Raw genomic sequence first — 72,089 nt, 5'->3', positions numbered from 1 at the left:
CTTCTGCATTTGTCAGCTTTTTGGCAGATAGGCAATTAAATATGTAAAATATACCCAGTTTCATCCCACAAAGATTACAGCCTCTCTAGATACAAACCCCAATAAACACCACAATTATATTAGAAATTAGCAATGAATGATGAACAATTTTGAGGGAAACCACTAGCATGATTTGCCCTATAAATCGTCATAGAAGAGTTTGTCTAATAAGTAATTTTACGAGGTTGATGTGAGGTTGCCATGTACGAAATGGTGAGAGGTGAATGGCATAAAGTTGTCAGGAAGATACTAATTGCCTATATTAGGGTGCATGCCTGTTTCTCGGCTCAATTTGACCAATTTTATTACTGTATCGGGTAGTGAGAATGGTAGAGGAGTGAGGGAGCTTAAATGCATATTTTGGGGATTGGCCTTTTCTTTTCAGATCAGACCTGATCACATCATTCATTTTTCATTGTAGCTACATGTTTTAATGATGGCATCTATATTTACAAGAATTTTTCATGATGATACAAAGATGAGTTGATGCATGACTCAATGTATTTTACAGAAGCCTTTGCATTAATCATTTGATGTGAAAGTCCAGTGTAAAAGATAATTGTTTTTTATCTTATATTTTCATACTTTTAGGGATTTTTTTCTTGAAATGTGTGTTGCCTTATGGTGCAATGTCTATCCCCTCCCGTGGCATCAAAGGTCAAGTCCACCCCAACAAAAAGTTGATTTGAGTAAACAGAGCAAAATCCAACAAGCATAACATTGAAAATTTCATCAAAGTCAGATTTAAAATAAAAAAAGTTATGACATTTAAAGTTTCGCCTAATTTCACAAAACAGGTATATGCACATCCTGGTCGGCATGCAAATGAAGAGACTGATGACGTCATCCACTCACTATTTCTTATGTATTTTATTATATGAAATATGAAATATTATAATTTTCTATTTATTGTCAAGTGAAACAATACCGGTAATTGATTCCTCCCTGAACATGTGGAATTAGCATTGTTTAATACTATATGGTTCAGTCAAGTTAGTCCTTATTGTCAAATCTGTAAAAAATGAAATACTGTATAATTCAAACAAAAGAAAACAAAAGAAATAGAGAGGGACATGATCGACTGTCTCATTTGCATGTCACTGAGTTGTGCATCACTGTTTTGTGAAAATAAGCAAAACTTTAAAATGTCATAATTTTTTACTTCCGATTTTGATGAAATTTTCAGCGTTATGCTAGTTTGATTTTTCTTTATTTATTCAAATCAACATTTTCGTGGGGTGGACTTGACTTTTAATTTTTTTACCAACGTATTCAGTGTAATTGTCCACAATGTTCATAAACTTATCCCATGTTTTCTTTCTTCAACTGTAATCTAACTTTTAAAATGTTTCTCCTTTTAATATCCTCATTACCACTTCTACCTATTCAAATATCTTATTTGTTATTTGTGAACTATGAATCATCACATATTTGTAGTTATTATTAGTTATTTACATGTACATTGTTTTGATTTTCCCTGTATTTTCTGCTTATTTTCTAATTGTCTCCAATGTAAAAAGAAAGAAAGTCTTATATTGCATGTTTTATAATAATTTTTTTACTATTGTTTTTCATTTGTAGTGTGGTGCAGAGAATGTAAGAAGAGCATCATCCCTAAATGACAGTCCTATCTTCATTGAGGTAAGTGTAATGTCTGCAATATATATTTTTATTAGGTATCAGTTGTGGTTTATGTGCTTCAAGAGTAAAAAATATGTTAGTATTGTGGAGGTGATGATAATGATCATGGTCATGTAAGGTGGCGTGATGATAATGAAGATGACGATGATGGTGATGATGATGATTTTGACATTGATGATGATGATGATAATGATGATGGTGTTGGTGATGATGATGAGGAGGAGGATGATGATGATGATAATGATGATGGTGATGATGATGATGATGATGGTGGTGCTGATGGTGGTGGTTGCTACATGTCATGTCTATCTCAGACTTTGTAAACGTAGATCAAATTTCCGTTGCCAGTGACGCAAATAGTTTGTTTTACATGTCATGGCTATCTCAGACTTTGTAAACGTAGATCAAATTTCCTTTGCCAGTGACGCAAATAGTTTGTTTTAGCCATGTATATTTTATTCTACGGAGTTATGCAGTGCAGTTGGCTTATTAGCATATTCTTATTCATATGCTTCATACCTATACATAGCCCAGTCTTCAAAGGTTCTCAGTGCTCAGTCTCTTTGTAAGTCCTAAATTCAAATCCCTATTCAATATAAGGATGGTTTAGATGGTATTCTGGCAATATTATTGTTGTTAACAGGTGAATGTAATGATCAAGTTGGGTATAGATTGAAATATCTACATGGGAGAAATGCTAGTTATAATGGTCACTTGAAGCTGAGGAATTGGAAAGGCTTGACGTCTTTGTACTCTCTTGGAGCAGCCACAGCAGTTAGCCTGAATGGGTTGGTAGCATCATCTAGGCCAATAGTGTCGTGCGACGACGGCATGTTTAGGCTGTACTTCTTAAAACTGTGTGACAATTATTTATAGCTCAGCTAGTTGCAGTACATTTGTCTGTACTGGTCATGGGCTGCTCCCGTCATCCAAGCTTTCTTGTCTAGTTAAACTATGGCGTTGATGTTGATGACGATATTATTGACAGCGTTGACGATGGTGTTGATTAAAGGCATTTTTGAGGCATAGAGATTTTAACCCCAGTGTTAACCATGTTGTAGACTATAATGTATTAAAAAGTCGGGGTGGTCAAGTTGAGTTAATAGTCAGTGCAAACATCAATGGGTTTTGACCATGTTAGATAGTCAACAAGTTAACCAAACAGTTCTTCGATATTAGTTTCAATGTTTGATCAGAATTAAGAGATATGATTGAAATAACTTTGGACTTGTTTGTAAATCAGTAAAGGAATAAATTGTTGATTGTTATATTTGGATGAATTAGTAATTCTTTAAAATAAATCAATTAAGAAGTTATAGTAGTTGCATTACTGGATTGTTTTTCAAGATAGGACTAATGATTTTGAATACTTGATCCTTTTTAATGTCCATGGTTGATTTATATGTAATAGAATGAGTATATCCATATTTTCATGTTATAAAACATGTAACTCTGTTCCAAGGAACTTCTGAAGTTTGGTATTGGAATTAAATTTAATTCCCTGAAAATATTGTGTCAATTGTCACATGTACTTTGTCTGAGTCTGTGATTATGATTATAGCGATGATAGTAATGATGGTGATGATAGTGATGATGGTGATGAACTGATGAGAGTAATGATGGTGATGATAGTGATGATGGTGATGAACTGATGATAGTAATGATGGTGATGATAGTGATGATGATGGTGATAGGATGATGTTTGGTGATTATGATGATGATAATACTTCTGATAGTAACATTGATAATGATGATAATGATAATAGAAATCTTTTTTCTGTATATTCAAATAGCCAGTGTATCTACAAATTTTCAATGAAAAAAAATTGATGAAACTTACATTACCCATGGAAGTGGTACTAGCCGAAGATAATCAAATTGTGCATGCACTTAAATCCCGAAATGAGATAGGGCAAATTCTATATCTTGTACCCAAATGACTACAAGTACAGTTATGACATTTTGGCAGCTTTCCACCCACTCAACTTGAACCCTTCTTGTTATTATTGATATTCCCCCCCTGCAGGCCATGGCTCATCTTGTGAGTGATCATCTCAAGTCCAGGCAGGTGTGTTCACGACAGCTCCCCCTACGCTGCCCCATGTGTGTCAACGCAGTCTGTGGCAAGACCAAGGAGTTCTTTGCTTCCCAGAAGCTATGAAGAACAACCATGTAGCTTGGACTCTAGTATAGAGATTTACCAAAGACTCTGATGTAGCTTGGGGATTTGGACGATGAGGCCCCCTGTTGAAAGTGATTTGTTCACCTGGACAGAGATGATGGAACAAGGTAGAAGGGATGATGAGAGGATCTCTTTCTTTCTGACAGCCCCATTTTGAACAGTGCATCAATATTTCTTTTGAAAAGGGATTGCAGGAGAGCTGGACTGAATGCGTAATATGTTTACAATTTCAAGACTGTTTTTAAGCATGTGAACCATGATCTTGTATCAAAGTAGCCAGGGGCATTGTTGTTATCCATTTCTTTGTCCATAGTGGTGAAGGAAATTCAATCATTTCATGTATGCTTTCAGCTCATATGGATATATTGAAAATGGATGAAAACATTGCTTTGTGTCACAGACATAGACAGTGTTGCATGAATATTTTTGTGTTCATTTGCCGCCCTTTCACAAGGTAAAATAAAATTGTAATTTGAATGATGATTCCAGTGAAAAATAAGGCTAATGACAAATTTTTAGCACGTGTGAAACCATACTAGAATCACAACGCTAATCACAATCACGAATTCAAATTCTACTCCGGAGGTGAATTCCAGTAAGGTTTCACTCAAATAATGTTACGAATTTTACGTGTGAAAGGGTTGACCTCAAAAACATCTTTTGGGGCACGGAGCTTACGCGTCCTTTCAAGCACTTCCGTAAGTAATACAATTGTTATGCACTCATTGTATCGATGCAGTGCTTTGTCACCAATGACACATACTGCCTTCGCTCGGAAATTCGAATTCAAATCAGTTTTCGAGTGACGTGTGAAAGGCCTCATGATTCTGAAGATGAGTTGCAATCATCATTACGATGATGATTGCAGATTCACGTGTGAAAAGGCCCTTGGTGACTTATCATTTACTCCTGTAAAGGTGTTCTTCTGCCTTAATCTTTTTTTTTAATATATAGAGACAGTGTTAGGGTTGTAAATGGTTTTAGTTCTTGTTACAAGATGATTTATAGGATTAGCCTAGGGAAAGGTTTAGGTTATATTTTACTTTTGGCAATTATGCACATGTAAATGTTACCAGAGCAAATTTCATGGGATATTCGTTTAAAGGGAAGAACGTCTTTCAGTATGAACATAAATGTGTATTCTTCAAACTTAATCTGTTTGAAGTAGGCTTGTAAGTAAACATAATTGGATGATTTGATCAGAAAGATCTAGATAATCTTGATGTAAACATGTATACAATATATAAGTTAGTGTCTCTTGTTCTGGGGATTATAGCATTATATTGAAGTTTTCCTTGATTGCCATGTTTGCTTCAATTTGCAGTACCTGGCAACGTCTTATATTAACCAATCAGAGCGTCCAAAGCTTTTATCATTGATATTCAAAATTATGATTGATGGTAATTTTTATGCTATATTACCCTCCTCTGTACCAGAAGATTTTTAGATATTTGGAAAAAAAAATTCTTGTTTAAAATAATCAATATATTGAATCATAGTGATTAAAAGACAATCAGTAGAAGTGATTTTAAAGCAGATCTTATGATTTATGATTGTCATTGTCAACAATTACTAGGCTGTCCTATTTTTTACAAATTCTGCAAACTTTATTCTAAAGCAGCAAAGTAAATATCAATACTAATTAATATGCTGATTCTTCTGCCTTTTTTATACTCATTTTGTCATTTAAATCAGTAGTGATGGATGTAGAGTGGCACTTTGTAGGAGGATGAAATGGAGAAAAAATGCAACTCTTTTATTCATTTACTTTTTATGAATGAAGTATGTTAACATTTTCTATAGTAATATAATTGAGATATTTGGGATAGACAAGGTATTTCATTCTTCAGTGCTATGGTACTTCTGCTATGATGCCTTGTTCATCTGAAGGCATTTGTTTTTTCATTCATATTTTTGCAATTAGACAAATAAATTATATCTTGTAATACACTATGATTTATATTTGTAAGTTATGATTTATATTTCATATTTATAATCTATAATTCTCAATGTAGTAATTTAAGTGTCCATTCATTATACCTCCACTGAACAAAGTTTGAAGCGGGTATATAGGAATAGGCATGGGTTCAGGTAGTGTGTGGTTGGTCTGTGTCACATGTTCCGATTAATACTCAGTTTTTAATCAATTCTTATGAAATTTTGAACATTCATAGGCCTTGAAACACATTTTTTGTGTGCGATAAAAATGTGTTGCCGTGGCAACAGCATGTTATGGCTCAAAAATCATTACAGATCAAACTATTTCCTCAGTTTTTGACTGGAGCGTATGAAATTTGGCACAAAATATGGCTTTTGGGGTGAAGACATGCAATTTTCCAAATGTGTTGCTATGAAAACACCATAGTGGGGGGAGGTATTGATTAACTTCAATATTTCTAGTTATTGTTGGAAAAATTGCTTCACATAGACAGTTCAATTGGTTAAGCCTGTTTACACCTTTGGTAAAGGTCAGGTTTTTTTTTTTTTTAAAGATCTTTTGGCCTTTGGTGCCATTATAAAATTATGGAAAGTGGCCTGTGGCTGCCACATAATAAACCATGATTAAATAATGTGACAATAGTAATGAGATGGAATGGGCAGTCAACCCAAACCATTTATAACCAGGGGCCGAAGCCACTTGCTCCAGGGACTGAAACAGGGTTTCCCCCTTAACAGCCCAAGCTAGGGTTGTCATCCCCAAAGGGAGCCTGATCGGTTAGAAGCCAAGCTAGTCACATTGACTTCTCCCCTATTGATTATGTAATTATGCTCTTTGAACATTCCAATCATACAAAAGTATATCCAATCAAAATGAATTTGGATGTAAAATCACAAAATTTATCCAGTAAAACAAATATTCATACTGTACATCCTTTACCCCATAAGTGTTTGAGAGTATGCTCATTTATACTATATAGGCCTAAACTAGTAATGAATTAGAAAATGACATGCACTTTCGGGGGATTTACAAAACCTTATAAGCTTGAAAACCAGGAATCATGTGTTGTAGATGATATCATATGTTCTTCATTACATCATATGAAATAGCCGAAGGCAGCGTTGTTTCCCATTCACCCGAAAATCCCTAAAATCTCATTCTTTGGAAAGATAATTTTTTTAATCCCCCCCCCCCCCCCGATTCATTTTGATATATTTTTCATGAAATTTGGTAAATCGATCAGTTTTGCTTCAATTTCAGCAAAGTTTCTGTTTTGTAAGAAATAGTGAAATTTGCAAATGAGTACCCAAAGTTCAATTAAAATAGGTTAAACAGCCCCGCTTCACAAAAAAAATTATTGCTTGAATAAAAGACTTCTGAATGTCTACGCTTTTTAATAGCCCTTGAAATAAGTTAAACAGGCCCGCTTTACACAAAAAAAAATATTGCCTATGAATTTTTATGCTTTTTCATCGATTCCTGAATTAAGCACCTATGCACTTGAGTGCATAGTCAGTCGTAAGTGAAACTGAGCTTCATGAATTCTTCATCCATTCATCTATTAAATTATTACTGGACTGTGTACTTTTCAAATTACTTCACATCAAAACCTTAATTTTGACAGAATTATGACAGAAATGTTTCATTTCATTGATACTTTTTACTATCACATTTAAGATGACCTATGACTGCATACTCTGCTAAAATAAATGATAAACTGTCACAGAGATTTGTAATAAATGATAAAACAAATCACAAGTATTTGTTCTCAATATTATACTCCTATATTCATTGTGAATTGCAATAATTGAGCTGAGTTATTGGTTGCAAGTTGAGAAGAAATTATTTAAATGCATTGTTTTGTTTTTGCCAGAAAAAAACAAAATCACTCTAAAATTCTTTAGGCAATAGAGAATTTCATCACTGCAGATGTTAGAATTATTAGTAGATTTATGGCGCTTTCTCAGTAACTCGCTGGTCTGGACCAGGCCCGGGCAAAGTTGTACAATTTTTAGTTTGTTAACGGCACGGGCTGAAATAGCCCCTGCCAGGCCCGGGTTATTTTGGTGCTGCTTTTATGCACGGACAAAGGTTACAATACGGAGCACTTTCGCTCTGTATATGGAGTGTTCAGTTACCATGACAGTTATCCCTTATGTGCCCAAGTTCTTGGGAGTTGATCGAAACAGTAGCGAGGCTCTGTTTTATGGTAGTTACTTAACGCTTGTGGTACGGGCGGACTATTTTTAGTGCAGGCCTGAAGCGGACCAAAAAATCATGAGTTACTACAAACAGTATTACTTGTTAGTGTGAAATATGCATGAAGCCTACAAATTGTTTATGTCCTCTCGAGTGATTTAAAAGATTAAACTTTCCTTAAAGTCAGATGACAAGATAACAAATCTACCTCATTTTAAAATTTGATTTGTTTGCAATAATAGTGAATGAGGTTTTGATAAGATTTTTTGTTGGTTATACATCACTACGTGAAAATATATTTTTTTTATTTTATTTATTCTAGAATGCTATAAATGGTTTTGCTCCTTGTGGAATGCTTAAAATCATCCTTACTAAAGCACTCTACTTTGGCAATATGCCTACATTTGCCACACTCCACCCACGTGAAGTAATTAGACCCATGGCAAGTTATTCATTGGAAGTGCTGAATTGCCTTCTTGGCAGCTATGCCAATGTTCGGAAAATAATTTTGGAGCACCAGGAGTCTCAAGTGGAAATGACATGAGCATAGATGAGCACTCTATAAGAACCCACTTTTGCCATTATCATTTATGTAACCTTTATATTTATAGAAAGGAGAGATTGTTAAAATGGGATGAATAAACCTTTTTTTGTTACAGAACGAGAACTATACTGACCATCCTAGTGTAATCAACAATCCCTGAACGTTTCATTTTTTCCGTGACTGCCTTTTATTGGAAGTCGGCAAATATCTCAAAAGGTTACAAGTAATCAACTTGATTTTAGCTCAACTTTGAGAGAATTTGTCCAAATTGAACTTCATTATCAGAATTAAAGTTTGTCTTAAGACTATCAAAACATGGATTTTTTCAGAAGAATTAAGGACTTGGTAGAATTAAAAGAAAAACATCTGTAAGATTAAAGAAGGATTTTCAAGGCAGATGATCCAGTAATCCCAAATCCTTTAATGTCCATGAAAATTGACATACTGTATAGATCTTGAAAATCATTGAAATAAAAAAATATGTCATAAAAGTAGTATCTGTGTGTCAGGGAAGGTAGTTAATTTTACCACTACCATAAAACTGCACCTTGTTTCAAAGAGGAAAATGTTACCAAAGGCCATTGGTAATTATCTTAGGCCCAGATTTATTATCATCTTGGTAACGTTGGTACACTGTAAAAACTGCGGTGTTAAAACTGACACCAGTTGGTGTTAATAGAGGACCACACCCCGAGGTGTTAAAATTACACCCTAGAGATTAAAAATAACACCAAAGCGTTTAAATGTAACAACCAAAGGTGTTGTAATGACACCTATAGGTGTAAAACTAACACCACCAATTCAACACCGGTGTAAAATAACTGGTGTGGTCCTCTATGTACACCGGTTAACACCACAGTTTTTGCAGTGTATCTTAATTTTATTTTTTTTGTTGATGTATGAACCCAATGTACCAGGGAATGTATACCGAGTAAGACAGAAAAAGATTTTATACCTCCGAGATCGCAAATTTGATGAAAAACACGTCATGAACTAAACAAAATATCATGAAAGAGTATCTTCTCCCAAATGATTTGATACCATTCATATGCTTGGATACCAGGGGGTGCTCTTTGCTGTGATGAAAAATTTGATTTGCGTCAAAGTGGGCTTGACTGCAATGGACATGATGGATGAATCCAGATATCTGTCAATGAAGTCATAATCTTACGCAAGGTGCAAGATTATAATGATTATAATAATGATTATTATAGTTATTGTTATCGTTATTAGTATTATTGTTGTTTTATTATTGTTATTATAATTATTATTATCATTATTATTGTTATTTATATTATAATAATCATTATTTTTGTCATTTTTATTATGGCATTCATGCCTCAGTCTGACACAAACCGATTTATACAACGCAGCAAAGAATAACTCTTGATAAACCAAATCTAAATATATTTTTTTTAATGGTTTCGAATTACATTGTAGAAAATACTCTTTCTGGACGTTTATTCAAGATTTGTGTTGATTAAGTGGTTTTGTAACAAATTTGGCGCAACTCGTGTAGGATTATGATTTCATCTACATCTTGATTCATCCATCTTGTTCATTGCAACGGGTCCCAGCTCTTTTCTAGGAGGTACAGTTTAACCCTTTAAATATGAAACACAAAAAAAAAAAAAACACATCATTTTTATCGTCTGTACCTACAAAACTCGTACCTTTCGCGCCTTGGACGTGACTTCATCCAAAGTGATCTAATTCTCTGTAGTTGGTTTTAATGATGAAATCTTACAATCTGGCTACTTCAATATTGATCATAAGTAAATACTAGCCGATGATTTGCCCTAGTTATACACCCTCAAAGCGATCAGATTTGGAAATACAAACAGATGGAATATCCATGTAATGCATAATATTGGCGGGAAGTATTTTTTAAAAAAGGTAATCATTATTTGGTATCAAATAAGTGGATGTATTTTCACTCTTTTGAATCTTGAAAGCTTCTTTGGAGTTGAGACTAGAGAGCATCGGCATATCTGGATTTAGTTTATCAGAGTGATATGGGTGTATCCCCATCTTTCCTGTTCCCTGTCATTTTCTTTCTCCTTTCTCGTGCAGAAGTCCAAGCTCAAGGCCGTCGGCGGAAGTGGAGATTGCATGCAGAGATCGACCATACTTTCAGCCCAGATACTTTCGGTCCTCAACATTCATAATTATTTCTCCCTTCTTTCTCTTTCCTCTCTCGTAATTTCTGATATTTGCTCTTCTTATCCTCCTTCTCGATCTTCTTCCACCTCTGTTTCTCATTTTCTCTTCCCCCTTTTTTTTTAATATCATCTTTCTCTTTCTTTTTTTTGACTCCCTTCTCGTTATATTTTCATTCTCTCTTTCATCTTTTCCCCTCTTTTTGTCTATCACTGTTCCCATGTTCGTCTTTCCATGTTATATTGAAGCGAGATGCTTCTGTGCTTTCATAGTGCATGCTGTCTCATTCTTGAATTAAACAAGTTTCTTAGATAACAATATGTCCATGATTGGTTATTAACACATCCCGAACATCATTGCGTTGGGCCGTTTTCCGTCGTAAAGTTTTTACACCGCCTTCCTTTCGATTTCTTCTTTGATCACGTATATTGGTATAACCATGATAACTAATATATGCCATGGCAACCAACTCCACAGAGGCACATCAGCCTCTAGTCATACATTGTTTCAGTCGTTTGTGAATTGCGTTTTAGCTTTTAGTTTTAATGATTTTTATTATTGGTGCTCGTTTCCGTTTTAAGCTGAATGAAGCTAATTTATTCAAGCGAAGTAATGATTCTTGTCTTGATATTTAAAGATTGCAATATCTCTAATATATATATATGCAACAACTAAAGACTGTTTAAGAAGAATCTAGAAAGAAATTTCCAAAGTAGACTGATATCTATTATTCATGATGATTATTATTATATGATCGATATATGATATTAAATTTCAATAAGTTTCCTTTGTAATTCTAGGTTTGCCCTTACCTTATTATTTAACCGTCATTACTCTTTTTCACAACAAAGCAGACAAATTAAAACTCCTCATCTTTGCACCTCTCTTGTGGAAACCGCGTTTAAAAAAAAGGAAAAAAATGAATTTTTATTATGCACAACTCGCGTGATTTGCTAGACACTTTTTTTTGTTAAAAATGGTATATATTTTGAAATCATGTCTTTCTTCATATAATTATGAAGTAAATATCTAGCTTTTTCACTCTTTAACAATAATTTTTTTCTGTCAGATTTCTGTAAGAAATGTGTACAATTTTTCATTGAAATGTATATACTGTCATTAGAATAAACGAAAATCAAAATCAGTTTCTTGTAAATGTACAATATTCATATTGTTTGTATTCAATTGAAATGGATTACATCAGTGGCGTACCGTGAGTCACGGCATTGGGGGGGCACCAACAAAATTTTTGAGTCACTTAGTGAGCGCGCGAAGCGCGCTCAGTTGCCAGGTATACTGACCTAATAGGGACATTTTAAGGACAGTGCCATTAAACGGATATGTATCTCACTGCTCTAATAATGCGAGCGCGAAGCGCGAGCTGAAAATTTTTGATATGCAGACCAAAAAAGGACATTATAAGCAAATTTTTGTAATCATGATACATACCTGTCTCGCTAAACAAACAATGCGAGCGCGAAGCGCGAGCTGAAATTTTTGTAAATATTGACCCCCAAACAAGGACATGTTAAGGACTATATTTTAGGAATCCAATAAGAGTATACATATCTCACCATAGTCATCTAATGCGAGTGCAAAGCGCTTGCTGATATTGCTACATCTAAACACATGAAGCACTTTTTGTAGTTGTAATCATGATAATACGCATCTCACTCATCAAATATTGCGAGCGCGAAGCGCGAGCTGAAAATTTAGGATATTCAGACCGGAAGAGAGGCATTCTAAGGCCTGTTTGTAAGAATTCACTAAGACCAAACGATACGTATTTCACTAACCAAATGATGCGAGCGCGAAGCGCGAGCTGAAATTTTTTTATATTCAGATCAGAAAAAGGGACATTTAAGGACTGATGTTTAGGAATTCAGACATATCTCACCAATCTACTAGCGCGAACATAAGCACGGACAGGAAATGTTTTATATTAACACCTTAAAATGGGGCAATCACTTTAAGTAGTCATGAAAAACAATAATAAGTCGAAGTGCGAGGAAATATATTTGGTGTATATTGACTTAAAAACGTTAAACAGACAATGCGAGTACCGGGAACAATGAAGACATCTAGGCCTGAGCAAAATAAAGTTATGAAAAAATGTTTCTTATGTATTATAACATAACATAATTATAATATAACATTATAATGAACAATAATTTCTTCATTCCCACTACGTTTCTCTTCCTTTCTCCCTCTTTTTCTCCTCTTCCCCGTTTTTTTTTTTTTTTTGGCCAGCCGATTGGGGGGGGGGGGAAGGGGCACGTGCCCCCCCATGCCCCCCCGTAGTTACGCCACTATCATTACATAATTGATATGCATTTGAGATTGATGCAAATTTACTCGCGGACTTGTTGCCATTAATGTTGCAATTACTTGCCCTATTTTTATTTGTTGACAGAAAGAGAGGGAAATTGGCCACGGCAGCTCGATGATATAGGTCACCGTGACCACAAAATTGCTGTGTTCATAACTGTGCTCTAAATCTAGCTTTTCAAATTAGAACCTCGTAATAGACCTATACCTTGATCGCACGCAAGCTTCCAGTCTTATACTTCTTTCTGATTTTTTTTTTTTTACTGAATCTATGTTAAATACATCATCAAGGCATATTTTCACTTACTATATATTGAACCATGCAGAAAATGACTTTACTTGTTAGTACGGGATATTTTTTGAGAGACACACCCTCATGCACCCCCCCCCCCTTACACACCCATACCCACCCTCGCACCCACCCAACCCGCACACCCTCACACACACACACACACACATGGAATTCTAATATTTCATTCTTTAGTCCCCTTCCCCTTTATCTCCCTTTCATTCCCACCCCCCCCCCGGCACTGCAGATCTCACACACACACACACTCTCTCTCTCTCTCTCTCTCTCTCTCTCTATCTGTCAATTCAACGTAAAACCAAGATTGGTCGCTTTACATTTACACAGAAAATATATAATTTGAAGTTAAACCGTGAAACCTTGCCCTTTCTTGACGTCTTAAGTTCGCTACAACTGATACACCGCCGACATGAATTTCATTTATTCCATTATATAAAGCAGTGTGATGGTAACTCCACGATTATACTCGCTCTCATACCTCGTCGACGACCGAAGAAATAAAACGATTTAATCCATGGGGAATGGGTACGGTGATGAGAAAATTCAATTATTGCCTTTTTATTTGTTGCGTTTTGCTGAAAACTGGACATCAGTTTTCTATATACTCACTACTTACCATGGCGCTTTTCCGACATCCGTTTGCGAGTAGGTGGTTGCATTTTCATTGGTGATGACTTCAGATATGGCCGGGTGTTGATGGAATAGGGTTCTTATGCCGTTCGGTTAAGACTTTAAATCCTATTTTACTTGATGAGACAAAGGTTGTTTTCATTAGACGTAACCTATTCCAATATTTGTATATGTATAGGGTTAACCCTAACCCTATAGAAAACTATTGCTGAATGTTCAAATTTTGAAAGATTTTTATTAGATTGTATATAGGTGGAACATTTTGCGTCTAAGCGAATTTCGAACTGTAAACTTGTTGATAAATTATTGTCCAACTATATGCCTGTTCACGATAAAAAAAATGAAAGTAGAGTTATAGGGGAGAGTGGGGGGTAAATAAGGCCACCTTTTTTATCATTCCAATTATATCTTTTTAATGTAAAGCAGTGGAAACATGATTAAATATTACTTGATCTAGAGTAGACTGACATTATCCATTAGAAATGTTAGAACTAATCAGCCTAATTTGCATATTAATGAGCCATAAATATTTTTTGTCAGGTGCCCTTATCTGCCCCACTGAAATGGGGCAAATGTGGCCACCTGATTAAAATCTATTTTATGTTGCTGTATTCAAAGTAAAAATAGTTCAGTTGATTTGATACAATCACTAAACATTTACTAATAACAACCATATTATTAACATTTAGTTATTTACCAAAACACCCCCATTTTAGGATTAATTTACTAATCCTATCCAATATTATGGAAAAAAGAAGATTCTCGGATCGTGTTTTCTACTATCACAGTTATACTATTATGTATGTACATGTTTTATTGGTTGTGGACTCATACATTATATATAATCAAGTGTGGTGATGTCTCAACTTTACAGATCTATGTAACCATAGAGTATTAATTATGTATCAAAACGGGTGGACTCATTTGCCCCATCAGACATGTTGAGTTAATAGGCATCCAGTCAGAACAAGAGGGAAAGTGGTGAAAATTACTAGTTTTGGTATATACATACCTTACACAAGTAAATTAATATAAATTTGATATACATTACTTGGTAGGTACAGTACTTGCCTACCTAACATGCCTAAAGGGGCAATGCTTCTTTCAAAATTTTGATTTTGAGGTGTTGCTGGGTTTGTGCTCCTGGTCAATATTGGTAACATTAACATTTATGGGGGATTCTTGCCTTCTTTTAACTAATTTTAACGTCAATACTGTTATGATCTTATGAACTGGAATTACAGATCATACTGAGTTATATTTCAAACGTAGCGATTGTTGTTCTCAGAAGAAATATAACATGTTGATGGTTGTGTGGAGAATCGAAGATTGAATTATACACAAAATACAACAAATCAAGTTTTACGTTGAGAGTCACGGGAGAACTTGGCTTGGAGTATTTCATATCCTTTAAACATTGTTAGGGATTTGCCTTTTTTGCGCAGTTCGACGGAATTCAATCGAAAGCAAGCTCGAATCAGGAAGTAATAACCTCATATGCCAATTACATGATTCGTCATCTATGTCCTTGAGGGGAGCAAAGTGAAGAAATTCACAGAAAAACAAATAAGTAAAAAATGAAGTAGAAAGAGAATCTTGGGAAATATTGTGCATTTCTCAAACGTTTTCATCTGTTTCGATCCAAGAAATTAGAATTAAAGGCGCTATCAAAGATATTTTTTTAATGAAAAATTGAAACATGTGAAACATTCTGCACGAAAATCTCAAAGTTTAGAACCAGTTACATGAGAATTTAGAAGCCATATATGGCAAATGAAATAAATTATCTATTCTTTCTTTTTATATAGAGTATACATCACTATTGTTATACAGAGAGTTTCCCCCACTCCGTCGCAATTTCAAAAATTAATGGCCCAAATATCATTATCCATAGTCATACTCAAATTTTTTGCTGGGGGGAGGGGCAGGACGCGTAATTTTTTTCTTCAAAAAACTAGGAAGCGTGTGAGCTTATCACTGTGGCGCTTTTGCATTCTGCTAACTACACTTCAAGGATTTTGTGCACACTTTTGGTGAATTTTGTGAGCATTTTCAGTATTAAAAAAAAGTGAATTTTCAAAATTTGTGGGGCACCTCCGCTGCATAAGGCCATGATCCATACTACTTCGTTTAGTCAATTGAGTTCGATTTCTTATTATGATGTCAATGTCTTTCTCCTCTTCTTTATACATTCATGTTACTGAAATATCAATGTTAGATATAATTATGTCAGCCTTGCCTTTGTTTGGAATTATCGTTTTAATGTATATTAATTGACTTCTGCTGCTAAAGGACAAATCAATTGATTAAGTTTGTGAAGTCAGAGTTAGGTTTTCCTGAATAAAAGAGACGTTCCTTGAAATAAAAATAACCATCCAGCAACGATTCCTGAAAATTCGCACGACTTTTCCCCTGAAGAGTGTAATACTTTTTTCCTATCCCATTCAAGCTTCATATTCAATTTTTTTTGGTGAAAACCACTGCTGTGTTCAGGTTTGATTGAAGTATAAATCTTCAGATGATTATTTACAAACATGTGAGTCATCCTATACAATGGACACAGATTCACTTTTGAAAGGATGCAATGAATCTTTCACCATTAATTGTCATAGGTAATCACCCTGTTACTAGTTACACGTTTTATACGTAAGTTTGTGTTCTTCTGAGATTTTGAAGATGAAAGATAATTTGGGATGACAGCACGGATGGGTTGAGGTGAAACGCCCCCTATTGAGTTCCATGTATACGGGTGATAAAGATGTCGTTAAGCTTTAAATCATATTGATTTCGTCTTTGCTATCGGTGAAAGTTGATGACGCGATACATTACGATTAAAACACGGAAAAATTAACTTTTATCACCACACTGTACTTTAATGGTCAGTTTGTATCATGGATGGGATAAGTAACCGAATGTGTTCATGGAATCGGCGTAGTGGGTCAAAGATTTTTGAGGGGGCAGAACATGACTTAGCGGTAAAACGTTAGAGTAAAACGATGGAGCAAAATATATTGTATAACGTTTTTTAAATGAAAATCTGATGATGTGACAGATTTTAACAATCATATAACATTCAGAAAATATAATATTTTACCATTATTTATATTACATGTATTATCTCCTTCCTTTACCTTTTCCGTTCAGTCTCGGCCACGTAACTTTTTTGGGGAGCGGGGCAAGCGCCCCCATCTGTACGTCAGTGCATGTTTCACTTTAAGAACAAGAACATGAAGAATGTAAGTTTTATGTGTCTTGGAACTCACACAGGCCGATATGAAACGTTATAGAAACTTATCTCACTTATCTCAAATACGAGCGCGCAGTGTACGTTAGACCACTTTGACTTAGCATCAACTAGGCTTTAACTTCAGTTAGGCCAAAAAGTTATATCCCTACTGTATTTTTGACATTTGTAAAATTAAGAAAAAATCAATAATGACGCGAAATCTTAGTTGAAACAATTAACATGGTTCTTACCATAATATCCGAACTCCTAAACTTGTTCGATCTCTGTGTCATCGTGATAGGTGCAGTGGTTTCAGCTCGATGCATCAATGTATAGTTGCCAGCGTTTGGAGACTCTTTTTTTTCCTACCCCAGAATATATTGATACAATTTATATTTCGAAATTCAAGGATACATGTGTTTTTACGATTTTTAATGACGTATTTTTTCCATCATAAAAGACCACAAGAAGTGGGGGGGGGGGGGGGGCGTCCCCCTGTCCTTCCTGGGATTTCCGCCTATGCTGATGAGCCCTGTATTTCCGGTTTGTCGTGATAATATGTTACATTGTGTTGCATTTAAATATGATAAGAACATAAAATCTTAAGTTGTTTAAGAGTGCACTTTGAAAAGGATTGATCCATTAAAATATCAGATAATAATCTAGATTTACAGGACAAAAATAAGTGAAAATAACACCCAGTCCTTCCTGTTGACCTTTTTTATACAATATAAGAATAAAACATGTATTTTTCACATTGTTAGCTTTGCCGCAGCGGCGTGGCTGCTTTTCGACAGCTTAGACGCTTGCGCAGATCAGCTTCTTTATCTTTTTTTTGGCAAAATAAGGGATGCATCGCATTTCGAAAGCTTGAAAAACAAAATGCAAGAAAATGCCCTTTTTATTCTTTTGTCTAAATACATTGTAAGGGAAAGAAAAGATAGTATGCATTCATAATTCGGGAGCTGGTAGATAGAACGAGGAAAAAATTGGGTTAAGTTATTGAGGGGTCGTTGTCATTCAAATTTTTAGTAAAAAGAGGTTCTTTGAACAGAAGAACGGATTTGGAATGGGCGCATTGAGCTGCCGCATTTTATATATTAGCTGTCATGTTAAAACAGTCGACATGCTCTTATTTGATAGCAAGAAGGATATATATCGTCAATCTTAATTGTAAGGTTTATGGGGTTCGATAGATGAAAGAATCGCATTCCCTTTGATGATGTTTGATGATGTCACTTTATCTACGGATGTTCTTGCATGTTTCTAAGTTTAAGAAAGGTAGCGACACATTACGACATTCGGTGTAATAGGAAACAAAAATAATCCTCGAATATCATTTCATTTCATATCATTTATTTCCATTTCCAACATTTACATTTTTCGTAAAATAATACAGATATATAAGCAGTGAAACATAAAATATTTCTACGTACAAACATTACAGTTACGAATAATATTATTAGCAGGTTGGAATCGAAGGAGGCTGCGAAAAAAAACCCGGAGCTAGTATAGGGTGCAGCCTCCTAACGAAAATATTGTTGTCAATTGTATAGACCAAAAAAAAAACACACACACGCACACAATAATAATAATAATAGTAATAATAATATGCAACATTTATATATCGCTTAATACAAAATGTTTCTAAGTGCTGCATATATTACCCCGGCTTTAGCATGGCTATCCAGATCGGACGCTCGAGCATTCAAGGAATTCCTTGCACCGGGTTCCCATTTACTACACCTGGTGGGTGTTTCATAAAGCTGTTCGTAAGATAAGAGCGACTTTAAGAACGACTGGTGATCCTTTCTTTTGGTAAATGGTATGCACCATTGACGATGTTTTAGTGCGTAAGAAAGGATCACCAGTCGTTCTTAAAGTCGCTCTTAACTTACGAACAGCTTTATGAAACACCCACCTGGGTGGAGAGTGGCAAATGTAGATAAACGCCTTGCCAAAGGACGCGAGTGCTGCGGTTGGGATTTGAACCTCGGACCTTGTCACAAAATTACAACTTGAGCATAAAACCAGTTAAAGTAAAAAAGAAAAAGAAAAAAGATTAAAATAGAAATAGAAAATGGTAAAGAAAGAGATTAAAGGTCTCTAGAATCTTGCCCCGACACAGGACAACAGGAAAAAGGAAAACGAATGGAAAGCATAGTGTACGATAAGGGTATCCATGTTCATAAAAAAGTGTTTGGGTGATGAAGTGTTCATTCAAATCTTTGAGAATTTTTTTGAATTTACCAAAGAGTATAAGCTAGGTGATTCTTGTATTTTGTTATTAATAGTGCCCCAGTGCCTATATGGCCTTCGGAAGTAAATATGATTTTGCAAGGATAGTCCGGGGGTAGTGGTAAATGATATTCATCAGATTGACGTGTGGGATATTATTTTGTGAACAGCTTTGTTTTTGTTAAATGACGGATTAAAGATTGGTGAGAGCATATTGTTGTTTAATTGATACATGAATTGTCCTAGGTTATAGTGGTATAATGTTTTTATTTTCAAAATTGCATTCTTGAAAAACAAGTGATCTGTATGGGATCTCCAGGATAAATTAAAAATAACACGCATTGCCTTCTTCTGTAAGAGTAATATTCTATCTAGGTAAGATGTGTGTGTATTTCCCCAGACAATCGTCCCGTAAAAAAAATGTTAAATTAATGTTAAGTAAAGCATTTTAGGGAGGAAGTTGATGGGAAAAACTTAACCTTATTGATAATACCAATATTGCGCGAAATTATACGACATATTCAATATGTATTTTCCATGATAATTTGTTGTCTATCATGAGGACTAAAAATTTTGTTGTGGCAACAACTTCAATGTCTATATATATTAAATGGTAAATGTTCGTAGAATTGCTAAAAAGCAGACATTTCTTTTTTTGTATATAAATTGACAATTTGTTAGCCCCTATCCATTGTACTAACTTATCCAGTTCAATGTTCAATACATTCACTAGAAAATCAGGATTAGGATGAGAATAAAAAGACATTTGAACCGTCTGCAAAAAAGGATATAGAATAATATTTTAGAAGAGTTCTTGATGTAATTTTTATAGACTATAAATAAAAGTGGGCCCAGTAGGATGCCTTGGGGACACCCCCAATTCACATTCTGAAGAGAAAAGTTTAGTTCATTTATGTTTACAAATTGTTTAGGTTTGGATTTGTGAGGTAGTTTCTAAACCACTCCAAGGCCTTTCCACGAACACCCTAATTTTCAAGTGAATATAGAAATATTCCATGATTTATCGTGCCAAAGGCCTTGGAGAAGTCCAGAAAAACACATATTGTATGTTCAAAATTGTCAATAGCTTTTGTGATTTTTTTTCAACAAATGAGAGAGTCTCGTGAGGTGAACTATGTCTTTGACGAAATTCAGACTGAAAATCAGAAATTATATTATATCTATTCAAGAAATTTAATAATCTTGTATAGATCACCTTTTCCATAACTTTACATAAGGTAGGTAATAAAGATATTGGTCTTTAGTTACATACATAATTCTTTTCTCCTTTTCTGTGCACTGGTATTATCTTGGATATTTTCATATTGTCAGGCACGACACAATTACTTAAAGAATGATTTAATATGTATACTGATGGATCAACAATATATTTCATTCTTTAACCCTTTCCACGCGTACTTCGCACCAATGCACTCTCGGTGCCGTGCGAACTTCGCATTTCACACTCAACAAACAATGCATTGTTTCTCTCCCTGAAAATAATTCAGTACAGATGGGTTCATGGTCCAGCGTTCATGGGTTCATGGTCCAACTTAAACGGGGTTCTTGAAAACATCGGGAAATAGTCTGAGATATCAGATAAAATTATTCCCGACTCTGGTTAAGAAGTAACATTACCAAAAATACCATCGTGCCCACAGCTCTTTTCATCTTATTAAGTTGTTCACTTTATCTATTATTTCATTATATGTACTGGTACTAAAAACAGAAAATTAGGATTTGGTTGGTGGGTGAAGTCAGTAAATTTCTTTTGTGTCAACGGTATATTATCTGCAAGATTATTTTTTCAAATTTGTGAAAAGTATTGGACAAATATATCAGCTATACGGAAAGATTTATTGTTTTTATGTGCGATTTTATGCTATGTTTATTTATGACACTGTTTAATGTTTTCCATGTTTTATTGATATCGTGCTTGAATCGAATTAATTGATTTCTGTTTTTCACTCCGTAATATGTTGGTGTGAGTATAGTGTATCTGCGATGTGACTTATCTGAACGATTAATTTTATTTGCATATTAAATTGTTTTTGCGATTTATTGATCGTAATATTGATTTCGATATCCAAGGAAGTCTTGGATTCTTTTTATTGTTATAACATTTATTGACTAATGGTATCTAAGTGAGTAGTAAATTTGTTCACAAATATATTATATGCAATATTTGTATCTTGCAAACTGAACACATCAGATCAGTCAGCGTCTTCATACTCTTCGGAATTTTTGCTGCGGAATCTTTTTTATGCTAACTTAAACGGGGTTCTTGAAAACATCGGGAAATAGTCTGAGATATCAGATAAAATTATTCCCGACTCTGGTTAAGAAGTAACATTACCAAAAATATTATGAATAAGGGTTGCGGATTGGTTAGTAACCCTGGTGGGATTTGTAATCAATGGTAAAAAGGATGAGGATAACATGATATCCAAGAAATATTGTGACGCATTATGATTAGATTTAGATATATCTACATTAAAATCTCCTGCTATATATATTATAACAATCTTTATTACATGTATTAAGAACCGAATTTTAAATCTTGCAAGTATTCCAAAAAGTTATTTGTGTGGAGTTGGGAGGTCTATAAAATATCGTGATCATAACTTTTTTAGATTTTGGTACTCGAATTTCTATGAAGATAGACTCAGCAATTTCATTCACACTAATTAAATCATTATGGATAGAATATTCAAGTTGTTCATTAACATAGAGAACTACCCCTCCTCCCCTTCTGTTACACCTGTAATGTTCTACGAAGGTATAACCAAGAAGTGAGTAAAAACAATTAGATTCCTGAGATAATCAAGTCTCTGTTAACGCGATTACAGACAAATTGGTTTGTGATGATGATCAGTTAAAAGGTGTCATGAGATGGAAATCGAGACAATGGGCTGAAATCGAGATATATAATCGAGATAGTACAATAGTTGATAAATAATACAACCACTCCCTAGTTGAATTATATATCTTGTTTTCAATTACAAGCAAATGGCGAATTACGGATAGAAATTGACATATAGGTTCTTTCAATGAAGTTTTTTGTTTGATATATCAATTTCTTAATTCCTCTTGCACTTTCACTCATAAGTTTTCAATTATAAGAACGTAATTAACCTATAATTAAGTTGCACACCTCGAAACTTCTTCCTTGATTTCCTACTGAATTCCTATTGAATACTTATCTAGTTCTTTTTTTAAAATTACTCATATCATTTCACTCTTTTGTAATTGTGTTGTAATGTAATAATGTCTATTTCATATGTTTTTGTATAATGTATTTTTATGATTGTTCTATAATTGTGCAGGGCCCTGTTAAAAAAAACACAGAACATACTACCCTGGGTAAAGAAGAAAAATACGATAAAATATACATGTAACTGAATTCTGAGGGATAATTTTTATTGTATTTGGGGGGAAAATACTGTATTTTAGCGAAAGATGCATATTCCTCTCTTCGCATGAAGAGTTTGTTTCAAAGGAAAAGGAGAAACAATATTTTGCCCGGGCCCCGAAAACCCTCAATGAAGCGAAGAAGCTTAAAAATCGTCTGAGAAAAAAAGCTTTCGCAAAAAATGCTTCGAAAGAAGATCGGCAAGCATTTCGGGAAGCCGTAAAAGCTGTCAGCTTCCTGAGCAAACAGCGTAAGGCAAATCAAAGGCATAAAACTATCACCAGAAGGGAAAAACTGTATCAGCAAAACTTTTGGGAATTTTCAAAACGCTGCTGTTCGGGTACTCTCGATGGTGATGAAAGTCAAAGTCGCACTCCTTCGTTCGAAAAAGATTATGCCGATCGGTATTACACTTCCAAATATTCGATTGCCCAGCCGTTTGATCGTACTTCACTCTCTTGGTTCCCGTATATCCATGTCCCCCAAAACGAGTCATTTGATCTTTCATCTATTAAACCTAAAGATGTAAAATGTATCCTATCTCGCAAGAATTCCACTTCGGCTCCCGGCCCAGACGGCATTATGTATGGGATTTTGCGCAAATTACCATCGACCCACTATTTCATGGCCACTCTTTTTAGCAAAATTCTAACTTCTGGAGAGCCACCTGAATCCTGGTCTAAAAGCCGAATTTCTTTGATATATAAGAGCGGTCCAACCGATGACCCCGGAAACTTTCGCATGATCGCGTTGACATCATGTATTGGTAAGATCTATAACCAAATCATCGCGGAGAGAATTGCCAAATTCTTATGCTCAACCGGTACAATTGATGACTCGACCCAAAAAGCTTTTCTAAAAGGAATAAGCGGTTGCGTAGAACACTGCCAGACCATGAATGAACTCCTTGCAGATGCCCGTCATAAAAAAAGAACACTGCACGTAACATTCTTCGACTTAGCAGATGCATTCGGTTCTGTGGAACATCCTCTCATATTCCACACAATGCAATCTAGCCATATCCCAGAAATAATCATTACATATGTCCGTAACCTTTACTCTAGCCTACAAGGTGTGGTGACGAGCCCGTCCTGGAGATCCGACCCTTTCAGTTTCAATCGCGGTGTCTTCCAAGGAGATCCAATGTCTCCTATCCTCTTCCTTCTCGCTTTCAATCCTTTGATTAAAGACTTGAGTCTCATCGAAAACCAATTTGGGTACAGCTTGAACGGACAGAAATACATAACCTTACCTTTCGCTGATGATTTCTGTCTCCTGACGTCAAATCAAAGGTCACATCAGAGAATTATGAATGACATTGGACTCAAGTTAAGATCTATGAACCTTACCCTTAAACCTTCTAAGTGTTCCTCATTATCTATCTGCCAAGGTTCAACTAAAGATGTTAAATTTTGTATAGATAATCGCCAAATTAGTGTACTGAAAGACAAACCAGAAAAGTTCTTAGGATCATACATTACCTTCTATGGAAAAACACAGGATACGTTTGAGTTGATTGAGAAAAAATTACAGAATAATCTTAATAACATAGATAACAGTCTTGTTAGAAATGAATACAAAATACGTGTGTTTACTCAGTATGCCTTACCTTCTCTCAGATATTTGTTAACTGTACACAACATGACTGATACACAACTCACCTCGCTTGATTCTATTGAGACTAGAATGCTGAAAAAATGGCTGAAAATTCCCAGTCACGGTGCAACGCCTTCCATATTGTACGCACCAAAGGGATTGAATATAAAAACAATATCAGAATTGTATCTTGAGTGTCATACATTGTCTTTTGCCTCTACCTTGACCAAAGGTGATCCAAAGGTAAGGCATGCAGTAGAGTCGAAAATAGAAAGGGAAAGTAAATGGTCTAGTAAGAACAAGAAATTTGGAGTTAAAGTATCAATGAAAATGTTGGAAACAGCAAGGGATACGAATAACGATGATTCACAACAATGGAAATCAATGAAAAGGGCAATTAAAAATGTAATCGTGAAAGAGAAAAACGATAACTGGTCAGAGCGTTTACAGAAGCTCGCAAAACAGGGTATCTTACTACATTTGTTAGAAGTAGAAAAAAGCGATCTTACTTGGAAATCAATTATGTATGGTCTACCCAGAGGTGTCCTAAGTTTTGCCTCGAGAGCTGCAATCGATAGCCTTCCAACTCCCCAAAACCTCAAGTTATGGGGTAAAAAGATGAATGAAAAATGTTGTCTATGCAATTGTACCGGCTCTTTGGTCCATATTTTAAATATGTGCACTGTTGCCCTTACCCAAGGCAGATTTACATACCGACACAATAGCGTGTTAGGTTACCTTGCAAAGGAATTGAAAAGTTGTGCAGAAAGCAGTGGCATAAGACTTGATTTGTATGCTGACCTCCCAGGGATGAGAATTAATGGTGGTACAATCCCTTCTAATGTTATAGTCACCACAGAGAAACCAGATATAACTCTCTGTTTCCCAGAATCTACCCCTCCAAAGATTGTACTCATTGAGTTGACAGTTCCTTTTGAACCTAATATTCGTAAGGCAAGAGAACGTAAGGAGGTGAGGTACGTTCAACTGAATAGGGACATCATGTCTAAGAATTATGAGTCGCATCTGATATGTTTTGAAGTCGGAAGTAGAGGGGTGGTTACCAGAGACAATAAACAGCAAATTAAGACAATTCTACATCACGTCGGTTCAAGGAAATACAAAGATACTATCCTTACAATGAGTAAATTAGCACTAATTGGTTCATACGTAATCTACAATGCAAAGAGTGAACCTCAGTGGACCGACATGACACTTCTTCACTAAATCTCATTCTGAATTTCCCCAATATGATTGTTGTACATCTTAAGATAGATATTTGCAATTTTTTCTGTCATTATTATGCTGTTCAGATAATTATGGCGTAAGGGCTGATTCCTTTTCCCTTTTCCTTATACTTCACCCCCTCTCTACCCCTTTATCTATTTTCCGGCCTTCTCCCGTTTTCCTATTTCTTCTCTTCTTCCAAACCTTTTCTACACCATTTCTTTTCCATCAGCCCTTGCTTCCTCATTCTTCCCACCGTAATTTCTTTTTATTCCTACCATTCTTGTTTCATTTATGTATGCCAGACTGTAATATATCATAATTTGCGGAACAAAATCACATTTGTTATATATACAAAATATAAACTCAAGATCTAGGCTTACTTATGTGAATTTACTTTTTATTTGTTTATATATTTATAATTGCATAATTTATATATTTTGTAATACCATATGTTAGTACAATGACCTCATTTTAAAATCAGAACAACCTAAGTTAAACCACAGGATAGCACATCCCCTCCTTCCCCCTTCTCACCACTCTAAGTATAAATTTTGTTTTGAATCGAATTGACGCGTTTGATATGTAAATAATTATCATCTCTTGCTTTATGTTTGTTTATGTATACCTATACTGTATTCAATTTATGTTGCCCTGTATTTCGTTCGTTTAGAACTGATAACCTGGGCATGTTATTGTATTTGATTCCCTTTTTTACGAATAAAAGGTGATTTAAAAAAAAAAAAAATAGACCAATAACTTAGCTTGGGGTGAGTCACTCATACAATGTCGTTACCTCTACATGAGTTATATAATTTTGGCAGTATGCATCACTATATCAGTAATTCAAAACAAATTAGAATATGTAATTCAAGAATATTTAATGAACAAAATAATGCTTGTACACACGACTCTGAAATAATGACAATGGAATATCTCGATCCCTGCTGGAAGTAACACAGTGTCACACAGTGTGATCACAGTGTGTTCACAGTGTGGACTATGTGAAAATATTATTCACTCTGTTAAGATGCTCAAATTCAACAGTGTGAATATATTTTCATACTGTGGACACCTCGACAATGTGACTGATCACAACGTGTTCACATGTGGTTGACTCTGTGAATAAGCTTTGTGATTCACACTGCTGGAACTCCCAACAGTGTGAATGTGATTTCACATTGTTTTCCATACTGTGTACATACTGTGGCACCGAACGTGTGTTCATGCCAGGAGGGACATTTTGTCTATAACAAAATATAATTGAATTCACATGGGTTCATGTCTTTTAACACATAACCACACACTGTTAAAAAGAAAATAGTAAAATTTTAACCAGCACGAGGGTATATGTGTCCAACCAATTTTGGGCAGTATTTTACCATATGCGGGATGCATATTGTCCAGTAAGGTTACAAATTAGGAAGCAATTACTTTAGAATGGGCAAAATTGTCATCACACTGGATAAATAAAAATGCCCAAAAGAAATGCCCAATGTTGGTTGGACACATGATTACCCTCATGGAGCATTTTTACCCAATATTTTTTAGAGTGCACGTTTAAGTGAAGGTTGAAAATAATACATTAATAGCCTGGAAGAAATACGTGGATGGAATGATAGCAGCAACACGGTCAAGTAAGATAACATTCCTTGAATAGAAATACATACGAAGGGTGTACACCATGGTGAGACTTCTCTTTTGTGTAGGAGTTTTTGATTTCCCAGATGTTGAGAAAAGTAATCTAAATGTTTTTCACATTTGAAGGGTTTTCCACTTAATGATCCACACAGCTTAATCTGGTGCGGTTTGCATTAAAAGCACGTATAGACCTAGCTATCGTTGGACGCATAGGTGAGGTAGCATTTTTGTCGCCTCTATTGGAAGATATTTTTAACTAATAGTATAATAATACTTGGTTCTTTTATAGCGCATTGCACACATCAGGTTGCATGTTCCTATAATTTATGTCAGGGGGTCGCGGAACGGTTTTGAAAGGGGAGCTGACCATGCAAAAAAAATCACAATCAGATTGTCATTTTTATGTTTTTGTACACGGTTTTGGAAAAAAGTTTCCGAGGCCCCTGTATGGTTATAATCACTTCTATATTACATATAGGATCTCAATGGATTTCCGTCTCACACGACTGTCTTTATACTGCATTATAAAAGTTTCTTAAACCTCCGTTCATATGAAAAATGTTTCTTCCACTTTCTCCAACCAATGTATGGTAGACATTGTTTATTTATTGATCATTGAACAAGACAGTATAATCTTGAAAATCTACTCATTTTAGATAAAAGAAAACATGCATGTTTTTAAATTTAAAATGGGTAGATTTAATTAGATTGCAGACTTTAAAATAATGCTTTCTCTCTTGTGATAAATCACTTCTTAATAATTAATGAAAGTGATCATTCTTCAGGATGCTTTATCAGGATACGAAAAGAAATATTGCAAGTACCAAAACGTTCAAATATTAAATATATATATATATATATCATATACTATACAAACTTTCCTTTTCTGAGAGGCCTCCGTATGTGACGCATTTCTTCCATTTTGAAATGATTTACAGGACTTCTTAAGACTTTTACTACCATATCTTGTTTCGTGTCTCTACTTGCCCTATACTATATGCGCTCATTAGTAGATTTACGTTTCATCGAATCTCTTTATTTTTGTTTCAATAATGTTTTGAAGAGCTATCGCACGATTTTAAGAGTGGCGCGATTGATAGATCGTCTGACTGACTTTCTATATCATTCGATCTTAAATCCGAAGCATCATTGACATAGGCAATCTTGATCAGCGAGAAGAAGAGGAAAAACGAAACAAAAGTGATGGCGAAAGGGAAAGAGATAGATTTCCATCCAATCAACTTAGTCACTGCCTCTACCCTCACCGTTTTAAGTTTTTGAATTTCTTCATAAATTTCTCGAATAACATGATTCAGCATATAACGTCAAAACACCATAGTGATTGTTTCATTTTGAAAAAGAATTACTTAAAACTTAACTGGCCCGTTTATTTCATTTTTGAAAGGGATTAAGATATATATATGTGTGTGTGTGTGTGTGTGACTCATGAGATACAGTACAGACACGTATCTCACCAACAAATTAATGCGAGTGCGAAGCGCGAGCTGAAATTTGTTATATACTGACCTTAAAACAGGAAAAGGGTACCTGTTAAGGATTGTTTGTAGTAACTCATGAGGAGGATACATATCTCACTAGACAGATAATGCGAGTGCCGAGAGCGAGCTGAAATTTCGTTATATTCTAACCTGAAAGCTTGATATTCTAAGCATTTTTTGTACCAATGATTAAGATTGGTATCTAAAAGAACAATAGATGCGAGCGCGAAGCGCGAGCTGAAAATTTTGATATTTCGATCTGAAAAAAATTGACAGTTTAATGGACGTTTTTGATACAGAACAAGATCTGAACAAGAACAAGATATCCAACAAAAGATTATTGCAAATCGAAGCGGGAGTTCTTTTGAGGTTTAGAACTGAAAACGGGACATTCATATTCACCTATCTAATCATGAAAAGTATGGGTTTTTGCTACAAAAATGATGCGAGCGCGAAGCGCGAGCTGAAAATTGTTATATTGAAATGTGAAAAGCGGACATTTTGAGCACGATTTAAAATAAAGAACGAGTTATTATGTATCTCAATCTCGCTTGCTGATTTATGTTATTTTTGCACATCCGGAATTATTGGGGGGGGGGGGGGCAAAACGATATGTTTGCCCCCCCCCCCATATTTCAATTGGTGGGGCGATCGCCCCCCCCCCCGATCGACGCCTCTGAAGACAGAATCCACTTTACAAATATGTTTTAGAACAATGTACATCTTCGTTGGATAACAAAATGTTCCGTTCTCCCAAGATATACGGTATTTCTGGCAGTTTCTGTCATATGCCAATATTTTGTGTGTGTTACCAAGCGGCATGTTGTAAGTTACATGGGGTTTCCTTTCTGGAATTAGATATTTAAATGCATAGAATATGGGATACACATTGATATAGTAATACGTCTCAAAGATTAATCAATGTTTCTACCTTTCCCATCTGTCCAAGTTCTTTAAAAGAGACAGGTGTTTCCCGCCTTCCCAAACCTGTCATAACAGTTCCGTGACCAATCACTCATAAAGGTCCGAGCAGCCCACAGAATTACGCCCTCAAGCGGTTCTTAGGCAACAGGCTCTCATCCATCTCAAAATTAAATATCATATCTCTTAATAGTCCACAGCAGAGTGCAGGATAACGAACTTTGATATGAAATGCTCGTTTGGGATTTGTTGATCATTCGGTGTTATTCATGCCTCAATTTTCAATTTCACGGGGGGGGGGGGGGTATGAGTGGGCGATTAGTTGTGTGTACTAACTTTAGGTCAGCGAATCACAATTTTCACAGTTTTTTTCAACTACTCTGACCAGTGGCTGACGAGGACAATGTCAATGACGTTACGATCAGGGAGAGCATAGGAAGACCACATTAGAGAGAGGTAGGAGGAGGGAATGAAAAAAAAAGCTGCTTCGGAACTTGGAGAGGGAATCGAGTCAGATGCAAAAAAAAAGTATCGATCATACCTCTTTGTAAATCTTTTGAAATTATTATATTACCTAAGAGATATATGTTGGCATTGTAGATTTTCCGAAGTTTTTATAAGATTTCCAATGATTTCCCGACATAGGCCTAAATGGCCTGACACCACCAGTGCGTATCAAAAAAAGTTTACACTTTGAAAAAGCCCTGGGAATTAAATATTATACAACATGTGGGTAATTTTTAACATATATTCTTGGGTTTGGGTCTCATCTATCCAATGAAAGTAAAAGTTTTGTCAGAATGTTACACTTGAGTGAGCACTGTCCATTTTTGTAAAGCTCGCAGAAAATGCTCGTTTCACGCTGTGTCAAGGGGAAAGAGCGAAATCAAACTTACCCTGCGAAACATTTCTCAAACATTTCCTTTGCACTTTTAGTCAATTGAAATAAAACAGATACATTCAAGCATTTTGTAACAATTTTGCCACCTTTCAACACTTAGTAAGCACAACCTTTACCCTTTTTGTGCCAGCTGGATCTGAGGACGTAATTGAATCTGAACAAAAGTTTATATCTCCAGCATTTTTTCACTTAGTTTTTATCATTTAAAGTGGGTTTACAATTCATTTTTCATTTGATACTTGTTTCTCCACACTTTTCCCAAGCTTGACAATGATTTACAAAATGAAAATCAAGCCTAAGCCATTTCATGTAAATCACAGCTCAGTGTAAAGCAAATATCGTCACGATGGCCTCGGTGTGTGGGGGAGTGGGACGGTTTCAGTCGTAAAGATGGTAAATATAGGTACTTGTACCTAAGGCAAGATGATTATGTTGACTTTCTGCATATATATTTCTGGAAATATCTCTGGAAATCTACTTCAAGAAAAGAGGAGAAAAGGAAGAAACTATAACATCTTCGTATTTCCCTGGGAAACATCATGACGATGCATTGTTTAGAAAAAAATGGAGTAATTTCTAGCTCATCAACCTTTGATAACCATCTTTCCTTGGGGATTCTAGTTTAACCCGAGGACCTAGATCGCCCATCTGTTTCCTTGTCTCCGCCAAGCCCTGCAAGAAAACGCCATTACAGTTATTGCCTTTCTATATGCGTCTTGTAGCTCCCCATGGAATGATGGCAGAAACACGATACGCAACCCAGTCATTACAGTTGCAGAAAATGTGTTACAGAATTCTGCCATCCCCCCCCCCCCTCCAAAAAGAAATAAATAAATGTAAGGAGAGTGGGGCAAATAAGGTCGCCTGATAGTTATTAGCTCACTGCTCGAGAATAGTAGGGTCGAATGGATTACTTATGTATTTTAGACAATTCCTAAGCACATATTTTGAGCATGGAGAACGTCTCACAGCCCAGTGCAGATGGCCAGGAGGAGCACAAACGTAACCCAGCAGCACCTCATAATCAAAATTTTGAAAGTAGCATTGCCACTTTAGTAACTGTATCAAACCAACTAAACTATTTTTACTTTGAATACAGCATCATAAAATAGGTTTTAATCAGGCGGCCTCATTTGCCCAATTTCAGTGGGACAGATAAGGCCACCCCACAAAAATATTTATGGCTCATTAATATGCAAATTAGGCTGATTAGTTCTAACATTTCTAATGGATAATGTCAGTCTACTCTATATCTCGTAATAGACATTTAATCATGTTTCTACTGCTTTACATTAAAAATATATAATTGGAATCATAAAAAGGTGGCCTCATTTAACCCACTATCCCCTTTATACGGTACTATTATTATAAACAATGTCTTAATGTGGTATGGGTATACGTGGAAAAAAAGCGAGACACAGAATAGTAAAGCAAGAATGATAGGATAAAGGGATGGAAACGGAAGAGAGGGATAGGTAGTGGGAGAGAGATGAAATGTAAAACAAGATGTGTGGGTGGGAGATTATTAAAGATGGAGGGATGGGAAGAAAGATGAGCGTCAGAGGATAGGTGATTATCATATAGACGGAATATTGATGCGTGAATGTTAAGAGTTATAGATGCTTAAAAATGTGTAGTATCCTAATATTTTGGCACGATTGTGATTGATAGTCAAATTATGTTTATTATTAATCTTTTCAAGCAGCATGACGTGTATGTCTTTTTGTCATAGACCTATAGTTCCCACCTGGAACGTGTTGAATAAACGTGTCTCGTAAATTTATTTCAGATTATACACATGTTGAACATGGCTGCTATTAATCTTGATTTCCCACGTGATTTATATGTATACCACACCACTAATTTGTGTCTTTCACACTTCGCATATATAAAATCTAAACGTGCAGGAAACGAATGCGACTCATTTCCAGGCTCTCTGGCGAATCCTCGTAGCTTTTAACCATGGTACCTAGTAGGATCCATACTATTAACAGAGGCAGTGTTTTCTCTTTACAAAGTTATATGTCCACTCATGCGTAAAGTGGTAAATTTCAAATACTGCTCTAAATATCTTGTAAGCTATCTGGGAAATATTGCATTCCCTTTACGGACATTCAGCACTGACTAAAATTCCACAATTTCGTCGACAGTAAAACGAGTGGTCGATATATTTGTTCTAGAATTTATTAACCATTTCCAGCCATAATAATTGGTCAAATGAAAAGAAAACGAAGTGCAGCTTTTCTTTCAATTAGACCGAGAGTCGACTAAGAAAAGCTATACAGGCCTATCATTACCATTCAGCTGATACTACATAATATTTGTGATGTTTTCAACGATCAATATATTTGCTAATTTTCATTTAGTTTCATTGTTTAAAGGGATGGTCCCGGCTGTAAGTATTTATGGTTTAATAAATAGAGTAGAATTCACTGAGCAAAATGCCAAAAGTTCCATCAAAATCGGATAACAAATAACAAAGTTATTGAATTTCAAAGTTTAGCAATATTTTGTGAAAATAGTCGTCATGAATATTCATTAGGTGGGCTGATGATGTCACATCCCCACTTGTTCTTTTGTATTTTATTATATGAAATTAGGTTTATTCAATTTTTTTCCTCCAAGAACTAGAAAAATTGAATTGACAACTGATTTAGTGCATTATATATTTATTGCTGCAACTTATTTCATTATAAGGGAGACATATTATTCACACAAGTATGAAATAATGAAAAAATTATGATTTTATGTAATAACTAAGAAAACGGAAAGTGGAGATGTGACATCATCAGCCCACCTAATGAATATTCATGATAACTGTTTTCACAAAATATTGCTAAACTTAAAACTTCAATAACTTTGTTATTTGTTATCCGATTTGGATGAAATTTTCGGCATTTTGCTCAGTGAATTCTACTCTATGTATTAAGATATAAATATTTCAACCCGGACCATCCCTTTAATGTTATAACCAGACACGTTTGTAATCAAGTTACTGCATTGCTCCACTGTGGCCACCATTACCAATGCTTCTATCATTCCATCGACGTATACTGGTTGGTTGATCTTGTTGACAAGCCCCCCCCCCCCTTTCCACAAAAAAAAAAAGGAAACATACATATTTCTATGATTAATTGCTTTCAGTATCGTTATTTTATATTTCACTATTATTCTTTGAATTTCTGGCCGATTTGAAATTCATGTTTATTATCGAAAGATTGAAATGTTGATGTTTGACTCACTCCATTCGCGTTCTTCCAAATTTTCTGAAGGAGTGTACCGTTCACAAAATTCAGCCTTTGTAATTTTTGCCTTTTTATTCTGCAGACATCTATCATACTCATGGATGGGCGAAAGCATGATTCTATTTGACATTAACAAAAATTAACATAGATAGCATGGAAAATGAAATATTTTAAAGAAGGGTACTTATAGAGGATTACATACCGATGAGATGTCTAAAACATCTGAAGGCGACAACATGGTGATAGAGCCGAAAGACGATGGGAGGGATAGATGAATGTAGGTTAATGGATTTTAGGCTTGTTAATTGGATCAGAATATTGGTTCACTCCTGATATCAGAAATAATTATATTCCAATAAATTTGAAGAAAATATTTGGCAAAATAATCAAGATAATACTCAACCCTTTGAAATAGTATCATACAGGTATATACCATCTTTTTAGATCACCTTCAAGAATTCAGCTATACAAACAATCAAACGTAATGATCATAACAATAATACCAACAACAATAATGATAATAATAATGACAATAATGATAATAATTATAATAACAATAATATTAATAATAAAATAATAATAATAATAATGATAATAATTATAATAACAATAATAATAATATTAATGATAATGATAATAATTATGATAATAATAATGATAATTGATAAGAGGAGCAATATAATTCACGAAGAAGGAACTAACCGATATCATGAGGATAATGTGACGGCCCTGAAAACAGGAGTCAGCTATATCATAACCCACTCGAAAGTCAATAGTTCATGCCCTTTAGGTTTATAACGTGTAAATCTATTTTTATTGATTGTGATGCTATTTTTTACTGAATACATAGCCAATACTACAGTCATATTAACGATACCCCCTCCAAACGGTTTAACCGAACGATGGTTGAAAGAACGCAACATGTTTGGTCTGTCTGGTATCCGTTTCGTCGATGTGACCGCATTAAGCTGAAGGAAGTACAGTATAAGGAGGGATTGTTTCAGTGGTCATGATAATGGTGGCTCAACATATTATAAGTATAATATAAAAAAAACATGTGGAATTTATGAGGTGTCGATTTATCTAGTTGCCTACTCAATGGCTGCTAAAGGCGCTTGGTGCATTCAAGGAATTAATCCTGCCGGGTACCCATTCCCCTCACCTGGGTTGAGTGCAGCACATTATGGGTAAATTTCTTGCTGAAGGAAAACACGCCATGGCTGGGATTCGAGCCCACGTCATCTTGATTGAAAGACGAGAGTCGCAATCACTAGACCACGACGCCCCCATATGAAGCATGAAATTTTAAACGATAATGGCGAATGGAGGTTCCTGATTTTGTTTATTACATTGAACTACTAGTAGGTACAGCATATAGGAGTGGGTTCGGTATTATCGCATTCCGGAAGAGAGCAAAAGGAGTTTGCAAGAAATACATTACATCCGGTATAGATATCCCTCACCTTGTAATAACTCAACTCACTGCAATAGTTTAGACGTCCTTGAAGTAGCGAAAGAATATTAACTGACGTCAGACGGTAAAAGAAAGAATAACGAGATAAAAAAAGATCGGGGATATAGTTAGAGGTGTCATTAATCGTCTACTAAAGGCAGTTAATGACTCAATCACGAATCTTTCAAAACGTCTGCAATTTAATTTGTACTTTCTTTCTTATCTGTCCTGCACTATCTTATACATTGATGGAAAATAAATTTGTTCCACTTCCTTCCGTTTTATTCATTATTTAATTTATCATTTCGGCATGTATTGTATTCTTTAATATTCTGCCTTGGAGAGAAAATTCATTATTAATTGCTGATTTCATAAACCTCGTTTAGTTTCAGTCTCTGGCTTTCACGTAACGAACTGACCCTTACTTCACATTAATCTAGTCAATGAATTCATAAAGTCAACCCAGCGACAATCGATAGTTGGTATTGTCCCTGGCGATAAATTACACGTCCATAGATCTCTCATTTTGTCAGAGAACAATAACGAACTGACGATACTTCAGGCCAAATTAGAAACAGAGGAAAAACTGAGGCCCTGAAAATTCACTCAAATTATTGTAAGTGTATGTAATTAGAGAATCAAGGGAGTCGTTTATATTGTCAGAATATAATGCGTAGGTGTGTAAATATTATAGGCAGGTCTCACACCAAGACTACAAGCGAAATATTAGAACACAGTGAATGTATTGAAAGTGCCCTTCAAATAACAAGGCACAGCTTGGAGGTCTTTGTCGAAAATTGGTGAGCCGGTGGGATAGCAGTTTCCTCCTAAATTTCGGAGCTGACGACAAAATGCCAAAAAAAAAATGTCGTTGGTCCAGAGTTCAGGACGAGACTGTTGTTTTAATTCACCAGTTTTTCGACAAAGACTTCTTGGTTGCCCTTTGTCATGACATTACATTTTCTATACGTTCTTGAAAAAGTTCTGCGTCAGGGTGCGAAAACTCCTTTAAAATGGAATGAAGCGGTGAAAGTAGAAAGGATGAAATAAGTGAGAAATCCGTTCCGAAAATACATTCGGTCTGAACCATCTGATACGATAAAAGTTTTCGCCAGCATAATTGCAATATCGTACATCCTACGATAATTAAAATTTTGTTTTACAGCGTAAGGTGTCTCTGGGATGTAAAAAATAAAAGACCCGCTCCAGTAGACCTATAACTCCCGATATGAAATGAAACTGCGCTTTTGCCATTTAATATGTATGTTATCACTAGATCACTGATTAGTTTAGTCAGAGTTTGGATGTCATCTCATATAGAAACAATTAGACTGAAGCGGCTATATAGATGATGACGATAGTAAAGTAATTTACATGATGAATAGATGATGCATGGTATCAATCCTATTAAGTGATAGTTTGAATTTACCGCGCTCACTTTGGTACCTATACAAAAAATAGTGTATCCGTCTGGCGAGAATTATTCCATGATAATGTATCGATTGTTTTTAAGGTTAATAATAAAATTCCCTTTTATAGGTCGCAAGAATGCAGTTTAAAACATCATCAAGCATATACGTGTGTTGTTCTACATGCGCCAATAAGAGCACGGAATTAAAGTGATTATATGATTAAATTCAGATGAGTACAAGCTGATTCGTTTTGAGACATGAAATGTGATGACATATTTGAAGTGAAGGTGAATGCCCGTGCCTTAATATTTTGTAATTTGTGAACCTAAAAGAAAAAAATAATCACATTAGTGGATGGTGGCGGCAAAAGTGAAAAAAGGATGAAATTGTGACATTTAAATGACCAAGTACTTCAGACTATTACTCGAACGATTAATTCATTATGATTTGTTATTATAAATTAGTAATCATCAATATCATACGAAAAGGCAAGCTATTGTTGAAGGAAATGTACCCATCGAATAGTAATATGATAGTAATTATCGTCATTATTATTGTTGCTGTCGTACTAATTAAATTATGATTAAAGTGAGTGGTATTGTTGTAATTTCTATCACAACTTAAGTTGTTTTTATATAATATATAATTGTTTAAATTTGTCACCAATATGGTCCCTCATCATAATTATTACTATATTTTATTATTATTATTATTATTAGTAGTAGTAGTAGTAGTAGTAGTAGTATTAGTAGTATTATTATCATCATCATCATTATCATTAATATTATTGTTATAATCATTATCAACTTCATCAACAACATCAGTTCCGATCAAGTTGATATCGGATCAAAAGACAATGCGAGATGAAAATGTCGCCTAGCCATGAGATTTTGTATGGTAACTTCTGTACACATCTGACGGCATAGAAGCGAAATGGCGTTCTTTTGAAAGCTGAGAGAGCCAGGCATGGATGGACTATTGTTGGATGGTTGTAGGCTGTTTAGTATTATTAATTCCACACCAAAGGTTAGTGAGTATTCTACATGGATAAATATTGATCTTGCTGTTAAGAGTTCTTTTTGTCACTTAAATTTGCCGCGCGCAGAGTGTTATGATAGCGATTATTTCTACCCGTTTCAATTACATGCAATCGAATGGGCACATGCTTGTCTGACCAATATGGGCAGGTTTAGCCCGACATCCAAACATTTTTCATGTTTATTCTCCTTTAGATATTCATTGACCTTATCAACGTTTTTGGATATCAACATCTTGGAGTAAGGAAAAAAATCAGAGGGGTTTGCTGGTTTGCAGCGGAAATGTGGGCATATGTGATTATGCTCTGCAAGGAACATTTAGACTGTCCCATATAGACCATTCTTAAATTTATAACACCATTAGAATATCATTATGTAAAAATTCACTTAATCTGTCTTTAAAATAAGTGACAGACAGATAGACCTAACAAGATTCTTTGTGTTTTTTTTTATGTGAACTTAAACATAAACGAGATAGAAGTGCGATTGGAAATTAACACAAAAAAATGTGTGGTCTTTTAGCAAACAACTTACTCATCAAACAAGTCACTTACTCAATTTTTCAAATATAAACCAAATAAGGAACAGGTCTGAATTAAAGGCACAGTGAAGTTTAACGATAAGTTCTTTGTCATATCAGCGGTACATGGGGTGGGATTTTATTATCCAATTCGTGTGCAACTTTTTATTTATTATTGTACAGTATTTTAATCATTCTATTACAAAGCCCCTAAAATATATAAATAGTTTTTTTCAGACCAAGTGTTTATTGAGGGGAGAAAGGGGTGGGGTGGTTGGGGGGGGGGGGGGGGGGTAAAACCCTTTTTATATCTCGACTGTACCGTGAAATGTCACAGTCTAATCGACGCGAAAATTTGTACAGCCCATGCTAACATCGATTCATAGCGCCAATCTGGATTGGCAGATAATTTGCATGTTAACTCGAAGTTTCACTTTCATACACCATCGAGTACACAATAAACACACACACACGCACAACCTCACCCACCCTCACTCCCACACACGCACCCACATACACACACACACACTCACCAACCTACTCTTTTAAAGCCTTTTAACACCTACGTATAGACGTATGGATGTTATCCAAAATTGTGAATTTCATCCACAAATTATAAACGGACTTATGAATTGAGTTAAATTGGCCTTTTTAAATATGGATTATGCTTTTACCGTATTAAATTATTTGGAATGTAACAAGGAGTGATCTGGCATGGATTTCTATACAGGGGACATCTCGTCTCCTATTGCTGAATTTCTCTGGTTAGTGGGTTAAAACACGAAGTTATCCCTCTTTCTAACTCCCTACAAACTCATCCATCCACGCAATGAAATGTTCGGATAAGAAAAAAGGTCAGTGCGAAAAATAGAAAAACCATAACTGAATGTAAAACTGGGGATAGTAGGAAAAATTTGTCTCCAGTCACGCCTCTTAACCTATTTTGCTATCGACTTGAAATTAAGGATGAATGGATATCCCCAATATGCATATCAAGAAAATGTTGCTTATACCACATGGTGTTTGGCATCATGGCTTGTTTTCATTAAGTATTAAACAATGATTGGAAAATGATAATAATAACAATATTCCACTTTTGCTTCTGATCGGGAAGCGTTTTCTTTATAAAGTTGTAACTTGACTGTGTCTTTAAGTCATTGGACTCGACAGTTCAAATGTTGAATCTTAGTGAACTTGACGTAATTCTAGCACGGTGACACTCGAGGCGTGTATTTGGCTTGGCGGTACACGGCGGGAGAATAGTGGGGTGAGAAAGTGCGCCGAAGAACAAATCTATCCATCTTTCGCTTGGGCCTCAGAAGAAGGAACGATGTTTATTCGGTAAAGCGACACCAAAGCAAAGTATACCGTATGGGGTTATATTTGCTAGTTAATTGAATACTGTCAGTGTCTGGACTTAAAGAAATCTTATGACGATTGCAGGCAATCATTTTTTTACTCTGAAAAATCCTTTCGCCCTGTTTTCATTCATTTTTATCTAATATTTATTATCATAAATAATTAATAGGGGGAGCAAGAAGTACATTTACACAGTATTCTTAAAGATTACTTCGAAGCCATGGAGCCCTCAGCGATATCAGTTGGCAACGTGAGTCGTCTTTCACGTGAGGAACATTTTGCCCAACACATTTAATTTCAAAGAACAATGGGTTTTTAATGCGTGCGTACATGAGTAGATATCAGCCTTTCATTATACCTGCTTTGTGAGTTAATAGGACACAAGAACATGTTTTGCATACATTTTCTTCTAGGTTGCATCACAGCAATAATATCTAATGGCTCATGAGTGACAAGTCGAATGGGTAAATCTCTCATATCGTATATATCAATTTTTTGTATTAAGATTCTAATAAAGACGTTTGACATTTAGCTTTCTATACGCCTACAGTATTTTGTATATATTTTGAATTTGCTCTTTAAAAAATTAAATTTTGCGGTCGGAATTTATAGTAGGCTACCCAGGAGGAAATATAGACTCGTACATTATGGCACTGAGAACATTATGTTATTCGAAACGAAATGAATGTCTTCTTACAATATTTATATTTCATTTTGCAGACAACGGACCACATCACTCTATTCATAAAAAACACGACTTTGGAAGTCATAATTTCCCGCATATTATTATATTATTTACTTCATGTTTCGCGTTTAAAAACCGTAACCTAGATATTTCGTACACTTACACCTTGATATCGAATTACTGGCGCATTCGTATATTCACGTTTCATTCGGCATTTTGGTTTTGAGACCCACTTTAGACCTTGATGTTACAGTACAATCCTTTATCAAGTTTCCCCACCTTTTTTCTGTTCGTGCTGTTTATTAAATGAATGCCGTAGGCTCTTGCCACATAAACGGGCTTGAAACATACGAGGTATGGAGCAGCGAATCACAGATGATGCTCAAGCTTGATTTGTCTATTGTACTGTTACTCTTGTTTGCGTCTCGTAAAACTACATCCTCCTTTCTTGAGAGATAGTGAGAGAGTTTCTATAGAAAATGTTTCCCCGCGTTACCAGATAATATTTGATTAGAAAGCTAGTTTTTCTTCATATGCCGAAAATTTTCCGTCCCTTATCTATTCTCTGTATCTTAAACTTTATTTTCTGTACTTCATTGGCCCTTTTCATGTTCCCCCACCCCCCTTACGCGCATACGAACGGATTTGTGGACAATATACTGCGCGTGAAAGGGGGATGAGGGTATTCATGTGGACAGGTACGACTGTCCCTTGTGATTTAACAAGTAGTGAAGGGGGAAGAGAAGAAGGAGGAGAAAAAGAATAAGAAGAAGAGGAGGAGGAGGTGGAGGGGCATGAGAACAGAACGAGTTGATATACCTGCACTTGTCTATCGATCTGACGAGCTATAGAAAAAATACCAAAATCAAACATGAGATTATGTGGATAGAATTGTAATTAAGTAACATGATTAATTGGAATGAGTTTTGAACATTAACTAAGACGTGAACTATATAGGTAATCTGCGAAGAGGCCAAGACATACAACAACAACACCAAATAACAACTTGTATGCCTATCACTATCGGTTTGACCAGCAACAGTACCTCACATATCACGTATATCTATCCATTAATCTGTTTTTGATTCTCCTTGGAAAACTGAGGACAAACGAACCAATTTGAAAATCTCTTGCCTTTTTTAAACAAATGGAAGTCATGAAAAGCACGATAGACGGGAACAAATACGTGTCGAAGGAATTAAATAACTCAATAGATTACGGTAAACGTGCGTGGGTTTTGTTGGAACAAATACAGCTCTTAACTGTAAATGAGAAAAGCATATTAGAAGCTTGCAAGTATAACTTTGAAGTGAAAAACAAGGAATAAGAAGCTATTTTGAAGATTTCAAAACTTAAAATCAAATTGGCAACTTGCTCATGCCGCTTGTATTGCTTTGACGTTTTGTGCTATGATAAATACAGTGAGGGTATTAAGATTATGAACACCACCAATTTAGGAATAAACTGATTTCTGAAACCTTTATGGGAAATGCATTTCATTTAGGTACTGAGTGCAAGATATAATTATAAGGTAAGTCCCAAGCTTACATCGCAGCATCTAATTAACATATAAAGAACATTATATCCCAATATAGCGACTAGAGGTTCAAATATTCATAAATTTTATTAAAGGCAAACCAGAATAAAATTCTTCATATTCGTCTGCTTTGGATGTAGTTTCTAGAAGTGTGGGGTTTATTTTTTTTATGTTGAATACATTTAGAGGTCATTTCACTATTGTGTATAGACCCTCTTTGGGTTTTATCAAGACAAAAATATGAGAGAAAAATAATTGAAAATTGATGGTGGCCGTTTCTATATATGAAAAGATATTTAATGATATAGAGATCCATAATGGATGTAGCGTAGGCTAAAAGAAATGTCTTATCAACCCATCATGTCGGACTATGAACAATCCTATAGGTTGAATGTGATCTCGTTGTGAATGAAATTTAAGGATCATAGAGTTAGTACCTTTCTATCGATGTCTTGTTACTTAAAATATTCGGGCCGGGTTCTTTAACTTTCTATATAACCTCGATGTATCACTGCACCTTTCCGGTAGACTGGCAGACGATGCGGTAACGAACCCATCACAAATTTGCAGCGATTTTCCGCCATTTGGTTTGATTGATCCTAATTGACTCCCCTTCTCACACTTTAACGCCTCTGATTTGCACCTATTAAAGAGCTACTGACCAAACAAGGTACGTCGTCAGGTCACTGTGATGAATTATACATCACCAGTTTTCATCGTCATGTCAGCCCCACCCTGAATCCTATGATATAGAACGGACGAAAACCATCCATTTAAAAACACATCAAGACAATTCAATATCCTTTGTTCTGGCCAAGACGCAAATGTGGACATACGAAAGGTTAACAAAACATAGATTGTCAAAGGCTTGGTATTTACTCATTTCTTCAAGTACCGTAAAAACAAAGGTAACAACGAATACGTCACCTTCTTTCAAATATTGATTAGCTCGGGGGTTGAGGTATATTGAAACCAGCTTTGGACATTGAAATACGAAAGATTTCCAAATTGGGAGCTAAATTTCTTAGAGTCACCTTTTGTACAAAGGGCTCTGTCATGAGGGCTCATTAGGTTTTCCCGCCATGCACCAAACTGGCTATTTGTCTACTAATTTGAAGTGAATAAGGTTGATGTAATGTTATTTCTTGAGGCTGACGTTATTGACGGGGGGAATTGTTAAGACCATGCAGGATGACCAAGATAAAGGAGATTGAGAATGAGGAAGTACGTGAGAGGAAGTATAATGGGCATGGCTGAAACGATAGCCAAATGATAGTCAGTGCAAAATTATGAAAATATGTAAAGAAATTCACGGACAAATAGGAAGAGACATGATAATTATTAAGAAATTATGTTTGCCAATACATTCTTAAAATAAACTTATTAAATGACTAGATGTGAGCTGTGTCAACTGTTAATGTATATCATTTAATGTTGAAGACAGTCGTTTCTTTTTAGATGAATAATACCAATCTAGAAATTCGAACTTGTTTGCTTTTTTATAATGTTGAAATATCATCTCAAATACATTTTGTTATGTAGGTTACGATTTATGGAAATACACATGTGAGTGGGTATCTACGAAAAAAAGTATGTGAAATACATTCAGAAATGTAAATACTCATCACTCGGCGTATTTGCACGGAAATGCAAAGTCGAACCGAGCCGATATTCTTGAAAGAGCGAACCGACAACGCTATATCACCCATAATCTTGATTTGTGGCCTACCATGACGATGTGTGGATATTACCTAGATGAGAATCAGAATACCATATCGACTTATCCAAGAAACTCGAAAGAAGCTTTTTGTATTAAAGATCGATTTTACCATTCAACTACTGAAATATGCTAATATCGCAAAATTTCATATGAAAATGCAAAATCCTGTCATACTGTATTGTTTCAAGCTCAAAGGATGGTATCCGAGCTTTTACTTCCAACACTTTTCGAACTTGCAATACCGAAGAGTACACCGGATGACGGATGTTATATGCAATGATTATGTAAAGTAGGCTTTAGGCCTTAGGTGTATCTTTACGGGCCAGTAGACCTTTATCATCCTTCCTCGACCCTTAATCTATTATCATTAAGAGTTGAAACGTGGTAATATGGAACATAAGAGGCATGATAAAAGGCATATGGAATCCATATATTACACTGATGGGAATGACGATGAGTCTGGTGAAAAAGAGGTTCATCATCGTCAACACCATCTTAATATGAGGATGGGAGTCCTTCACTAGGATTTTTAAGGGAGTGTAGTGCATTGTGCATATTGAAGGTTTGAAGGTTTGAAGGTTTTATTAGAATATCCACATATCGCAGCCATTTAGGCTGAATTGCATTGGATTTACAAAATATAACAATAAAATGATAACATGATATAGCAATCGAACATTATAAAAATATTATTTACAAATAAAAATACAAACACTTTGGGTAACTTGGCAGATTAAGGAAAGGATGACCAGAGTGTAGAGAAGTAGAGAAAAGGGGAAAAGGAGATACAATAGAGTATGGGGAAGAGGGTGGGGGAAGATGAGGACAGAAGAGAGGAGTATGAGTAGTAATACACAGATGTAATTCTGATTCTAACCAAGTGAGAAACTGAAGAGCGAGAAACATAGTTGGTTAAATTAAGAAGGGTACATGTATATCAAAATATAAATATAATTATGGTAATTGGAGTGAAGCTTTGCGAGCGAGTAAAACAAAGAAGAGGGTGGTGACTAATACAGCAAGGTGGCATTCTTAAAGGTTGTTCATTTTGTTTGTTTATTTATTAACAAAATTCAATAATCAAAAAATTAAAAATCAATATACTTGTCATTTTAAAACAAATATATCAACGCATTTTTCGCTAAGACCTGCTCTCGCGCAGAACGATCCATACTCCTCTCCCTTTTTCTGAAAAAAATTTTCATACTTCTCTTCAATGCTGGTGATATCAGGAATTTGTTCAACCTTATTTTCTGGCTTACAATATGAGCATTCCCACATTAAATCATGTAGATTGAAAAAATGCAATTTACGATAGGCATGACGGCCTTGGTGACAGGCCTAGCATGTTGACCGATAGGCGCAGCAGTGCAACAAAAGTGGCAGCATCTTTTTAATAACCTCGTGTATGAATAAATGAATTCTATCATTTCTATAGGAGTGATATTTCCACTCTGTGCTTTTAAAACATAGCATTGAAGTTTCGGAAACTGAAACGGAGTATGATAAGATTCTCTAAAGATGGTTGAAGTTGAATAAGTTCACTGAGAGCTCTATACAGGTGATTACATTGATGTGACGTATATTTCGAGAGGGCACGACCTTTCTTTTAATGATACAAGCTGATAAATAGCAAATCTCTTGCGTTTACGTCTATATGTGAACAATAATTCTTCCATATGCATTTCAAGATGTTTATCCCACAGAAATTTCAATTCCACCACCTGAATAGAAATGTCTCGCAGTGTGACTGCCAGTTAACTAAATTTTATTTCAATTATTATAAATCAAATACTAAATAAGATCTTGCATTAATTATCACGATGCTATAAGTTTCGAGTTCTCTTAACGAAATAATGAATAGTCGAGTTAACTACTTAACTTAAAAATGGAGAAACAAAATATTGTTTTATATCAAAATGAATTTCCATTTTTTGTTTTGTTTTATGGTACGTTAATTCATTTATAGTTCTTGATTGATTTAATTTATAGTTCTTGTCAAACTGATAATTTTGTTTAAAAAAAATTGAACCAAGCAAGCGAAACTGAAGCTTTAGTCAGGGGCCGCGGAAGCCCCAGCTCCCCACTTTTTTCCAAAATCGTGTACAAAAACGTAAAAATGACCATATGGTTGTGATTTTTTGCATGGTCAGCCCCCCCCCCCCCCACTTTGAAAACCGTTCCACGGCCCCTGTTAGTAGCCCTGCACATCACAATATTGAACTATGTAAATATTGCTTTCGGTATTTATCATATCAATATTAAAAAAACACTTCACATAATATTTTAATACCCTTTCTTTTACACACGTCCACGTGTTGATGTATACGGCTTTCAGTAATATTCAATTCGACTTATAGATCTATAATGAATCATTTGACTTTAAGGAATTTTCAAAATATTTTTCGCTGTATATAATACTTCTCCTTTACCATTCTTATCAAAACTTTCCTTTTGGTGTCTAGTGTGTGTGTGTGTGTGTGTGGGGGGGGGGGATAATTGCCTGCCCACCGCCCCCCCCCCCATACGTCAGTGATAGCACGCGTAATATCGATTCCTTTTGGTCTTCTATAATACAAAGCACAGTCAAACTATTTTGATGTTAACAGTGTTAACAGACCCGAATCACATCTTGTCTCAGACAGTTTCATAAGGAGAACTAGTGTTTAATGGTGGATACATGAGCGACAATGAAGTGATAATGTGTTATTTATTCCTATGATCGGTACCAGTAGACGAGGCACGCTGTAATCTTAGTATTTGGTAGATATCTTTGGAAGATCATTTCAACATTTCTTCACTAATATCAGCTTTACGTCATCGCAAATCAATAGAACAACGGAGCAAGCCTCCTTTCCTCAATGTTACATTTATGACGTCAAAGTAAAGATGAGAAAACTGGGCTACCTTTCGTCGTGAATAAGAATACGTCACGTGTGAAACATCTCCGGCGGAAGATTCATATAAGTCCGGAAAACAGAGGCATCTTACTAGGCTAAGCAAGGGATGATGAAAATATGTTGCGTCATGGTCTTGGTGATTATTAAGATATCGACTAGCCTGTATACCGAGAGGTAATTCTCATTAAAGTCTTAAATTCTAAACAACTTCCACCTACTCTGAAAACGATCTCATGAAGATTGTAATTTAAATCGTTTTGTAAGATATCAGATTCATGCTTAACATTGAAAGTAAGCTTCATGACAGAAAAATAAGTTACTTAATATAAATACACTTGGTTTACTTTACAAGGCGAGCGTAATACTAATAGTAATTTAAAATGTTTAGGGAAAGTTAACCCTGACGAAAGGATTTTTGTAATAATACCAACAAAAAGGAATAAAAAAATTGGTGAAGGTTTGAGGAATATACATCGAAGATTAATGCAGTTATTAGAATTCTATGCTTTTGATTTGTGGCGTCATTATACGAGCTATATTGGTTTATGAGAACTACAATATGTGTACATTCCATCTATTGCTGTCTCCTGTTAAAGAGTAAAGTGTCCATATCACTCCTCCATACATACAGACCCAACTGCTGAAACAAAAAAGGTCACCTTTCATGGCATCTTTAAGTTGGGACTTCCAGACTTTCCTCATGCTATGCAATGCATTCCATGCGAGGGCACGTCCAATCCTGATGTCCTGGTCTGTCGATGCAATCGTCGATCTGCACCTCAAGAACTGCACCATCGAAGGTTGTATTTGTATTCTTGGGATTGAGCTGTAGACCAATCGTCTTGCACTTCCATTCTATACTGCCATTAGCAGTCCCCTACCCTTCTCAGCCGTGTCTGTTATCGAAGCAATATCGTCAGCGAAGTCAAAATCATTGACCATTACAGGAGAAACCCGACGGATTTGACGGGACACCAATGTAAACCCAAGAACCCCTCCTTTCCTTTAATGGCAGGCCTCAAAGCTTAGTCAATGGTTATGATAAATAAAAAAAGGTGCAAGTGTGTCTCCTTGAAGTATCCCAGTCGGTGTGTTAAAGTACTCCATCTCTCCATCAGGCGTACAGACTTTAGCACGTGTCCAGGAGTATAATGGCACTGATTGCCTGAACCAATTTCTCAGGAATCTCAAGGTGTTTCCATCGGTGGATATTATTGAGGGCCTTCTTGAAGTCAATCAAAATGATAATTACAGAAAGGTTCATACCTCTTTCTCCTTCAAATATTCTCCAAAGTGCCAGGATCTTACCTCTAGTTGATTGTTCCTGTCGGAAGCCATTCTGAGAGTCTCTAAGTAATGGATCTATATATGAAAGGTCTGATATACGGTTTAGGATCATCCTATATAGTAACACGACAGTTGCTTCTGCGACAAATTCTCTGGTCTTAATATCTCAGAGGACATAGGGTTAGAGTTAAGATTGTAATAGAGTTTTTTTGGTTGAGAATAATGTAAGGATAAGAATGAGAATTTATACAGTTTGGGAGATTAGGCTGTGCAGATTTGCTATCGGAGCATTTGTCGCCGGAGCAAATGTCATGAAATATCTTATTATGTCTTGGTGATCCGTCTTGGAAAGATCCCTGACTTTGGTACTTGGTTGATGCTAAATAATGGTAGACCACTGTTCCGGCAGCCCCCAATCTGTATTATTAGTGGTTGATGAATTGATAATTATATGATTGAGCCGAGTGATTTTACTCCTATTGTTTGTAAATAACATCGCATGAATAGTCAGAATTAATAAGTGATACATTGAGTACCATGGTCTACAATTGACTTTATTAGTCCAACTAACCTTTTGGAAAGTACACACTAACTCACAACTGTTGTTTAAAGCTTAACCATTTTAATATTGAAACTTGTTTTTCTAGGCTTGGAATCCGTCACAACCTAATAAATTTACCCATGGTAGTTAGTTTCAGTTACATAATCAGATATGGAAATGTTCTTTTTCACGTTCGTTTAATGAATTATGGAAATGTAATCGGATTTAAAATTTGAATTATGACGAAGCGGACTAGCTATTGTTCGCCTCTTCTCTCCACAAACACGTCGCAAACGCATCTCAAATAATTTAATCATCATCATTGAGCTCTTTTGACAGTATCATTCATAAAGTGGCAAAGAGATAGGCTCTTTCATACCGTCCTCCGCTTCCGAGATCTGCGTGCACTTCCGTCATGGGTAGGTACAGGGATACAAGGCAAAGATGCACTCTCGATTTCAAGCATGTCTTCTGAGAAAGAGAACATGAAATAAAGATTGCTACCGGTCGTTTATCATACGGAAAAGTAGAAGTAGTTTACCGTTGCTAGGAGACGAAGCGGTTTAAGTCTGTTAGCTCAAGCGCTGAAAAAGGCTTTTCTGAAGTTGTCCGATTCACGACCATTTACCTCCTAATTACCCCCTAATTTACTGAAATGGGTGCATTCCAGATGGGTGGAGATGTAACGTTAAATGCAAACGTGATTTGCTACAAGCTACTTGATATATCAAAGCAGGGTTGTATTCTCTTCTCGAGATACATTTCCATCTGGAGCGGCAGGCGATGTATCACAATCGTATCTTGAAGTGATGTAAGGACATTTACCTAATTATCATATCAATTTTTAATCTAAACATAGTATACAAGTTTAATATCTGTTGTCATTCGTATTACTTTGACAGCAAACTAATGAGTATAGCGACCTGTTATAAATTGATAAGAAATAATGGGTATTTTCAAAACCTTGATCAAACAAGTATCATTTACTTGATTCTAACATTTTCAAGAATCTTTTGCAATCGTATTGTAGGCAGGCGTATTTGCATTATCATCAAGTTTTGAAATTGATGGTATGTCGACTCCCCTAAAAATATTAATTATAGATTTAAAAAATGTATAATAAATGAAAATTGTTTCAATTAAAGTTCAATATCTAGCGGAATGTGTCTATTTTTAGTTTTTACTGTTTTTTTTTTTTTTCAAATTTACTCTACGACTTCTTTGTGTTAAAGATTGAACTACTGCAACTATTTCAAAGCGTAATCCACCCCCTCCTTTCCTACCTCCCCAGGCGATGACTCGGTCATAAAAAATGTGCTGTCATTATATTCGTGTGATATATAATTATGAACGTGAAGTGTGGGCGAAATTTAAATGAGAAAATTGAAAGCTCACAGTACGCCAGAGCGCTGTTTTGAAACTCCGTTTTCAAAAAGAAAAAAAAGAGAGAAAAATCAAAATAGAAGCCTCGCGCTACGTAAAAGACCTTGATTAATGGACAGATTTGTGTGTACGCCTGTTCAATCCAAAATCACAAGTCATCGCCAAACCATTTACAGTGGGTTGATTGCCAATTTGGGAGGCATCTAGGTACGTGACAGTCGGCAAGTTTTGCCACATCTTTGTGAATGAGATAACAAAATGACAGTGGGATGCATCGTACATGGAAAGTGACTGGTTTTAATCATCAATCAAATCATGGACTTGTATGATCAAATCAAAGTCGGTTGCCGCGCTCTCCATGGCTTGTTTGTTCACTCGGTCACGAGCGCGGACGATCAAAATTATTTCCATTGCGCAGGTTTGTATATATAACAAATCACTCATCCTGCACTAATAATACAATAACAGGTGGTGTAATTTGTGTGACGTCGTGCTACACAAATATAATTTTGATATCTCCTCGCCCTAGGTGCATTTCTGCAGAATATAAAAATATAAGCAATATATTTTAAAGATTTCAATCGAGATTAGTGATAAAAAATATTTTTAATTTCTTATCAACCATTTTAATCATATTCATCCAAGGGGCACGGGTTATGTAGGCACGTTACTCACACCAATGTGTTACCATAGCGACACATGATTGTAAAGCTATTTCCTTTGATGTTCTCATAATGTTACAATTTTTCCTTTGAGGCAATGCAAAACGAGAAACGTATTACACAGGCGATAATGTCACAACTTTATATGAAGGGAAAGAAGGGCGGAAAGGGATTGAAAAATGAAAAAAAATCAACAAAAAGCGGATGCACCAACGATAGTACCGTAAATGGTCGGTTTTGATTGCACTTAATAAATCGAAATTACTTTTGGGTTATGAATTTATTGAATTGTTCAAAAGTTAGACTTCTTCTGAATCTAAATACGACTGAGTAAAAAGGTATACACGCTCCTTAGAATATATCGAAATCACACATAGTTATATATTGATATGGGACTGGGTTTTTTTCATTCCTATTCAAACATCAGTGCCTGAAAAGTATACCTGACCGTTATTCTTTATTTGCGTATTCCTATTCCAATATTTGCTGATATGTTTGAAGAATGAACTTGTTTACAAGGTCACCCAACCTCAAGCCATTACCGTCTGATCAAAGCCGCGATGAATTAATCAGAATATTCGGATATCTCATCCTTTATACTCGCTATGGGTTGACTGGGCAATTAACATTGATTTACATTTTTGCTCCTGTGAAGTGATAAAACCCCAAAACGCGGAAATTGGCCAGTCGGGCACCTGTCAGTCTTGATATTTCAGATTGAACGTTTTAGAAATTCGGGAAAATATATAGATTGAAATTGACCAGGGAAGGTAGAGGGATGAAAATAAAGAAATAGACTTATAATAACCAACATATATAATCTTAAAAATATCAAGGGCCTATTGTTTTAACAATAGTCTAATCTAGATGTATAACCAGGGACCTAACTGCAGTATGGCATGTATCCTTATCAATAAACTTTCTAATTCTATATTTTAATTTCAAAAGTGGTAGTTAACTGACTTAGACATACGAGTATCTGGCGTATAGATTGGGGGAGTTGTGGCCTTGTACCCATACCCCCAAATATGCCAAACAAGTTTCATTGGTAAAGATTTGGGGGGGAAAGAACAATAGGAAAATTAAGAAGTGTTGGAACTAGTTTAGAATGTACAAATGACCTAAAAACTTATCCAACATGTCCCCACCGATGATTCTGACAAAGATAAGTCATTCAAAATGTTCATCTGAATACCTCAAAATTATATAAATTTCAATGATGACCACTGTTTGACGCCACTGGCGGTTGATAGTGAAGCTAATAATTAGATTAAAAATCAATCCAACATGAAGATATATACATTCATCGTGAGTCCCTCGCTTAGGGGTCATCTCCCATACCTGTGACGTATTTTCCGGTTATTGGTTTTGTCGGTTAAATCGATGCTGATATAAGGTCGCTGTAATTAAATTGACATATCCCATGAAATAAAGATGTCCGAAATTAGTGCTCCATGTCTTTGACTAGTCTTGTCTTGTGTGGTCATTGGGAAATCCGTCCGAAAGTTCGTCATGATATAATTTGGTGAGAATTCTGGTGAGATATAATCAGGTGGGAAGCAGTATATGCATGATCTTATCCAGTTACGGTCGCTCTCGTGTATACGCTTTCGAGAGGTCAAACTCGTGTACGCTTTCGAGGTTCTTTTGAAAGAGTTATGACATTACTTTGGTTTTATGACCACTCTAATCTTATAGCAATTGCTTTTCACCAAGCACTATGCCTGAACTGTTGATAAAATAATGCTTACCATACAATGTACATAAGCTTAATGATATTAGAGGTACTGAGTATTTCGCAATACTTCTTTTTCTCAAAGAACATGGTAATACGATTAACAATATTCCGCTTTTCGAGAGAATCCTTCGAATTGCATGCTAAAAAGGTTGCTATTACTTTGGATATCAGAATTTATGCGCTTATCATTTACGGTTAAGTAGGTATCTACTCTTTCACTCATGCTATAATCAGATATATGGTTTTGACGAACACCTACTCAGAAATCGAAAATAATTCTGTTGAGATTTTTCCTATAAACTAAGATGCAATAAGAAAATGCTCCTGCTGTTTCGAAAGTCTCTTTTGATCGACGACCTTTTAACAAAAGGCTTTAAGATGTGTAGTTATAAAGCAATTGAAAACAGTGAATGTTTACCGTGCTTAAACACGTACCAGTCTCCATCTTCGATCCAATGAAACACATTACAATTCATCATTGATTAGAGAAACATTTTACCTTGACATTTTGTAGATAAAATGGCATGGGATGTGCTGCGACATAAGTATAGATATACCAATGCTTCTTAATGCCTTACGCTCCATTAAATGGAAAACCTAAAGACCTGTGCCTTTCTGTGAGACAGTGATTTTACGAAGGTTCTTTTTGCTCATTTCCAGGAATTTTCAAATTCGCAAAATTAAAGAAAACTATGGCATTTGCAAAAGGAAGTATGGTCGCATGTCTTCATTTTTTAAAGATATTGCGAATACAATCAACAGCATTTCTCTGGACCTTTTAGGATAATGAAAATACATTTTGAATGAACCTCCGAAATCAACTTGCATTTATTCATCAAAAGATCCACAACCTCTGTCCGCACTTTGTTGTTAAATAGATTATTCCAGCACTATAGCTGCATCGAAACGCTTTACTGATGTCGGAGTAATTTCGACAGTGATTGCGGTATTGTAGGAAGTTTACCCGAAGGTGTTAATGTCATAAAAACTTCGAAGATTGCAATGATCAGCATATTCTGTAAAAATTATATACTCTCTACAATGTCTAAATGTAGATGAATGAAATGCCACTTGAACTCACTCTCTTTCTCAACGAGTCATATAAGGGACTGTGTATTCTGGAATGAGAACAAAAATTCACTTTTCCCAATTTATCTCAACAAAAATGAATGTAAGACTAAGATCAGAAACAGAGATCTTTGTGTAGAGCCGCGCGCATGGGTTTCCGATTTTTTTTTTTTTTTTGGGGGGGGGGTTCAAAAGATGAAGGGGTCATGACTACTCAAACATGAGTGGGTTTAATCTAAAATTAGGAGTGAAAACTTGATTCCTCTCTTAAGAACGGCAGATTCAATCCTTTACATTTCGAGAGTATGTTCATATCTACTTTAGATGAGAGAGAGGCGTTTCATAAAGCGACGTGTCAATGTTCGTCATATATAATGTTATAAGCTACTAAAATCCTTGCATCTGGTTGGCAAAGAGCAATTTTGGCAGTGGAAACCAATGACAAGACACTCTATGGAAAGCCAACCCCGTCCCATCAGGCATTAATAAACATAACCGTGCTTTGGGGCTGTTGAATTAAAAAAAAACAGTTGAATGTATTTTATAGAGGATCATTTTTCATTCATTGCTTGTCATAATAAATATGTGCCGTCAAAGTATAACTTTGTGATAGTATTCATCAAAATTTTCCTGTATACATAATTCTATAAAACAGTAATAATAATTCTATATAATTATCGTAAGCTTCCAGGAGCAGAATATGGATTTCATAATTTATTTACTTATTTTCATTTATTTATTATTACTATTTTTTTTTTGGGGGGGGGCTAGACATTTGCTACGCTTTGTTTAGCAAAAGGGCTACATCACTCATTCACTGATATGCATAGTGACATAATAAATGACTTTGCCCCTTCCAATAAATCCGCGACGTCATACTATTCAAGTTGGGGGTGACACGATATATCCCCCACCCCCCCCCCCCCCTGAACATTAGGTCACCGCTCGGATTTACGCCAGACGAAAAATAACACAATAACTTTGGCCTAAATACTTTTCAAAATTCATTAAAATACTTTCAAAGCAGCCTTATTTTTCGAACGAACACAGAAAGTTACCTGGGCATATGCAAAGGTATATCATCCTTATCATGTTCACATGGTTAAGGGGCCTATTTCTTTGTGCTCTGTTAGAAACATCCGCCGTTTCCATAGTTTCTCTCCCAAAACACAATTCACTAATTCAGGCTTCTGGTTGAAAGTTGAAAATCATCCTCTGACGTCGAATTGGAGTTAGTCCTATTTATTATTTCTAGCCTCTTACAATACAATATCAGATTTTTCACTCGATCTCCAGGAAGTGACATCATGTTATCAGAATTAGAGATCATGTAATTTGACAATAACGCGGCATATCATTCGATCGCGTGTCATCAATCAATCATTTTTTTTATCAGCCAGTTAAACCGTCCGCGCTTATACACTCCCCCTCATTTCCCCAATTACTAGCGGTAACTTCAAAGAGAAACTTTAAACAATGGAGTGATCATATACATATTTCGTAAATGGCACTCAATCTCTGGGTAATTAATTCATTTGTAGCTGAGAAACGGGAGGAGATATAAAACGATTTATCTGTGGGATAGCTGGCACCTGTCTCTCAAACGATCATAAAAATACAAATAGTTACCTGGAAATAGTGGGAGTAAGTAATATAATATCACAGATAGGAGAGGCCAAAGCTACCGGTTAAAGAATGAATAATTATAAATTTAATATCATTACGTCAATCGTTAATGAAAATTACTATTTTTCGATGTTAAATCTGTTTACAGCTGTTGCTAAACAACAATCAATAATGAGGCTCAACGTTTGAAAAACAAAATAGTGAATTTTATTATCGGTCATAATTGTATAATGAGAAAGCTGAAACTGCTTTGTCATCATGTCTTTACGGTATAGATTGGAATAAATATATTTAGTTCCTTGTAATAATTTCTATAACCTCGAATAATCTGGACGATGATACATAGGTCAGTTGAAAAGAACATGAACAAAGTCAGTGATATATACATTTATGTTCAGTACTACTTTCACAAGACTGCTTAGAAAGCACAATAAATTCATTTCCTTTGCACTATTAAATCATTTTCCAGACAAAAGAAGAATATACGTTTGTTTAACATCGGAACACAGTTGATTCAACGGAGACATTTATTACTTAATCAAAGCTGCTGAATTTGTTTTAGATACCGGTTTCACTAAACCCCGACGAACATATAATCCTGATTTCTTGTTGGAAGTTTATCCTGGTACGTACACAAGGAAATACAACCCGACGTGTCCACTCTAACGGATTTGGGGGAATTGGATAAGTTTGTCAAAGCTTATCAGAAGGTACTCAACCCTAGCAATTCTTCTCTTACCAAAATGACTTCATGATATTGCATCGTTTTGGTTGATATTTTATTTCAGGTACCGCGGAACGGTTTTCAAAGTGGGGGCAGGGGGGCGTTGGAGCTAAGCCGAAAGTGGGAGCTGACCATCCATTGAAAATCATAAGAAGATGATTTTTTTTAAACCCAGCCCGTCATGTTCTGCGGCCCCTGTAATTAAGAACCCCTTTTTTCTACGGGCTTTAAAAACAAAATTAAATTTGGTTAAAATCACAAATTTATTCAGGGACGATACCAGGGCGATCAACTATGAGGAGACAGGACGACATGAAGGTGATGTCATTTATCCTCATTTGAACAGTAGTGGTATCATAGAGTTACACGAGGCAGATTCTTCATTTTTTAACTCATTTTTCATCTTTTTCTTTTTTTCTCTAGCTTTCACAACCTGAAAAAAAATCCTTGGGGAGGTCTCACTTGTATTGTTGAACATCTAAACCAAAATCATTTGTGAAGTTTTTACCAATAATGCTTAGTATATTTTAATTCGTAGTTGGTTTTAAACTTTTATTCTGAGACATAACTCAGTAACACGTTGATCATTTTAATCCGTTATCTAAAGGTACGTAGGCCTATGTAGACCAATTCTCTTTTATAATGACACAATGATCTAATACAATAAATGACAGGGCCCTGGGGGCCGTTTCATAAAGCTGTTCGTAAGTTAAGAGCGACTGGTTATCCTTTCTTATGCGCTAAACCATCGCCAATGAATATATCATTTACCACAAGAAAGGATCACTTACGAACAGCTTTATGAAACGCCCACCTGGGAACAATTTCTCTTATTGGGGGTGCCTATGTAGATTTGAGAAAAAAAGGGTTTCATTACCAAATGAAGGTCATTTTAGTCCCGACAAATTTGACAAGCAAAAAAAGGTGGTTTCTATTACATTTCTCCATTTTGTCACACCTTTCAGAATTCCAGGGGGTGATGCCTATGGAAAATAACACACGCAGCACCCCCGCTTCCCAGGGCCATGCGCTCATCTTGATCTTACATTTTGTTTAATTAGAGTTTAGTACAAGAGATATCAATTTTCCATGCATCGTGGATTACATGAATAAAAAAATATGTAAACATTGACTTTTGGGCATGAAATAATAAAAACTGAAGCAATTTTAAACTAAAATTTTAATAAAGACAGGGATCTATTTGTTCCCTGCACACATTTTCTATTGCTCTTTGAAATGCGGCAAATATCAAATATCAAGTTACAAGTCAGTTCCATTGCGTGCCTTGTTTAGTCTTGAACTAACGAGGAAATGGACATGACTTTCCGGTTTCAATTCAAGGTGGGTGTCTTTGAAAAATCTTGTATCAATTTATTTTTCTCGTCTCCAAGAAGAGTAAAAAGGCGGCTTCAATACTCAAGAGATACGACTAAAAGCTTAATGATATCTGCGCATTACATTGTTGTCTGGCTGTATGAACACGTGATAAGGTTAGATAACTCTTCAATTTGTTTCGAGACCGAAGGAATTTCTTTTGATTCAAATTGAAAGGTTTGAAATTGGAGAACAAAAGTTACTGTAAGAAAAAATCAATAATGGATTTGCTATACACAAAATGTTGAGACAGGCGGAGGTGCATTACAGGATGTGTGTATTATATTTGGTCAGAAATGCGAACAAAATGATGCAAAGGCATATTTTTGACAGATATTCTCCTCCTTCTTCTACTACTACTACTACTTCTTCTTCTTCTTCTTTTTCTTCTTCTTCTTCTTCTTCTTTTTCAGTCTTTTTTTTCTTCTTCTTTTTATTTTTCTTCTTCTCCTTTATATTCTTCTCCTTCTTCATCATCTTCTTCTTCACCCTCCTTCTCCTTTTTCTTTTTCTTCTCCTCCTCATTCTTATCCTTCTTTATATTCTTCTCCTTCTTCATCTTCTTCTTCTCCTTCACACTCCTCCTTCTCCTTCTTTTCCTCCTCCTCCCCCTTCTTCAACTCTTTCTCCTATTTATCCCTTTTTACTGCTTGTTAAATCCTATTTAGACAAGACCAATATGGGGAGAACTTGAGTTCAAGGAGCATTTTGGGGCAAAAGTTGGGAACCGGTCTATTTCACCCAATTTGAATGTGCTGAATCTGAAGACCGGTTCCCAAGCCAATTTTTCATGTTTTGACCACATAATTTGCATAAACAAAATGGCTGCCAAATTGACAATTTATAATCTTATTTCTACAATATTCTTTTATGATATTCGCTTTCACCGATATGGATACTGCAAAATCCTGCATACCTAACATGTACCATTTGGGAAAATTTGTTATTTCTGTTTGCGGCTAATTATGCAAATGTATGCATATTTTGCAATATTATGCTACAATTTGATAATTACACCTACATGTTTATTATTTTGGGTACAAATAGCATTTGTATCATTATGATAATTGTTTGGCCCTTAAATATAATACTCAAGTCAATTTTTATATGTATTTTATTGTTCTTTGATATTTCTTTTGTGTTCTTGTATTTTCTGCCACTTGCTTTGTATATGTTTGATATGAGATCTTTAAAAAACTAATATCAATGGCAGACAAATATTAAGCTTCAATGATTGAATCATTTGATAAACTTCTTTTGCCACAACTGTTAATTTTACTCAGGAAAAAATACACACACATGCTCCCACACCCACACCTGTATATAGAAAGTAATATACTTGCAAGGTATAGTAGATATGCCCATTATAAAACCATTGATGCTGATCCTATAATCATGACAATTACCAAATTCAATGAACCCGTAAGAAAAGAAGAGTTTAGAAGTTGGAAAACGTGTAATCATGCTGAACTTAAATTTCTTGAAATAGATATATTAAAATGTTTTATAACAGATCAAATAATCAATTAAACATATGATTTACGCAGTGTAGTTTATCAATCGGATATAAGTATCAGTACATCGTTCCTTGTAGAAAAATTACATCTTTGATTCAGCTCCATCAGAACTGCAATCATGCCAGTTAACCAAAGAACAATTTTTTTGGGTAATAAATGCAAAGGGTCTGTATTACTGGATCACTTACTAGTTTTTTTGGTCATTACCGATTTATTTATTTATTTGGCAACGATACATTTTCCCCAAGTCAACCATCAAAGTGATAACTGAAAACCACAGCTTTTATCCAATCCTTGCCTTAGAAGATTATTTGACGAACGATACTGAATACAGAAGAGGAAATGATAAAAACATGGGGCTAAACACAGATTAGCTCCATGGTTAAAACATGGGCAAAACAAGATTTCCAGCCCAGTCACTGCCCAATGCAGAACAAATTTTCACAGTTTGCCCTATGGTTAAAAAGTGCTAGAGATGCCTGTTGAAGGTAAACCAGCATGGAGACAGTTGCAGAAGTCCAGTCTAGAGGTTATCCGGTCATGGATGATATTTTCTACACCACCTCATGTAAGACAATGTCTGATCTCAGCAATTCTGTGGAGCAGGTAATGTGCAGATTGGCAGACATGTGATGTGTGTTTCTTCATGCTCATTGTTATATCAAAGACTACGCCAAGAGATCTAGCCTTGCATACTGGAGATATATAGCTTCCTCACCTATTAAGACTGGAGTTGTAGTCATAATACACTACTCAAAAAAAGTTAAGGACCACTTTTTAAAACGTACATAAAGATTTTATACAAGGTGTTTTATTTCTGGAAATACCTCAGTACAACTGTCCTAAATGTCCTTAAACACGCTGTAATCAATTTCACGCATGGGTGGTTTCAGTTGTTGCACAATGTCTCTCGCATCACTGCACATCCTGAAAAGTGGGCCCCGAGGGGTATCAGCTACCGACATGAAGTGGTAAAAACGAATGTCTGAGTGTCTTTCAGGCAGTTCAGTAACGAGTGTGACCACCTCCTGCAGCAATAACGGCTTCACAGCGCTGTCTCATGGAGCTGATGAGACGATTGATGTCTCTGACGTCCAGTGCATCCCATGCAGCCTCCAGAGCCACACCCAGCTGCTGCAGTCCAAGTGGATGGGCTTCGAGCTGGTCGAGACTCCTCCCCATCATGTCCCAGACGTGCTCTATCGGGTTTAAGTCCGGGGACCTCGCTGGCCACTCCATACGCTCAATCCCCTGGCCCTCAAGGAACTCGGTCACCACCCTAGCTCGGTGGGCACGGGCATTGTCATCCATGAAAATGATGTTTTGTCCCACATTTTCTGCAAATGGCACCACTATAGGTTCAAGGACCTCATCCCTGTACCTCACTCCTGTCATTGCTCCCCCTGGGACCACATAGAGACGAGTACGGTTGGCGTAGGTGATGCCTCCCACACCATGACGCTGCCTCCCCCATAACGGTCATGTTCTGCAATACAGGGGTCTGCAAATCTCTCTCCTGGTCGCCTCCAGACTCTCGAACGTCCATCATTGTGGTCAAGGGAAAATCTGCTCTCATCTGTGAACAGAATTCTACGCCATTGCTGTCTGGTCCATCTGACATGCTCCCGGGCCCAGTTGAGACGAATTCTTCTGTGAGCAGGGGTGAGTGGGACACACTGAGCTGGCCGTCTGGCATGCATATTGGCTCTGTGAAGTCGGTTACGGATTGTTTGAGTGGAAACAATCACTCCAGTTGCTGCAGCGAAGTCATTGTGAAAGCGGTTGCGGAGGCTGAGATTCGTCAAGTAGTCTCTACAATCAACAAATTGCTGACAACAGCAATGCCAAGATACAGCTGTCCAGGATGCCATCAAACACAATGAAATCAATTTCACACATGCAGTTCTTTCATGATGTCTCTGGCATCATTGCAATGTGCCCGTACAAAAGTGGGCCATAAGACAAGTGTCTTCCAAAGCATTTTCCGTCTTTAGTCTGTACAATCAACAACTTGCCTACAACAGCAATGCCAAGACACCACCTAAGTGAAACAGATGTAGCCAGAGCCCTAGGGATGCTGGAAGCTGGCCTCAGTCAGCGAAGAGTAGCCAGAATGATGGGCGTGTCACACAGTGTCATTAGCAGAGCAAATCAAAGACACCGAGAGACAGGGCTATACTCCGAGAGACCCCGCAGTGGCCGACCAGTTTCGACAACCCCTAGAGATGATCGCTACTTGACGAATCTCAGCCTCCGCAACCGCTTTCACAGTGCACGCCGCCTCAACAATGACTTCGCTGCAGCAACTGGAGTGATTGTTTCCACTCAAACAATCCGTAACCGACTTCACAGAGCCAATATGCATGCCAGACGGCCAGCTCAGTGTGTCCCACTCAACCCTGCTCACAGAAGAATTCGTCTCAACTGGGCCCGGGAGCATGTCAGATGGACCAGACAGCAATGGCGTAGAGTTCTGTTAACAGATGAGAGCAGATTTTCCCTTGACCACAATGATGGACGTTCGAGAGTCTGGAGGCGACCAGGAGAGAGATTTGCAGACCCCTGTATTGCATAACATGACCGTTATGGGGGAGGCAGCGTCATGGTGTGGGGAGGCATCACCTACGCCAACCGTACTCGTCTCTACGTGGTCCCAGGGGGAGCAATGACAGGAGTGAGGTACAGGGATGAGGTCCTTGAACCTATAGTGGTGCCATTTGCAGAAAATGTGGGACAAAACATCATTTTCATGGATGACAATGCCCGTGCCCACCGAGCTAGGGTGGTGACCGAGTTCCTTGAGGGCCAGGGGATTGAGCGTATGGAGTGGCCAGCGAGGTCCCCGGACTTAAACCCGATAGAGCACGTCTGGGACATGATGGGGAGGAGTCTCGACCAGCTCGAAGCCCATCCACTTGGACTGCAGCAGCTGGGTGTGGCTCTGGAGGCTGCATGGGATGCACTGGACGTCAGAGACATCAATCGCCTCATCAGCTCCATGAGACAGCGCTGTGAAGCCGTTATTGCTGCAGGAGGTGGTCACACTCGTTACTGAACTGCCTGAAAGACACTCAGACATTCGTTTTTACCACTTCATGTCGGTAGCTGATACCCCTCGGGGCCCACTTTTCAGGATGTGCAGTGATGCGAGAGACATTGTGCAACAACTGAAACCACCCATGCGTGAAATTGATTACAGCGTGTTTAAGGACATTTAGGACAGTTGTACTGAGGTATTTCCAGAAATAAAACACCTTGTATAAAATCTTTATGTACGTTTTAAAAAGTGGTCCTTAACTTTTTTTGAGTAGTGTAATTACGCATATATGGAGATGACAGAACAAGATACTTCACTTTTTATTGTTAAGCTCCAGGAAGTTGACCTTCATCCAACATCGAATCCTCAATGGCAGCACCAACAACAGCAGATGCACGAACCTCTGTATATTTACCTTTTTGATCAAAAGTGAGGTATACAGTTGGATGTCATCAGCATAGAAGTGTATACCAAGACCATGTTGCCACATTACAGAGCCAAGAGGAGTGATGTGCAGTTTGAAGAACAAGGGACAGACTCCCAAGGAAACTCCTTATCAAAGGGTAGTCACAGGAGACTGCATGCCAGTGATGAATACAGCTCTGTTGGCAAGGTAAGAGGAAACCTGCCATTGGATTGCAGAATCATTAATTCCAAAACAGACTGTCAGTCTCCCAAGAAGAATGACAAGTTCACTGGTATCAAAACCGGTTGACAAGTCAAACATAACTTAGGCAACTGCTTTCCTCATAGAAAGAGAAATCCTGGCTCTACAATCGAAGAAATTCTCGACCTAGACTTTGATGGTGATATCTCAGACTCGCATGCAGCCTATCAGAGCTGGGTAAGCTATTGGATGCTGTTGGGTTTAATACCGATCAAAATAAGTGGATTAATAATCTCCTACAGGAACGCCAAACAGGCCAGGAACCCACCATCCTCTGAAAGATATCTTCGTTATCAATTTGAAATAGTCTATCTTATGAAGATATGAAGATGTGTGGATATTAGAAGTTCGATAAATGGCCTAGAAGACATAACACAATTCACTGCGGTATTGAAAAGGTGCACTTCGAGCATTTTAACACCTGAAACAAGATCTGGTTAGACAGCAGATTCTCTCTCAAGACAAAAGTTTAGGTTTTCTCTATGGATCTGTGACATGAGAATCGGACATATCTCAAGAACAGAAAAAAGGATGACTACGATACGAACTGCCTCCTTAGAATACTTGTACTAAATTGGTTTGATTTCAACAATTAGAGATGAATTTTATAATATGAGGCTGCCCTATCAATCAAGCCATCCAATGGAACACCAAATCGATGATAACTGACATTGAATTTTAGGGTATATCTTACATAAGTATCATGTAGCACATGTTCACATCCCCCCCAAAGATTTTGAGTATACCCTCATAAGATGAATTTGGGTGCACAAAACGTGCCTTTGAGAAAGAGGATATGTTATTTATGATGCAATCTCATTTTTATTCTCATTTCGGGACATTCTCAGAAAGTGAACGGGCTTTGATTCTTGCCAAGATTGTACTTTCCCGATACGCAATTGATATCTCCTGTCACTTTGTGATGTTTTAACGTCTAGGGGAAAAGGTCACTTTGACTACCCCCGAGTTGTTTCTCGCATGCTAATGACACCTAATTTGCTTCCTAAAGCTCGATCATTTCAAAGCATAATATTCCATCACACAAGCGACAATATGACATATAATCAATCGGGGGAATAATGACTGTAAAGCTTGTCAAATAAACAAAACGTTTCGTTTCATAACACTCAAAATAATGCCTTCTGTTTGTCTCTTTACTCTTTGCTTATTGAAATAATAATTCCTCTTTATTTCCATATAAATTGCACCCGTAGACACCGAAGTTGAACAACAGACTCATTTTTGTGATAATCTAATTCGACTCTTTAGAATATCAATTGTTTTGTTTTGACACGGTAATTTCACTTAAATGCAAGTAACTGATTTATCAGCATTGCTCTTCAATTTTAATCATATGGGATCATATTAACACTTAGTCGTAGTTCTATCGATTTACGATAACATTTGTATATTGTATTGGAATTATCTGCTTTGATTATATTCTTCCTCGAATGTATGAACATACGAAGACTTTCCTGGAAATGTTATTTCCTATAGCGCTTCTTAGTGCAAAAGGTTTCACGGTACACCATGTATCTTTCTTGGGCAAGTGTTGGTCCTGAAAAGGACCACCCAAACTCGACGTTTCGACAAGTGTGTTCTTGACATTCTACTGAAGATGACAAGAACACACTTGTCGAAACGTCGAGTTTGGGTGATCCTATTCAGGACCAATACTTGCCCAAGATAGATATATGGTGTACCGTGAAACCTACTACACTATTCTTCTTTGCCATAGAAACCTTCAGAAGTTATATACCACTTCTTATTTACTAAAATGAAATATAAGGTAACTGCTCTCTTGTAAATTTCAAAAATATGTGATACCAAATAATGCTATATTCAATTATGACATTTTATCTTCATCTGTTATTACGTACCTAAAACTCATATTACAGTGTGGAAATGTTTAGGTTTGAGAAACAAACACACTTCAAATATAATTATAGATGTACAACATCAAGAGGGTTTTCAAAATCTACTATTAACAAATATCTTATATTTTCCTAAATCATCATTGGAATATTGATTTTTTCATCACTGTAAATCTTACTTCAATGCTATTTTTTTTCAATATGGCATGATCGGAACATGATTTTCAAATGACATTGATAAAATTTAAATAATATTTCTTAAATGTAACGAAATAAATGAAATGTATAATTACAGTCAACGCTTATAACATGCTATAACTCTCATCATTTCAATTTTCACATAGATGTTAGAGAGGCACGATTTTTCGTGTTTCCATCGCTTCACGTCTAACAATTTGGTAGAAAGGTTGTTTCAATTTGAGAAAAAGAGTCCCTGAGGACTAATCACTACAGTCTTACTATATTCTGAGGGCCTCCTTGTTTGTTTCTTTATATTCCTGCAAATTGCAAACATGCCTTGATCATTTATTTGTTGTTCCATTTCCACCCATTACTGCTTTAAATTTAATAATAGAGAAATAAGGTCAAACTTGGGGTTCTTTTAAAAAAGAACTCGTGATCTAGTTTACTGGTTTATACATCTGACTTGTCTTTTCTGGGACACTTGGACTGAATTACACATTTTTTATGCATTCCATTAGCACAATTAATTCGGTTGGTTCTCATTTTGTTTCAATATGATCCTGAAAAGATTGCTTAAGGAGCTTTGGATCAATATTTGTAATTAATATCATACATTTTTTATATTACAGAGAAATGTGCAAAGTTGATTTCCGTTATCGTATATGGAATTTTAATTTTTATATTGGTACTGAAATATATAACTCTGTTAATCATGGAGTCCTTTTTATTAATGAAGTATATATATATATATAGATCTAAATCAAAGTCAGCTGCTTTTTGACTCTCGTTAAAAAAAGATCACATTTGAAAATGACGAAACAATATCGTAATCCTTAATTTATTGATGTTGGCAAGATTATGTTTGTAATTACATTTGTTCGAATTAGCATGATTGATTATGTTAGAATCTCAAGCAAACTGATGTTGGTCAAAATTCAATCAAGCAAACATTAAAAATATTTTTGTACACACAAATAATGTATAATTCATCTTAATCTGTATAATTTTATGTCAGATAATATTCAGGTGTAGATCTCCGATCAGGTTTACAGGTAAAGGCAAAAGTACATTTCTGAACCTAGGAAGAGCACACAAATTTCAAAAAATGAACGTGAAATCATGCGCTATCAGGACAGTGCTTCATGGAAAGACTCGTCCGACGATTCCTCTGACCAGGTATTTTTTTAAAAAATTACCACAGGCATTGTGCTTCTCAGCCAATCAGAATCGACTAAAATTTTGAGATCCGACAACTTGTCGAACAAAAATGACGAAGGAACTCCACCCTCCCCCGCGATTCGATCGGCCTTAACAACGCCCAGTCCCCCAATAATACCACAGCAGACAGTAATCAATCCAAATACTATGGGGCCTTGATGGGAGTCAATCAGCAAACGAGAGCTTTTGAGTGATCATCGACCTCGTCTACGTATTTACATGGACCTTACATCGACCTGGATATCGTGATCGTAGTGGTACGTGTGTCATTTTACAGTGACTCGGCGAGTGTTAGGATAGATGAGTGTTAAACAGTGACTCATTAATGTTCTACTCAGAATCATAGGGTGCATGACATGCATTATAGCATCTTACGTGGAGTAACAATTTCAAAGACATTTCCCGATTTCTTTTTGATTATGTGACTTAACATTTATAGATTTATTGGGATTTGTAGAAAAGATATACTGTAAATAGTCGATATTTTCCTAACGCTATGGCTATAACTGTGTATATCTAAAACGATGAAAATTACAAAAAATTGAGAAACAGAAAGAAAAAGGAAATGAATAAGGGTAAAGTATGAGTATTATGTTAAAATCTATTACAAATAAGATTTTTTAATTCGAATGATCAACATTTTTGCTCGTTCGCATCCCTCGCTCGCAGATTTTTTAGAAAAATTTCAAGAGTTTTGCACTATACACCATTTCTGGCCGCTCAAAATTTCCGCTCATTTCGCTACTGATTTGTCAGTGATCAATAACTTCCCTTGAGATACATTTTTACTTCTACATGTACATACACCATGTACAGAACATGTTCATGTACTTTTTGAACCCCCCAACATAAAGAGATTTCCAATGAAAAAAATGTTTTATTCTTGACATGAGAAGGGACAATCGATTTCATTTTGCGTTTGTTTTCAAGTACGTCATTCGTTTACTTTCATTACGGGTTTTGTCTTCCTTTGAATATATATTATAGTCGTTGTATAATGGTTTTGAGCGGTTAGATATGTACTTGATTGACTGAAATTGCATTTCCATCTTGCTCATTTATACGAATAATTCATATGATGAATGTCTGTCCCGTGACTTAGGATGACCGATTTTATGTCAGGCATTCGACGTATATTTTCTGAAAAGAAAGAAACTTCGATTTTCTATTTTTCATTCAGATATATGCATTGCCATTGTTTTATACATCTTAAGATGGTAATTTTCATAATTTACATAGCATGAATAAATTATCTTTTATTCTTATTACATATAACGTTTTTTTTTAAGATTGAATAGATGTAAACCAAGAGTCTTAAATGGATAGTTATCAATGATATAATTGGTAGAAAATCTCAAGCTAAAATAAAGTTACTCTCAGTCCTTTCTGGGGCTTGGTTCATGAAAGACTTCTAGTAAATTCCATGGTTACACGGTCAGCAGCCAATTAAAAATTAAGTGTAGTGGCCACATTATTACAAAATTCGTAATCGTTAATGTTATGACTTATTTTTCTCTTCTTCCACATTATTTCTCATGTTTGGAACTCCTCGGAATCAAAGCCCTTTTAGCACCACACCTGTCTATATGCTTATATCAGATTTCCCCATATATGGCTAATCATTCACACAGTAAAAAAAAATTCTCATTGCCCATACCTACGATTACATTGTGGTATGTTTATATCTCAATGGAAGACACGTAATATAAATTTATCAAAAGTGTTAAAGATAATTTATATACATATCACTTTGCAGCATTGACCCTTGAATGACCCGGAAAATGTCGATAAAACGCTGATATATTACAAGCGTGTGTGTGTATTTGAGTTTTGTCAGACGTGTATCAATCAGAAATGATTATTTACGTCTGGGACCGACCTTTAACGTCACCATCCGAAAGACGTGACCAGGGCTCGAACCTCTGCATCAATTTGTAACTTCCCCACATAGCTTGGATTACAGGCGCACGCCACAACGCCTAAATTGCAAGAGTAATATCTTTATTGTAATTCAATGATTAATTACAGTTATTCCACGAAAATCCACTCCCTATAGATGAGGGCAAATTCAATGCCTAATATGATTTTCATACAAACCCGTTTGCCGATTGCTGATCAAGGGATGAATTACTAAAGCATTTTGATAATCTATCAAGGATCACTGAGAATTGCGTTTAATCTCGACTGAAAACACGACGCATGTTTGAATGTTAGGATTTGCGTTGGCGTGCTTCTGAGGACGGTGGGGTTCGGGTTAGTAGCAAATGGATTCAAATAGGTTTTCATCGTAGTCTTTTAGAGAGAGGAGAGTAAGAAATGTCAGAAGGTGGCCTTTTTATACCTTTCTTGTCCAACTCCCTGAAGATATTCAGGATGTCTTTCACTTTGCCTGTCCATTAGAGGTTAGTAACTATATGTGAGTTATAGTTATGATGGATGACCAGCCTGTAGGCATCTTATTAACATGAAATGAACCTTGCCAAAATCATGTTCATTCACAACGCGACATCCTTTTATTTGTACTGCTTTGTGTGAATACTATGAACAGGAAAAGCAGGGAACTTGATAAACCGCATCCATTAGGGAGATATAGAGTTATTATATTTTGGCTTTCATTTACTCGACTAAATCTCTTGCCTCGCCTTTTATGGTCAATTGTTATGTTCGAACTCTATATGCCTTTTTTCAGAGTCCCTCATAATTTTATTCAACTAACCTGAATCTCTTTCTCTTGCCTACTTGGAGTCGACAATTATGTTTTAGCTCTATATGTCTTTCAGCTTACCCTAACGATAGATATTCAGGCCTACAAATTTGCAGTCCTCGAAAATCACTCTCAAAATCCATACCAGTTTCCTTCAAACTCTTATGATTTTTTATCTGCAAAATGGTACTTCAATTTGCGTCACTTATTGCGTGGTATACATTGTATATCATTTACCCAGAGACCAATAGCGTAATCCGACGTACGATTGATATTTATCCGAAAATCAATTAAACAATTTTTTTTGTGGGGGTATAAGATTTCTGCTATGTGTAAGTTTGCTTTGCACTCATTTTTTGTGTGTTACATTCCTCAAACTTGTGTTTCAGCTCAATGGCGTAATCGACATTCAAGTTTGGTATGTGAAGAGATGTAAATAAATCACGGTCATATAGGTGGAAAATCGTGCAGATTGACGATGGAGCAGGTTGTTGAACTTTTATCAAAATGTTAATGGCCTGAGTGCACTTCTTTGGAGAATAAACATTAATTTCAGAAAATGCGATAGCTTTTCCTTTTCCAGTTTATTCCTGATCACGATGATGTACAAGATATTAGTTTGTCACTCTTGAATGGTTTCGTCATTTGGTCTAAAATGTTTAGCCTTTTCGCCTACATTAGTACTGCATATCCTTATGAGTTTCAATGCTTACTTTAATCATCACTGACCTTAATTCACGTGATGTCATGTAGAACACCTTCTCAAAATATTCAATTTTACGCGTAAAAAATATGAGGAATGGGAGCTGAGCTTTGTAACAGGTATAGGATGAATTATGAGACATGAACATTCTACAGTATAATAGGTATTCTATAATTCAAGTTCTTTAACTCTAATCATAAGATTTTAAAGATACTTTCCATTTGATTTTAACAACTTTGCATATTAATGTTTGACATTTCATATGGCTACACCAAATCGATAAACTGGTTAAGTAGTGGTCACACCGCCAGAACTTAACAGAAGTTGGCCACCGTTAAGGCTACACCGTATACACTCGGCCACCGCTGATGGTGCCTCTTACCGTTCCGAAAGTTTTGAGCTGCACAAAATATTGCGAGCGGTGAGTAGCGGCAGCGGGCAATTTTCCGCTCCCGCATAGTTCACCCCCGCTCCAACAACGCCCAGACAAAGTTTGGCACCGCTAAACGCAAGTTCGTGGACCGGTGACGTCGTGACGAGCGTTGTCGGAATTCGACCCTCTCTCCCTACCGTTCAAGGACCGCTCCAGCAAAGTTCTGGCGGTGTACGTGTGACCAGGCCTTTACCTGAAGTACATGAATGGTCCGAAGGTGAAAACTCGAGCGCGCTTGCCTACACCATAACACATGTACATGAAGAATGGTGAAAATGGCCGATTAAGGGATGACTAAATTTTCACCAAATAAATAAATAAAATATATATATAAAAATGGAATAAATAAATGAATAATAAACAAATTAAAATAAATATTCTTGTTTTATTTTTTTTCAAGTATCATAATTCTCATAAACTGTACATACCTAAAATATCAAAACAATTTGACGAATGCCATCATGAACAACGTAAAAGAAACATCAGCCCTATTGAAATGTTATTTCATCGCTCACTCTCGAATGAGATATAACATTGTGATATAACTCATGGTAACGGATTCAACATCAGCCCCCTGGCATGATCACGCCACTGCTCAAGCATGTTTGGAAAATGGGTCAAAATATATATTGACGTTGATTCAGGAATATAGCAGCAATTTACTATTCAAGACTTGTCGCGCAATCTATCTTTATGCCATCTTAGATTGGGATATTACTTTGTCTGAATGAATTGGCCTGATTCCAAATAAGCCATCGTGAAATTATAGCAGTTTTACTAGAATCATCGGGTGTTATTGACATAAAAGCATAGTTTGTTTGTGCAAATCAAAAATAAGCTCGTGACGCCATTTAAAGATATACTATAAGACGACAATCATGAACACTGACAATAAATTGCAATAGTACAGAGATATGCTACACTGTAGAGTGAGTCAGGAATACATCATCACATTATTCACTAATGTCGTTTTCTCAGAAAGAGTATATTGATTCACCCATTGAAGCCATTCTATATAACATAAGAATGAGATAACTAATAATTTGAAAGATGATTACAAATATGTGTAATCTTCCGACGTTTCTAATAAACTATTTGAGAGACATGCAGTACGTTGATCTTTAATTGGTATATAGACAGGCCTATTACTATATACAAATATGCTGAAGATTATTTTTGTTGGAATACAATCGGTCGTGTGTAGTTGTTTATAGATGATTTGACCAATGAATATCTAAAATATCTGAATTATATAAGTACTATCAACGATCATTATTGCTTGTATTTCTGGAAAGAGAAGGCCTCAATTTTACCTGTCCTGGTATACCTGCTAAAAGACTTATTTGTATAATTATCAAAGCAATCTTTTGTCTATCGTTAGGTATATATTGGTAAATATGATTTCAAAATAAAATAAGCGCATGATCGTGGACATCAATGTGTAAATTCGTACTGGGAATATAACTCATGCACGGTAAAAAAGCTGTTTAAAATTCTAAGCACGTTGTTTAAGCCCGTCACTGTAACAACAGCGGATTAAACTTGTAAACAATTTGTTTAAAAGTTTAAGCAATTACAAAAAAAAAGTTTAAACAACTTGTTGTTAGAGTGACAAGCTTAAACAACGTGCTATTTTGTGTGTATATCTATTTGTGGGCGTTCTTCGTTGAGAATACATTTCTGTTTACAAATGTCGACTGAGAGCATTAAGTGCTTGAATGATGTTTTGTAAACTTACGTCATCATTCCATTCTCATATATATTCCATCAGCGTGAAGTTCAAGGGAGAGAAAGGGGTCATAGTTCAGCTGGATTGCACAGCGTGTGAGTCTGCTGGGCAGGAAATTTTCTATAATAAGTTTGAAGAGACGGTTTAGTAAAACCTGGGAACCGTTTTACCAAGGCTGTCATCTATATCATATCGTAAATAATCGAAAGTTACCATGACAACCGCATTCACATTTACTTCTCTTATTTAATAAACACGAAGAGAAACTTTCAGCCGATTGTGTGACATGTCTGAAGATGTTTTTCGTTCAATATCATCACCATCATTACCACCACCATCATCATCATCATCATCATTTTCACCGACATTACCATCATTACCACCACCACCATCACCACCATCATCATCATCACTATCATCACCATCATTACCACCACCATCATCATCATCTTCATCATTTTCACCGCCATTACCACCATTACCACCACCACCATCACCACCATCATCATCATCATCACCATCATTATCGTTTTCACCGACATTACGATCATTTTCACCGCTTTTACCATCATTACCATCATCATCATTATCATCATCATCATCACCACCACCATCATCATTTTCTTCATCACAATCATCAACATCAATGTCCATCGTCACCATCATCATCATTATCTTCATCTATACATCTATATCATAATAATGATAATAATAATGATGATGATGATAATGATGATAATAATGATAATGATAAGAATAATAATGATAATGATAATAATATTAATAATAATATATGCAACTTTTTGGGCGCCATATATACATCTCGTAAGAGATGCTCAAGGCGCACAGGTGAGGGGAGGGCAAACAAAAATTACAAGTAACAGAAAATCATTGATAAAACTAGTTAAAGAGGTAAGTTTTTAGCTTAATTTCTAATGTTTCGACACTCTTGCTATCTCAGATCTCTCGTGGGAGGAAATTCCAGAGTGAGGGCCCTGCATGGATGATTGCCTCCCCCCACTTTGTTTTTACATTTTGGAACTGTAAAAAGACCAGAGTCAATGGAAGCCTAGATGATGTGGTAGTGTGAATGAGAGTAGAGATGGGTTTATTTCCAATTCGT

General features: G+C 36.0%; 2 protein-coding genes across 2 annotated transcripts in view; one reads left to right on the top strand and one right to left on the bottom strand.

Annotated features, from left to right (window-relative positions):
* The window catches only part of LOC129257676 (ferrochelatase, mitochondrial-like), a 14,298-nt gene extending 6,712 nt beyond the window's left edge, over positions 1 to 7,586 (top strand). Inside the window, exons 3-4 of the mRNA XM_054896049.2 lie at positions 1,621 to 1,680; positions 3,707 to 7,586. Coding sequence (XP_054752024.2) covers positions 1,621 to 1,680; positions 3,707 to 3,841 — 195 coding nt within the window. The 3' untranslated portion in view covers positions 3,842 to 7,586. The remainder of the gene's footprint in view (positions 1 to 1,620; positions 1,681 to 3,706) is intronic.
* Positions 7,587 to 47,201: 39,615 nt separating this feature from the next.
* LOC135153807 (prostatic spermine-binding protein-like) lies at positions 47,202 to 71,620 on the bottom strand. The gene is made up of 3 exons (XM_064097966.1): positions 71,356 to 71,620; positions 47,765 to 47,875; positions 47,202 to 47,284 (listed from the first exon to the last, which is right to left on the bottom strand). Exons 1-3 carry the CDS (start codon positions 71,618 to 71,620, stop codon positions 47,202 to 47,204), a joined length of 459 nt encoding a protein of 152 aa, XP_063954036.1.
* Between the last annotated feature and the right edge of the window lie 469 nt (positions 71,621 to 72,089).

Source organism: Lytechinus pictus, chromosome 3 (genome assembly GCF_037042905.1).
Source record: "Lytechinus pictus isolate F3 Inbred chromosome 3, Lp3.0, whole genome shotgun sequence".
In the NCBI taxonomy this organism is placed as follows: Eukaryota; Metazoa; Echinodermata; class Echinoidea; order Temnopleuroida; family Toxopneustidae; genus Lytechinus; species Lytechinus pictus.
Note: the sequence above shows the minus strand (reverse complement) of the source record. Positions and strands in the feature narration are given on the sequence as shown.

What these genes read in the sequence shown, in the direction of transcription:
- LOC135153807 (XM_064097966.1), bottom strand. Translation starts at nt 71,620, where the DNA reads ATGGACATTGATGTTGATGATTGTGATGAAGAAAATGATGATGGTGGT. An exon ending in TGATGATGATGGTGGTGATG is followed by an intron (nt 47,876 to 71,355) that starts GTGGTGGTGGTA and finishes ACCGTATATCAG; the next exon opens with ACCTTTCATATATAGATCCA. An exon ending in AATATTTGAAGGAGAAAGAG is followed by an intron (nt 47,285 to 47,764) that starts GTATGAACCTTT and finishes TCGATGGTGCAG; the next exon opens with TTCTTGAGGTGCAGATCGAC.